This window comes from Sitophilus oryzae, unplaced genomic scaffold, assembly GCF_002938485.1.
Source record: "Sitophilus oryzae breed Bouriz unplaced genomic scaffold, Soryzae_2.0 scaffold_149_pilon_pilon, whole genome shotgun sequence".
NCBI classification, from domain to species: Eukaryota; Metazoa; Arthropoda; class Insecta; order Coleoptera; family Curculionidae; genus Sitophilus; species Sitophilus oryzae.
Window position 1 is genome coordinate 1104514 of NW_022146169.1, and position 72089 is coordinate 1176602.

The 72089-nt window shown below is 30.9% G+C and overlaps 1 long non-coding RNA gene and 1 pseudogene across 1 annotated transcript; one reads left to right on the forward strand and one right to left on the reverse strand.

Moving 5' to 3' along the window:
• Positions 1 to 19644: 19644 nt before the first annotated feature.
• LOC115877994 lies at positions 19645 to 21945 on the forward strand. The gene is made up of 2 exons (XR_004049453.1): positions 19645 to 19973; positions 21587 to 21945. It is a non-coding gene; the product is annotated as an uncharacterized LOC115877994 (long non-coding RNA).
• Positions 21946 to 67979: 46034 nt separating this feature from the next.
• LOC115878030 lies at positions 67980 to 68624 on the reverse strand (annotated as a pseudogene).
• Between the last annotated feature and the right edge of the window lie 3465 nt (positions 68625 to 72089).

Consider the following 72089-nt stretch of genomic DNA (forward strand, 5'->3'; position numbering starts at 1 on the left):
ACAAAATGTATTGCAAGCCCATTGGTATACAAAAAAAAATATTTAAATCTTTGTGAAAGAGTATACCAATTAAATATACATATCCATTATTTCCGACCAAAAATTAGTTTTAGTTTAATTAATAAAGTATTCTAAATAAATGTGTGTGTGAATTTGGCTCAGAATCAATATAATAATAAGTTATGAAGATGAACGTTTCTGTTTTTATAAATAAGCATTCGTCAAAAAATGAAATAAAATGTATTGTAAACAATAGATCTTGTATTTTCAAATAAAACACTGGATTTCCCTCATAACTTCTTTATTACATTTTAGTACTTAGGATTACGACACAAACATGTGTATCGTGCGAGCGCACGGTACCGACTGACTGCTGCGGACGCCTCACTCCCAATCTTATCTCCCGTAACATTCTATCGCCTCTGTCATAAAAAACCATGCATTATGAATAATACAATCTGACATAATACATAAACCATAATTTGTTAATCATAACAATACACTATATAAACACAAGGTACTCATAAAAATCATAACACTCGGCCATCCTACTTTCCGGTCGTCCTCGACTTCCCTCCTTTATTGCTTCTGAAAAAAGATAAATAAAAAAATAAAAAAGAAAAAAAAAAATATTTATTTTAAGTTTCTATGCTCGCATTAGAGCTTTACTTATTTTTAAGTTTTTATGCTCGCATTAGAGCTTTACTTATTTTTAAGTTTTTATGCTCGCATTAGAGCTTTACTTATTTTTAAGTTTTTATGCTCGCATTAGAGCTTTATTTGTTTTTAAGTTTTTATGCTCGCATTAGAGCTTTATTTATTTTTAAGTTTTTATGCTCACATTAGAGATTTATTTATTTTTAAGTTTTTATGCTCGCATTAGAGCTTTATTTGTTTTTAAGTTTTTATGCTCGCATTAGAGCTTTATTTATTTTTAAGTTTATATGCTCACATTAGAGCTTTACTTATTTTTAAGTTTTTATGCTCGCATTAGAGCTTTACTTATTTTTAAGTTTTTATGCTCGCTTTAGAGCTTTATTAATTTTTAAGTTTTTATGCTCGCATTAGAGCTCTACTTATTTTTAAATTTTTATGCTCGCATTAGAACTCTACTTATTTTAAGGTTTTTATGCTCGCATTAGAGCTCTATTTATTTTTAGGTTTTATGCTCGCATTTGAGCTCTACTTATTTTTAGGTTTTATGCTCGCATTAGAGCTCTACTTATTTTTAGGTTTTATGCTCGCATTAGAGCTCTACTTATTTTTAGGTTTTATGCTCGCATTAGAGCTCTACTTATTTTTAGGTTTTATGCTCGCATTAGAGCTCTACTTATTTTTAGGTTTATGCTCGCATTAGAGCTTTATTTATTTTTAAGTTTTTATGCTCGCATTAGAGCTTTATTTGTTTTTAAGTTTTTATGCTCGCATTAGAGCTTTATTTGTTTTTAAGTTTTTATGCTCGCATTAGAGCTTTACTTATTTTTAAGATTTTATGCTCGCATTAGAGCTTTACTTATTTTTAAGTTTTTATGCTCGCATTAGAGCTTTATTTATTTTTAAGTTTTTATGCTCGCATAAGAGCTTTATTTGTTTTTAAGTTTTTATGCTCGCATTAGAGCTTTATTTATTTTTAAGTTTTTATGCTCACATTAGAGATTTACTTATTTTTAAGTTTTTATGCTCACATTAGAGCTTTATTTGTTTTTAAGTTTTTATGCTAACATTAGAGCTTTATTTATTTTTAAGTTTTTATGCTCGCTTTAGAGCTTTATTTATTTTTAAGTTTTTATGCTCGCATTAGAGCTTTATTTGTTTTTAAGTTTTTATGCTCGCATTAGAGCTTTATTTATTTTTAAGTTTATATGCTCACATTAGAGCTTTTACTTATTTTTAAGTTTTATGCTCGCATTAGAGCTTTACTTATTTTAAGTTTTTATGCTCGCTTTAGAGCTTTATTTATTTTTAAGTTTTTATGCTCGCATTAGAGCTCCTACTTATTTTTAAATTTTATGCTCGCATTAGAGCTCTACTTATTTTTAAGGTTTTATGCTCGCATTAGAGCTCTACTTATTTTTAGGTTTTATGCCTCGCATTTGAGCTCCTACTTATTTTTAGGTTTTATGCTCGCATTAGAGCTCTACTTATTTTTAGGTTTTATGCTCGCATTAGAGCTCTACTTATATTTTAGGTTTTATGCTCTGCATTAGAGCTCTACTTATTTTTTAGGTTTTATGCCTGCATTAGAGCTCTACTTATTTTTAGGTTTTATGCTCGCATTAGAGCTCTACTTATTTTTAGGTTTTATGCTCGCATTAGAGCTCTACTTATTTTTAGGTTTTATGCTCGCATTAGAGCTCTACTTATTTTTAGGTTTTATGCTCGCATTAGAGCTCTACTTATTTTTAGGTTTTATGCTCGCATTAGAGCTCTACTTATTTTTAGGTTTTATGCTCGCATTAGAGCTCTACTTATTTTTAGGTTTATGCTCGCATTAGAGCTCTACTTATTTTTAGGTTTTATTTTAATTTATTTTTGTTTTGTTTTAGGTTTAAATCAGTAATGCCTTCGTTGTGTTTTATATTCAAAAATAAATCTCATAATTTCATCTTAACAAAGACCAGAATCTAATCCTTAATAAAATAATTAATAACCAAATTTCAAAATATAGCAACTGACAATACACGCCTTATACTGGCTGCTAAAGTATTTGCTTATATTAACACCATCTAAACATTTAATTCTGATCTACTTAAATTTTGATTTTTGTTTTATTTTTAATAGTAAGTAAGAATGAAAATAAGTAAAGTAACGTAAACGTTCGTTCATCCTGACCTTACTCGCATCGCTGCAAATCGATGTCCCTTTTTATGGTTCTAAGAAATTGAATGTTGAAACATACAAAACTTTATATCTACTTAATAATTGTTCGCCTTAAGTGAATCCATAAAGTCAAAGAGTATTTTATATTAGACGTTAGATTTCTTTTTTTTTTAATATTAGACGTCACATTATGGCCGATACTGTATTTTGTAGTACCCCAATTGTCAGAATTAATTATTTTTATTACAAACTCATTTGATCTTTGATTATTGCATAGATTTCATTTAGTTTTTGACTGAAAATTTTATTTACTATGGAACTGTAATTTTTTTTTATATTTAGAAATATTTATCTGCCAAAAGCTTTCATAAACTGATTTATTTTTCTTTTACTTCTGTTTGCAGTTTTAAATCACACTTCTCCAAATATGAGAATTAAATTCACCTTGCTTTTCATACAGTAACCAACCAAGTATATTTTCAATCGATTATATTTTGACCCTATTTTAATAAAAATAAGTATTAATGAATAATATTCCAATTATTTTTAATACTAAAGATATTTCGTTTTTATTTTTAATTATTTTTTTTTATTTACTATTTCTACTGAAAAGTTTAGATTCAATTAGACCACCAATCAGAACCCAGTTGAAGAGGATCGGGCCAGCTCATAATCCCCTGCAACCAACGATCCTCAATGATCATTATCAAAGCCAAACATTAATTAATTAATATGGGTTGCAGCATTGTAACCCTGTGCTTTTACTGATACGTGTTACTAAAAGTATAAGAACATTTAGTTCTAATTTTTTATACCTTCCTGTAAAATTTAAAATTAATTAAAACTGAAACTTTTGTTAACACTGGAGATGTTTTTTTTATACAGTCTTAAATATTAAATATCAATTTACTAATAATAGTCAACTTCATGAAAAACTGGTATGGTTTTTCATAATTCCTTGTACGAAATATAGTGTTAGTTGTATGCAGTAATTTGTTTGTAACAGGTTTTTTTTATAAGTTATTTTTTTTACCAAAGAACTTTAGTTTTTATCAATATGTTCGAACATTTTATTAAACTATCGCAGTTGTCTTTAAAACAAAATATAGAAATATTAGAAATATTGATGATATTCTGATCCTCTTTGTTTAGCAAGTACTTAGTCATATTTAATTCTTGGTATTTTTAATTAAAAAGAAAATTTTATCCTGTAAACATACAGGGTGCAATTTGAGTGTTTTTGCTTGAACTCTGTTGTGGTTAAATAGGAAATGATATTTACTCAATTGTTTTTAATAAGAAATTATTGAGTTTTGATAAACTATATACAGCAGTCAAATTTGCAACATTCCATGAAAGCTGGAGGCAATGAATTGATATCTGTACCTTAACTGCTATTCATAAGTAATAAACATAAATTATTATTTTGTTTTTTTTTCTGATACTTTAGTGTTGATGAACACTACAGATTGGAAATTATATATTAATTTAATTAAATTCGATTTTTTTTTTAAATGCATTAAAAATTTTGTTAAATAAATAGTACAGAGTGAATAATGGTGTGATGACTTGAAAGGATACATATGATGGTTGAAATCAAGTTCCAACTATATAAGTAGTAGGTAGTTGCTCAATTTGTTTCTATATAAAAGAAACAGATACTTCATATTCTTCTAAACTTCATATTCCAAATCGCTCAGCAAACTTATCATCTGTAAATGACTCTACTCGGCTGTGCTACCAAAAGAGACACCTTGCTCTCTCTAGGGTTCTAGAATCTTGATAGTATCTCCCAATTTATTTATAATTTTATAATTCATGAAGCACTTTAAATATGTCTTCCATGTCACTAAAACAGATTTCAATAAAAGAGATTAGCGAATAAATCATGGAACAAAATAATAATCATTCAAAAAGTGAAATCATATACTGTTTCCAAAGAGAACATTCAGAATAAACATTTTTTTAGGAAGTAGAATGTTGTGAGGACATTGCGTTCAATGCTAATTTATTTTATTTTTGTTGCAAAACAGTCTGATTTCTTATATTGGTAAACTTTATTTTTTTTAATTGCTATTGTCTGAAGTTACAGCTTTTGGTATTTCAAACTTCCTATTTCTTTTTATTTATTTATTTATTTCTTTTTTGAGGCCGAACAAAAGTAATTATTTAAACTTTTTATTCCTCCGACACTCTATCTTCTGGTAAAATCCTGAAGGGCTTTACTAAAACCCTAACATAAAATATAATCAAAAACACAAAATTAATTAAATGGTTTCTTTTAAACTCCTCTGTATAAATTGTTAAACATACAAAACAATTTTTTGTGCATACTAATTTCTTTTTACAAATCCAAACAAATATTATTGTGTTATGTAAAAAACTCTGTGTGTTTATCGACCAGTGTACGAACATTTTCTGTTATCAATTATCACCATATTTTTTTTTTTGAAACATATTGTGTAACTCCATTTATTTTTATTAACAGACTATTTTCCAAGACCGTCCTGAAAATAATTAGTCCTTAATTATTTTAAAAAGAGCATTATATCTTTATAAGAAACAGAGAGAAATAATTTTTGAATCATAAACTTTATTAAAACAATAATTATTTTTAGACTATATCGGTCTATAATGTTTGTAGAGACTTATTTTTGCGATTATTTGTTCACAGTGTATATTTGAACCTTGGTGATATTTTAAACCTTCATATTGTTTAATTTTATTCACTAGAAATAAATAGCCTTTACAAAATCAATTTAAATAATTTAGACATTAAAAATTTGATTTTGCTTGTATCAATTTGCAAAGAGATTATGCAAAAGATGCTTGTTTTTAATTTTAGTTAAAACATTTTTTTGTTATACAGGCTGTCCTATATTGATATCACTATCATTAATTGATCTGAACCTTTTATTTTATTTGATTCTTTTACAAATTCAATTTATTGGAATATTAATTTCAATAACGTCTTTAAAATCATAAACAAGCTACTAAAAATTTTATATTCGTAACTATGAAACATAAATTAACAATTAATTGATATCTGTGTACTTATCTTATTCGAATGTATCCTCTGAAGCTATATTTTCTCACTGCTTTAGTGTTTATGTCAACATGGTCAATCAAAAGACTTATTTTAGCAAACATGACTTGCAGTTTGCACCTTGCACATCGTAACAGCCTTGTCTTTTCCCATTTTTGAAGTAGGAGTGGATAAGCCAATTTCCAAATGTTCCTGTATGTACTATTATCCTTTTTATTCACTAACACTGCTGGCTTGTTGCTTTATGGCTTTATGTCCTTTTCCAGCAACTTAACTTATGGATTCACACACAACATGGCATATTGGCACTTTTTAAACTCTTGTGGTACTTCTAGTAGTTCTATCCAACTTCTGATATGTAACAATAGATCTTGTATTTTCAAATAAAACACTGGATTTCCCTCATAATTTCTTTATTACATTTTAGTACTTAAGATTACGACACAAACATGTATATCGTGCGAGCGCACGGTACCGCCTGACTGCTGCGGACGCCTCACTCCCAATCTTATCTCCCGTAACATTCTATCGCCTCTGTCATAAAAAACCATGCATTATGAATAATACAATCTGACATAATACATAAACCATAATTTGTTAATCATAACAATACACTATATAAACAAGGTACTCATAAAAATCATAACAGTATAAAGTGTTACTTTTTACCACACTTTCTAATACACACACAAAATTCAGTTTTTGCGTATTTGGAGCAAATATTATTAATCAACGTAAACAGTCAATTAATGTAGTTTGAATGCTGGGATCATATTAATTGGTCCTTGTTAACAAAAAATATTTAAACAGTTTTTTTTATTTTTGAATGAAATAAGCGAACTATATCGACAATATTAGTATCTGTACTCTTTGAAAAGTTGTTACATCTTTAAAAATAATCTAAAATGTCAATATTTCATGGGTATAGTGATAAATGAGGTCTAAATTATAAGAAAATGCATTTTCTACAAAAACTTGAAGAGATAGATAAAAAATGGTATAATACAATTTGATAGACAATTACATTGTGCATGTGATTCATGTAAAATATATAGGGTGTTCTATTTAAATTAAACAAGTTATGGGCGTTTAAAGCTAGTAATTATTTAATATAAATTTTTGAACACTCTGTATAAGGTAGTAAAATTTTTATTATAGCAACACAATATCTGATCAATAAATAATCTTCAGTAAATATTTAGTATTAAAAACTTTGATACCCTTGGAGAAATAAAGCCTTAAAATTTTTAGTGCAATTTCATAAAATTGAAAATATTTCAAAAACGGTAAGGTATAAGTGTGATAAACCTTAGTCAAATTTACCTTTATTTCAATCGTAGAATCTAAAAATAGAATAATATACAGGGTGTTCCATTTAAAAAAATACAACTATAATATTTTTAACTTATTAGGGACACTCTGTATCTTGTAAAAATATTTTTAAATTGTAGCTCTAATAGTCCCTCAACGAACCCAGAACTTAACAATTTGTAAAAATCTAATCGTTTAGCTACCATACTCCGTGTCGTATGTGGTCAACAACCCTGTATATTTTATAAGATAATATACTAAGTATATCTACTTTCCGTCAGCTGCTACCCGAGTTTTAGCCCCAAAGCTATTTTCCAAGGTAAACGAAATGTGCGGTGAGAAAAGGGTACACCCTAAAACCCGATAGATGTCCGGAGGTAACGACACTTACTGAAAGAATTCAATCATTATTTTCAACTGGAATGGAATCGACGTAGAAAAATCGGTGCATTTTTTACAACACTGTAACCTTTAGGCTGAAAATCGTAACATAATTTCACACCTAATAATAATAATATTTGATGATTGATTGTATGATTTCATTAGTTTCTTAGATAGTTTTTATTAGTCTATAGCGTATGAAAGTTTCACTTCATTTCATTGCCAGTGTCTAATGTATTTATTAGTGTAATAGTATGTATAAAAAAATGATATGATCTAATCATATTTAATACATACATTTACTTAGCTTTGTAGTTATCTGTTTCTTTTTCACTTTTTATATTTAATTCAATATATTACAAATTTAATAACACATGCTGAGAAAGTATTATATCTAAAAAATGTCTATACCTATGTGGCGGCTTCATCTCTCCCAAAAATTCTATATGTATTATTATGTATTATAATCTAAGATTTGTCAGCATTCATGGGACACAGTAATAAATTTTAATAACACAATAAATTTTAATAACGCCAAAATTATAATGAAAGAAGCGATAGCCTCTAAAACAAAAATAAAAGAGGCCTTTTTAATACAATCTAATAAAAATAAATATATTGCTCATGCATCTGTAGATATTAGTAATGTATGGCAATCGATTCTTTGTTTTTAGAGAACATAACATAAATAAACAAAAAAAAATAAAAATAATCATACAGAAAGTTTGGGGCTTTTTGGTTTTACCTTATTTAGTAATTGTTATCAGGTAGTAATTGTTAATTTTGAAGTTTAACTTCATATGTCATTTTAACAGAACGTCAATGGTTTTTGTAGTCTGTTTAAAAAAACTAAAGTGTTCTCGAATAGTTGAATTTAAATATTTTAAATAGTTTTTTTCTTTATTCTTTGAATGTTTTTGCTTCCGACGACGAAAAGAGATAAACTTTTCCAAACGTTAAGCATTTTTTTGGTCGTTCGGCAAATTTGTATATCTGTAAACTTAACTTCTGACAAGTAGTTTCCGTTTGGATTACCACAACAGTGTTTACAAAAAATAACTATTTTATGTTGTAGATTTTCTTGCAGTGGCGAAACGTTAAGCATTTTTTTGATCATTAGGCAAATTTGTATATCTGTAAACCTAACTTCTGACAAGTAGTTTCCGTTTGGATTACCGCAACAGTGTTTACAAAAAATAACTATTTTATGTTGTAGACTTTCTTGCAGTGGCGAAACGTTAAGCATTTTTTTGGTCATTAGGCAAATTTGTATATCTGTAAACCTAACTTCTGACAAGTAGTTTCCGTTTGGATTACCGCAACAGTGTTTACAAAAAATAACTATTTTATGTTGTAGATTTTCTTGCAGTGGCGAAACGTTAAGCATTTTTTTTTATCGCTAGGCAAATTTGTATATCTGTAAACCTAACTTCTGACAATTAGCTTCCGTTTGGATTAACGCCAACAGTGTTTACAAAAAATAACTATTTTATTTTGTAGATTTTCCTGCAGTGGAGAAATACCTATATAGGATTTTTGGGAAAATGCGAACATTTATTATTATAAAGTTATTAAAAAAAAGATAATGCGGATATATACAATAACAAAACATTTCATTCAAGTTGCGTCATAGGGGAAACAATAACAAAAAATCCTCATTACACGTCTAGAATATTTTTTATTGGACATGCCTTGAGGGAAGTAACTTGTATAAACTTCTTTTATATATCACTATAAGAGAAAAATTCCGTTTATTACAAACTTTACCGTACACCCTGTACATATATTGGCTGTTTATACTGCCGGCTTTAAAGCTTTTATTACTGTAAGGCTATGACATTGCTTAAATTCTTAAACAGGGATTTTTGTTAAGAATCTTTCCTAGTATTTTACGACCGAAAAAAAAGACAATAAAGAACCTTTGATATCTCTTAACGCCGACTAAGACATAAACGTTTAATAGGTACTCTTATTATTTCGAACTTAGTAACCAATAGACGTCCTATGTAAATTCCTCTAAATCTCTTTATGGTCGTTTTGTGAGTCTTGTCGCAACTAACATCGCATCCCCACGCCTAACCGCCACCTGTTACGATCAAGAACATCTTCCTCTTCTAAGTTACGGTCCTCCATTGCCCTTCTGATGGCCTCATTCCAGGATCTTCTAGGCCGTCCTCGTTTCCTTTTTCCAGGAGGTGACCAGCTGTAGATACGGTAGGGCCATCTTTGGTGTTCCATGCGTAGCAATTGTCCAAACCACTTAAGGCCCCTCTGTTCGACTCTATCCACTATTGTCTGTGTGGCATCCATTTTGGCTCTGATTTCCACGTTCCTAACTCTGTCCAGTTTAGATACTCCCACATTGCGTCTCAAATAGTCCATTTCGAGTGCATTCAAAGCTCGCTTTTGTTCAGCTTTTAAGGTCCAAACTTCACACCCATAAGTTACTACCGACTCCACTATGGCTCTTCCAATATGTACTTTTGTGTTTGGTCTTATGTTTCTGTCCCACCAGATGCCATTCAGTGCTCCTATAATCTTCCGCCCTTGTTCTATTCTAGCAGATACTTCTGTTTTGTCCAGTCCCTTTCTGGTTATACGTGCCCCTAAATATTTAAACCATTCAACCTGTCTGAGCTTTGCATTGTCAGTAATAAAAATGTCAAATTTATCATCTGAATTGGTCACTAGATATTCCGTTTTATCAATGTTCACAGTAAGGCCCCATTCCGTGTATGCCGAATTTAACTTGCTCATCATGAATTTAAGATCGTAAGCATCTTGAGCTATGACCACCTGATCATCGGCAAAATTCAATGTAACCAAACAGTCATCTCCTACAGGGACGCCCATTCCCCCACACCTCTTCTTCCAGTCCCTAAGAACCACTTCCAAATACAGATTAAATAAAAGAGGCGACAGAGGACATCCTTGTCGAAGGCCTTTAGTTGTAAAAATTACCTCAGACAGTTTGTTACCGCTCTTAACACCAGCTGTGTTGTTGTTGTACAGCACCTTAATTAAATTTGTGAGTATTTTAATATGCATTAAAATTTTGTATACATAGTTAGAATAAAATGCCCTTACGAAAATGGTCACAATACAGTGGGTGATCAACAAATCTCTCGAATGTTGGAAAAGTTCATCAGAACAGAAGCAGGTAAAACAGTTTATAACATAAAATCTCGCCAAAATTAACAGCTCACCTGCTGAGAAAAACTGTGGTGTGAAAAATATAGTGGATTCGATGAGTAGGTATAGTAGGAAATTCCTCTGCTCATTGCTGATTTGCGAACCAAACGACCTCCTAATCGATGGACAGATGATATTAAGAGAGTGGCTGGAAACTGGATTCAAGTAGCACAAAATAGAAAGAAATGGCTAGAGTTAAGGGAGGCTCTTGTTCAGTAGTGGACGGAATAAGCTAAATGATGATGATGGTGATGAGTAGGAAATTACTGCAAATTAAGAAAGCATGTAAAGCTGATGAGATTAACAGATGAAGCTGTGAGCAGATTCTGTCAATCAGAAGAAGAAACAGTAACACATTCTATGGTAGTGCGATAGCCTGGAAAATGTGCGATTCTCTGCACTAGGTAATGCTTTACCACTGACAAAAAGCTTGATGGAAGATTCAGTTTCATTTTCACTAGACTTTCTGTAAAGAAAACAATTAGAGAATGTAATCTAATCATTGGAAGAGAACTACAATAGATATGTGAAATTCGATCTACTATGGAATGAAGATTATTTTATATTTTTACAATTAGTGGAGTTCCCAGAGACTTTTACCTCGGAATTCAATAACTGTGAATGTATTAATGTAAAACCTTCTGTATTGTGTTTTATAGATAAAATACTAAAATGTTTACTCATTTTTTTTTCGTTGCTTTTAATTTTTTATTTTAGTAATTTTAGTAAATTCTTAATTATTTCCTTCTTAATTTTTTAGTATTTTTAATTCTTTTTCTAAGTAAATTTATTGAAATAAATAAGTCTAATGCATAAGCTATACCTATTCTGCTTATATTCTAATCATTGAAATTTTGATTGAAATCGAATTATACAGGGTGGCGCGTCATATACGATGCGGTTTTTGCCAGGAGAACAAAAGTTTTTATTGAAGTGAAATTTTGTGAGCCTATGTAAGTCAATTTAAAGCATTTTATAAAATTATGTAGAGTTCTACAGGGTGTCCCCAAAAAAAGTAACACATCAAAGTTATGTTTTTTGTAATGTAAAGCCTTTTGAAATGTAAAACCCTATATATTAATTGATTTTTGGATTCTAGTAAAAAAAATAAAGGTTTGTTTCATTAGAAAAGTATATGACTAAAATGTATAGTTTTTGAAATACATTCACCAGCACGAAAAATGAGCACCTTAAAACTTTGATGTATTTTAAAGGTTAATATATTTTGCTTTAATGGGCCCATTTTTATGATTTTTAAGCAGTGTGTAGCCAGATTATTTGACTTTTTAGTATCTTTTTCTAAATTAAAAATGAAACTCCCCATTTGTTAATTATACGAGGGAAAAGAAAATGTTGATATGTTGGTGAAAGTTTGAAACACCCTGTGGAATATGTTAAAGCAACAAGAAATTTGAAAATAATTTTATCATTTAGATACATCCTTTTTCAATGGTTTGTTTTTTGGTTCGCCTCATTAGCTTTACTTTTGTTAGAAATATTCGTTTTTGAAGAAGACACTAACATTTTTTCGTAATTTTTACATTAAGACCATGCCTTTGCTTTTGGGCCTAGTCAACACATCTAGTAAGTTCTGGTCCCAAAGCAGGCCTTCTTGACATAAGATTCGCTTCATTTAATCTTCTTCTTATAGTCCGTTAGTTAATATGTACGTTCTTTAAGTGCAATTCATTAACAATTTGGAAAGCTGGCAAACGGCGGTTTCTTAGCGATTAACTTACAATAAGTCGATCGTCTCGATTAGAAGTTCTCATATATGAAGGTTCCTGGACGTCTAGATTGACGTCCTCATGGACGTGGTCATAATTCAAAAACCACTTAGTATACTCTATGGTATTAAGGTATTTTTGGAACCAAAATTTTATAGCAAATTCACTGAACTAAACAAATATAGATATATATTTGACTGACCCTGTACATCTATAAAAATATTTTTAAAATGTGCACTACCATTAAATGCATATTTTGTAAAAGGTTTGGAGTGAGAATCTCTAATAGGAATCCAGATACAGAGGTTTTTCGGAACACGAAGCCATCTTGTATGTATGCATTTGTCTATGTGTGTTTAAACTTTGTAATATATTTTATTAACGATACAACGCAAAAAGTTTTATAAAAAATCGTTCACAGTAAATGAATTCCGAGGTTTGTATCCCATAAGGGCTTAAATCACTCCACTATATTTTGACTATAAAAAAATAGTAAATAATTATTCTTAATTTTCTTATATTTTCGTTAAGTTAAAATATAAGTAATATCCGTAAGATTTAATCACTGGGCGAACCACTGATTGAATTGAATGAATATAGGCCATAATGAATGAGCGACGCCAACGCCAGGAAACATTAGTCGAACTATACTTAAGAGAATTCAATACTTTTGTAATTTGTATTCGACAAGTCCTTTCATTAGTTAGGCGTTGGTAACTTTCTTATCGTGTCTGTTCCATTAATTTAATCGATAAATTGCATTACATGAAGAGAAATTGAAAAGCTTTTTATAACTAGAAAATAACTCTATTTTTTTACCGAGCTCTTAAAAATTATATACATCAACTACAATTCATAAAATTAACAGTTAGAATAAGTAGAAAATTGTAGAAACTATTTTTTAAATTAACAATAATATTAAACACTTTAGATAGAATACTGTTTTAATAAAAGGTCCGATTAAATTTATAACTCCGAAACTAAAGTTTCAAAAAAAATCACACTATATCGACGAATTCATTTACCCAGTAGTAGGCTTAAAAAATATTTTTGGTAGACTCTGTTTCAAATAGTTTCTGAAAAAAAAATATTTTTTTAAAAGGTGCGATTAATTTTATATCTCCAAAACTAAAGTTTCAAAAAAAGTCATACTATATCTACAAATTCATTTCCCCAGTAATAGGTAAAAAAACATTCTTGGTAAACTCTGTCTCAAATAGTTTCTGAAAAAAAAATAATTTTATTAAAAGGTCCGATTAAATTTATATCTCCAAAACTAAAGTTTCAAAAAAAGTCATACTATATCTACAAATTCATTTCCCCAGTAATAGGTAAAAAAACATTCTTGGTAAACTCTGTCTCAAATAGTTTCTGAAAAAAAAATAATTTTATTAAAAGGTCCGATTAAATTTATATCTTCGAAACTAAAGTTTTAAAAAAAGTCATACTATATCTACAAATTCATTTGCCCAGTAGTAGGTATAAAAACATTTTTGGTAAACTCTGTCTCAAATAGTTTCTGAAAAAAAATAATTTTTTACACTTTACATATTAGTACACATTAGAATACTTACTAAACAAAATAAAAACACTAAATCACCACAATACACCAAAACACTTTTACTTTTACATTGTACGCGCGTTTCGCTAACCATGTTAGCATCATCAGCAAATGATTATAAACTAAAGTACAATCTACAAGTTGAGCGTTTATATACTCGCTCAGTGGGCACCGAGTGGGCGTGGCAAAATCTAGCCAACCGAGTCAGAGCCCACTGAGCGTAACAGTTAGATTTCCGCCACTAGAGTAGTAGGAACAAAGAACTTGAAGGAATTGGACCGTTGTCTCTGTTCATACTATCTTTACATTTATTAATTCTGATGCTTTCATATGTATCTAATTGTCTGTGATTTAAGACCTGTTTAATTAATTTTAAATTATTAAGATCTATACAATGTTCTTTATTAACAATATGTTCGGCAACGCAAGATTTATCCGGTCTACCATATCTTATCTGAGCTAAATGTTCTTTAAATCTAGTTAATATTGATCTTCTAGTTTGCCCAACATATTTCTGATTACAATCTTTACAAGAAATTTCATAAATACCCGACCTTTCCAGTGGAAGTGTTTTATCCTTTGGACTACCTAATAATTGTTGTAATTTATTATTAGCACTATACACAAGTTTATAATTGACATTCTTAAAAATTCCTTTTAGACCACGGGATAACTCTCTATCAAACGGTATCGAAACATATTTAGACGTATCTTTCTCCACTTGAAAAGTCGAATTTTCAGAAATCATTAACCTATACCTACGTTTTCTAATTAATTTATCAACTAGTGAAGGATAATATCCATTACACTCAGCTACATTTCTAATGTAATCTCTTTCTATTTCATATCTTTCGTTGGAAAGTGGGAAACTAAGTAATCTATGAACTAAGAAATTTAAACTAGCCATTTTATGTTCAAGACTATGATGTGATTAATTAGGAAAATATCTGCGTGGGGTCGTATTTTTCCTATATATATCAAATTCCAGGCAATTATTAGTATTTCTAATAACTAATACATCTAGAAATGGTAATCTGTCGTTGTTCTCAATTTCATGCGTAAATTTAATGGAAGGAAAACGATTATTTAACTTAGAAATAAAATTATCTATGGTATCTGAATGTGTGTCAAAAACAGCAAAAATATCCACATACCTAAACTATACTCTTGGAAAATACTCAAACATTAAAAAAATTAGTTAGAAAAGGGTAGGCACCCTTTAAACTAGATTGATACCAAGGGTAATAACACTTACTGAAATAAATGAATGCCTAGGCCTAAAAGCATCCATTACTCTTAGTTCAACGAGCTACGTATATGGGTTTCCCTTTCAAACTCCCTGTAGCCCGATCAATAATTAAAGCAAGTCTAATATGTTTAGCTTAAGGAAATTGTTTATTTAGTTCAGTGATCAATCTGGCATTTTTAATTTTAGCGTAACTTGTTTGTGCATGTCAGACATTGCTTTTATATTTTTTTTGTTTTAGTAATATGGGTGATTGACTTCAAAAAGAATTGCACACGGTTGTTCAAAAAGAATTGTATACAATTGTAGACGGTTGTTGCTAATTATACTGGGTGCGTCTCAATAGTGGCTCACCCCTACAACTTTTTTTTTCAGATTACAGAACGAGATTTTGGTATGATGGTATAAATTAGAATTGATTGACGTATTCAATTGTTTTTGGTCACTTTCTGTTTCACCGAAAATTACTACAACTTTTGATTTTTAAATGGCACCCTCCGTATTTTTTACTTTATTCGATAGAAAATGACACTCTGAATAGAATGACATATCATCATGTCAACTTTTGACATTTTCGAATATTATGGTTCATTTCAAATTGCGACATGCCGTTCATAACGACAATTTGACCCAAAATACTAAGTATGTGGTACCAAATTATTTGTAAAAAAATGCTTTTTCCAAATATACTAATAAGCCAACCTCGATCCATTTGAGGAAATTGAGGTATGACTAAAAATATGTAATATCCGTATCAGTATCGTAGACGATCAAATCTTTTTTCCAAGTCTTTTGGTATTGAAAATACTTCTAGCCGCATTTATATGGAACCCGTCTTTGAAAAAAGGACATGCTAGATGTGACATGGTACGGTCCGAGTTCAATAACCTGCCTAATTAACTTGTCAACACGTAAGTCAATAGTTTAGCCGGCGTTGATCATCGAATAGAGCAAGGGCGTTCGAGGGCCGAAATGAGGTCTCTCAAAAGAATATGCGTCAAGGCATATAGGTTGTTAGGTACAGTTTGGCTATTTTAATCTAACTCTTTCCGTATGAGACGCAAGGGGCAAATTATACGTGAAAGAGCGGAATCACATAAATAATACATTTAGACTAATGTAACATTTTTTCTTGGCGCGTAGGATAGGCGAATGCATTAAAGGGAATAATTAATTAAATCATTAAGTTCCAAAACATAATAACTCGGGTCTCATCGGATCTGCTGATACATTTTGCTAAAATTTGGGCTATTAAAACCTATATTTTTATGATTATTATTTTTTTAATTAACAACTTAGGACAAAGAAAAAGCTTGCATGGTTTCTACCGCCAACAGGCGTAAAAACAAACGAATCCAATGCGTTTCCAAATATTCATTGGGATAAGTTTTTATCGTTTGAATATTGTTATAAACAATAATTATCATTTAATTAGTGCTAACTTATGTTCACAACACGGCGAAATTTCAACAAAATCGGCCAACGGATCTTTGACATATTAATATAAAAGGTCTATTAAAAAACACCTTGACACCCTGTATCTTTAAAATTATACCTTTCCGGACACATATTTATATGAACTTTTTACCTTAAAAACACTCAAAGAATCACCTCCTGAAGTTTGGCCAGATACTTAATTAACACCCTGTACTTAAAAATGGCTAGCTGGTGATTTAGTAAGCTATGTTTATTTTAATGGGAAAAACATTCATTTCATAAAAAATAAACAAACTTATAATACAAATACTATACACTAATTAATTAATTTTAAATGTATCTAAATATAGGCACTGTAAAAATTGAAAAATGGACAGGAGCACTTAAAATCACTTCATAGAATATACCAAATATGCAAAAAAATCTGCATTGTCTAAAATCAAACTATACCTAAACGGTTAATAAAATAATAGTGACAAGACTAAATAAAAGTGACGCCGACATCGATAACGCGATGAGCAGTTTTTAATTATTATAAGAGTTATTATTTCATACTTGTTTTACAATTATTGTAATACAGTAGCATTCCTTCAAATACTTTTTTATTAATATTTTCCGCACTAAATTCTTCACTTTTACAAAAACCCATCACGATAAAAATCAAATATCTAAATTATTTAACGTTGCGAACGGTTCACTTGTTCACTATTAATACGTATCTGGAATATATTTGTGAATGGCGATTAGCAAAAGGTTTACGTTAGACTGCCGGAGTGCTGACATCACGAATGTCAAATTGCTTTCCAAACAAGGTTTAGTTCTTTTATATTTCTATTGAGCTCTTCCAAATGACGTCACAAGTTAATATAAAATGTAAAAAACAGGTGATTGACGACAACCGCCGACTTGTGTCTGGTATTTTCAATACGCCTATGATGGTTGCCTATGTTGCAAAATCTGTGAATTTTTGACACATTCCACAGTGCTTCGAACATATGGCTCTAGAGGACAAAAATCCAAAACTTCTCTTTTATTGTAAGCAATTTATTCAAACTAGGTTTATTTGACACAAATAATGAGTACTCTCATTGTACTAAATGATGATGTTCTTAGTCCCACGTTTATGAAAAAAAAATCTTATAAATAATAATAATGTTGGAGCTGTGTTCCATCTAAGCAAATAATAAGTTATAGTATGAAAACGGTGTAAGTATTAAATAAATTCCTGTGATAAAAAAGAATTGAAATAACATTAGAACATGATTCCTACAATATAAGCCTAATATAAGATAAAAATGTTTTTCTTTAATGAAAAAGAAACATTAATGTTATATTTAATTAAAAAAAAAATTAAGATGCTATAAATTTACTTTAGGACAACAAAATGCATAGATCGTAACTACTCTGATTCAGGAGAATCACTGCTGACAGAATCTTCTAAATTTATAGTATCTAAATCACAGGTAGATGAAGTATCCTCACATATAAGATATTTCTGTACATCATTTTCTAATATGTTACTTTTTCGCGTTGTTACTGTTCATTTTGTCGGTATGAGGGGTTCGGATGTTAATAGTTACCTCTTTAATAGACCATATGCATATATTATTTTTTCCTTTTCTTGGGTATGAGATTTTATAATAAACTGAAAGATGGACACTTTTTTTATTCGACGTTTCGCTCCAACATAGTGGACTTTTTCAGGCACAAGTGGTGTCTCATTTGACTGGAAGGTTCATCAATATCTAATAAGAACATATTTTTTGAAATACTAATAATTTTGAGTTCTTGTCCTTATGATCAAGCCAAGTATTAGCCAGATCGGCATTGCTTATCAATCTTACTCCATCTGAAAAGTATTATAAAATAAAGTTCGTCGCAAGCAGACGCAGGTGAACTATACAAAAATTAAAGTGTATGAATATGGCAACAAAATATTCAATAAATACGATATGTTTTGATATGTTTTTTTTTAAATACCTTTTTGAAGTTTGAAAACTTAAAATTTTTATACCCATTTAAGAATCATCTTAAAAAATAAATAAAAAATAAACAATCACGAACTTGTTTAGAAATAAATTTAAAGTACATACCTTGTTTAACAATATCCATAGTGGCTTTCAATTAAGTACGTACCCGTTTAACTCGATAATATACAGAACTACTATGAATGTTATTCTTTTCACTGATGAGATAATGATCGCAAAATTTATTTTTAGTGAAAATATTTGCTAACAAAAACGCTGTTTATGAAAAATAATATACAGGATGGTTGAACATTGCTATAAGTATAAAATTATATATTTAGATATTAGTAAATTTTAACTTATTTTTTGATTTTTGTCCATGGGACGAAGCACTGTGGCATCCATGGCACTCTAGTTTGAAATTTAACATGTCAAGCAAAAATGTCAAAAGGTGACATATGAGCTGTCATTCTATTCAGAGTGTCATTTTCTATTGAAGTAAGTAAAAAAATACCGTGGGAGCTATTTAAAAATCAAAAGTTGTAGTAATTCCTGATGAAACAGGAAGTAGCCAAAATAATTGTATGCTTCAATAAATTCTAATTCGTGTCATTATACAAACATACCAAATCTCGTTTTTCTGTTTGAAAAAATAAAAAAGTTTGGTTTGGTAATAGGGGTGAGACCATAGACTTAGAATAAAATATAGACTACACTATTTACATTTAAGCGCGGTCAAATATTAATTTTTGTAAACATGTTTACTCCTGGGTGCAGCTGACCTCGGCCGTCTGAGTCTTTCGCCTCCAGCCTATGTTGTCACGTCTAAAATATTATTAATATTTTTTTTGTTGTTATACACATATATTGAGATATTAAAACTGTATTTTAATAAAGTAGTGTTTAATAGTAAAAAGATGTATTAAATAGTCCCTATACTACTAAATTCTAAGTCGGAGACTATTTAAAAATGACAAATTCTTTACAATTTGGCAACACCCATCAATCGCCGGGTCGCCTGTTCATTCTTTATTCTCTCGTAGTAGAGCCATAGTAGAGTAAAGCACGTGTCGTAAAACCTTGTTGTCACAGTTTCTCCATGGCTATTTTATTGTTTTTATTGGATGTTTTGATTTTGTATTTTTTGGATTCGATTTTCTTAGTGTGTAGTGTCGGTTTAGTGTTTATTTTGATTACTTTTTATTTAAAAACTATAAAACATGGTTCGTCAGTGCCAAATTTGTAAGAAATTGGACTATTTAAGTCCTGGAACAACATTCCACAGGTAAGTCAAATTTACTATTTTGGCGTCAGTGGCGTTGTAGAAAGGCGCTTATTTAGATAATAATTTAGTAAATTATAAACCCTGGAAAATCTGTATTTTTTATATTTATCATTTACGTAAAGGTTCTTACTAACCTCGTTATTAATATAACGAGTAGATACATTATTAAGTACATAAGAAGTAGACACATTATTTTCTTGGGCATTGGTTAATTTAATGCTTTTTTTTATGAAAAATGTGTTTCTTTTTATTCTAAAACCATCCTTAGAATCTAAAATAACATACAGGAATTCCAGAATGATATTCCATTATGAAACAACAATTTTTAAGGCTTATTATAAACTATAAACAATCGAGAAAGTCGAAAAAATTACAAGCTACCAAACATTTTAAAATACCAAACATTCCTTATTTTTTTTCAAGACTAAAATATTTTACAAACATTACTTTTTCCCTATAGTTTCACATCAGGTATAGAAATAACTACGTTTTTATGATAGGGTCACCATTATGATAACAAAAATGACGAACAATGGTCCAGAAATGTAAACAAGTACATATTTTTTGTAAATATTTTTCTTACCGCTTGCATTTTTGTCCATTATTATTTCACAAATTATACAGGGTTATGTAAACCAGGTAGATATTTCGTTTTTTTTATATTAAACAAAGATAAAATAAATATGCCATTTTAAAATTTATCCAGTACTTACCTAGAGTTTTTTCTTTTTTTTTCTCGACTGTTAATCTATTATTAATTTGTAATACCGTATGATCGAAAAAAACGGCGTCCAGTTGGCTTGGAAAAAACCATCGATACATACTCCATATAATTTTACATATAAAATGACAGCGATCTTCATTTCATAGCCATCGCTGACGCCGTTTTTTTTCGATTATAAGGTATAATTTTCATTTTTTCTTTTATAATGTAATATCACTTAAGTAATATCACATATAATCTGAAGATAGTTTTAGAATTAACCAAAACGTAAATCTTTAATAAAACAATCTGTTATTATTTGCCATATATGTATGTATCCAAGAAAATAATTTACATATTATTATTATATGTTTTACTGTTTTTTATCTTTATTTGAAACTCAGAAATGTTGCATTGGCTTTCTAAAAAAATGAACTTGTAAGTTTTTAAAATGCTTCGTTTCGGAGATACAGGGTGTAGAAGTTTCATTTTTATTTCGATTTTTTTCCAAATAATTTCTGAAGTGACGTCAATATTTGGACGAAAATTGGCGTTTGGGAGTTTTTTGACATGAAAAATTAGATTTAGATGTCAATTTGACTTTTACTAATAGGGGGCGCCACCTACATATTTTTTAAGTTATTTGAAGAGTAATACTTTTTGTCTGTATCTATATAAAACTACTGAGAAAAATTTACATTTCCAACGTTTTTTACTTAATAAGGTCTCTTGTTGACACTCGCCACAAGTATAGTTCTCAAGATATTTGGAAACGAATTAATCAATACATTCTTCATAAATTATTTGGAAAAAAGCGAAATAAAAATGAAATTTCTACACTCTGTATCTCTGAAACGAAGCATTTTAGGACATAAATTTATACTATTTTTTTTACTGATTTTATTTGCAGATTATGCTGCCAAAGTTTCCTGAATACAATTCCGACCACTCTGTATATCAAGATATCCCCCATTACGTACTAGTTTTTCTTAATAATTTTCTATACATTTTCCAACGCCAAGATGTACCAAGCGCATACAAATACATCAAGCTTCAAACAAGCTTGCACGTTGACAGTAATACCTACAGTAATATTGTATTATATTAATGTAATATTTTTGAACCAATGTTCAATATTACTGTAGTAATACTGTTTATACTCATGCCTTTTATATTTGTTTGAATTTGGTGCATATTTCCATTGAATAAAGTATAGTCACCATTACCATTATTATACTTACTCTATAATAAAGACAGTAACGAGTTAAATAAATGTAGTTTTCATTTTATTCACTTCCTAAAAGCTAGCTTTAATGGAACAGATTCCTGTTTTTTCTAATTTACATAATAAGACATCACTTTTACCGGAAAAAAGTAAACAATTATAAAGTTTTTTCTCTTTCTGTTCTATTATATCTATAGAATAGATCCTGTTTTGATTAATATTAGAGTTGTAAATGTTTGACTAAAATTAATATTTTATTAAATTAATAATTTATCATCAATTTCAAAAATTAAATAATTTCGATTATTAAAATTTCTTCTATAACACGTACTTTATTATTTTTATCGTTTTTAGACTCTAAGACGTAAGTCCTAAACTTTGCTTTATATTAAACTATTTTCTTTATCCTAAATCTTAATAATATAAAAAAGTTTAAATTCGATATATTTTTAATTGAATTATAGCTTCATTAAAATTAAAAAAAATACCCGCCTATGATACGGAAAGTGCAGGTGCACTGAAGAAACAAAAGACCGTGTTGCGTTGGGCGGCAGAGCCGTCAGGAAACGACCGTTACGACGGAGACAGCCTATCCATCGCTCGTGTCGCACTCGTTAGAGCCAAAAACAATAACACAACAATAACAAGACGTTGTCTGTCCGCATCTTCCAGCTATTTATGAATGAGATGCTCAGTCTATATTTTATTCTAAGTCTATGGGTGAGACGCACTTTTGAGATGCTGAAATTTTGAAATTTTTAATTTTAAAATTGAACGTTTTACAATTTTTTACAATTATTGTCAAATATAAACGACAAATCAGTTCAAGCCAAAAAAATGAAAATGCAAAGATAATAGATTATGCTACCATTTCCTGTATGTACTCAATTAATATGTCATTAACAATATTTCTTTGTAACACTTCAATTCATAAAATTATTATTATAAAGAAAGCTTATAATAAAGATAATTAATTCATAAAATATAATAAAGTAATTAATAAAGAAATAAGGAAATATGCAACATTACAAAAAACGTTCCTGGAAAAAAAACTTTCTTTTAAAATTAATCTTCTCTAAGCTGCTCACTCTTTTAAGCTTCTTTAGTTAATTTTATACTTCTAACACTTATATTTAATTTTTCTGAAATTATAAAAAATAACATTTCTAAAACCACGTTTAATATCGCAAAACTTCATAAAACATATAAAAATCGAAATTTCGACAAAAGTTAATACTTCCTAAAGTTTATTATCCCTCAACTGGCGTAGTGAATTTTTGTAACGCTTATGGCGTGGTGGGGTCCACGTTGGACCCCAATTTTTTTCCAGTTTAAAATACATGGTGAAGAGATTTTATAAAAAGCTTGTTATTTTAACACTGTTTACAATATATTCAAACTTGTTAACAAACAATTTCATTAATTTTTAACAAATTAATAAGAACGGACACAAAAATAAAGTAAAACGCATTTTTTTAGGAATTTTTGACAACAGAAATATAACTTGGCTAAAAAACCCATAGAAATTGAAAACATATATATTTTATGATTTTACAGTATTATTAAAAGTACAAACAACTGAAATGTGAAGCTAAAGTAATAAGCATAAATTATTTTCAACAAAACTGCAAACCTTGAATGTACATAACTTTTTCAAATTCAGTTCATGCTAATATAGGATCTGCATTTGACGCACATGGATCGTGCACATTTGTTTCATGAGATTTTTGTTTTTTGTCATTTCTTCATTGACATATGGTTGCCATATACCACATCTCTTTCTTTTCCGGTATTGATTATTCAATTTTCTCTCTTCTATAAGTAAGCGATTCAGAATCGCAGTTATGAGGAGAAAAATCAATGTCAAGATGATCTTCATCTCACTTAAGCCTCTTTAAGTTCATCAAACCACTCAATTAATGCTTCCTCAAAATTGGCGTCCCAGTGAGGCACACTTTTTACACCTCACCATCCTAATAATGAAACATTCTTGGCGTGGTGGTGCCACACAGACCCCAATAAAACTTTAACCCCTGCCGGTAGGAAGAATACTTGATAAAATCAAGTGCGCCTTTAACAGTTGCATATTGGTACCCTACACGGAAGAAAAGCTAAACTGGCTTAAAGATGATTAATCTTGAACCAACGATATGCTAGTTTCCCCATTCCGCAAATCGAGTTATACTTCTTTTCAAGAAAACCTTATCCTTAGAAGCTAAGAAAATGTATCTTTTATTTAAGATTTACCTAGTATTGAAATTAAGATTATAACTACACTCCAGACAATTCGAGATAAAATCTTGTTTCTAGTACTACTTATACTTATTTGTAAATTAGCAAATTATTGCATTAAGTATAGAAATTCTTTGTGTACATGTAATAATTACTTTATTCAATTCATATTACTATAAAATAAAGCCTCTTCTTACTTTTAGGTTAGTTACTAGACGCGCCGACTAGGTAGTTTATAAAATTATAAAGTTTTTTTGTTATCGTTTGTGCTTGTGATATGTGAAAATCGAGGACCTTCTTCAGGCATGGGAGATGACGATTTGATCCCAAAATTTCAAGGTAAGTTTAGCAATAATCCTACATTATTTGATGACATTGGTTGGAGGTTAGGGGGACTCCATTTTAATATGCATTATTTCTTATACCACTTGTGGTAAACTATATACTACTATATAGGTATGTACGCGTTTGGAATGATTCAGTTATGTTTTAACAATTTTTATTACTGTCTCTCGTTTTTAATTAGCGATGCCGCTGTCCAATATCTACCTATATTGGGAAATTACACAGTTTTATTGTATTTTCTTATTACGAAAAGCATATAATTTGGTAGGTGATGTTTGGCTAATCTAATTTAAAATGTATTAACCATATTCGGGGTTATTTTGGTGATATTTCAAAATTCCATACCTATTGTAAATGGAAATTAAGGAAAGATTTTACCAAAACAAGAGTTTCTAACAAGATCCCGAACCTCCGAAAGCATAGGGAACACGTTACCGAATTTTGTGAAAACTATATAGTTTTTCGATCCCGGTTAATATTCGCCCTAAGAAAAACTGGTTTATCCTAAAATCGGGTTTGTCCGGTAACATGCATGAATATAATAGAGTTGGGACATGCTAAAAATTTTAATTTCCATATTCAATAAGTATGGAATATTGAAATATCACCAGAATAACCCCGAATATGGTCAATACTTTTTAAATTAGATTAGCCAAACACCACGTACCAAATTATTTGCTTTTCGTAATAAGAAAATACAATAAAACTGTGTAATTTCCCAATATAGGTAGATATTGAACAGCGGCATCTCTAATTGAAAACGAGAAACGATAATAAAAATTGTTAAAACATAATTGAATCATTCCAAACGCGTACATACCTAGTTTACCACCAATGTATAAGAAATAATGCATATTAAAATGGAGTCCCCCTAACCTCAAACCAATGTCATCAAATAATGTAGGATTATTGCTAAAATTACCTTGAAATTTTGGGATCAAATCCGTCATCTCCCATACCTGAAGAGGGTCCTCCATTTTAACATATCACAAGCACAAACGATAACAAAAAAACTTGATATACTACTATACTTGACCCGGCGCGTCTCGTGTCGCAGAGGAGAAACAGAAACCAAATGAAGATAGGAATCAGGAATGCACTGTTGCGTTGTTGCTGTTGGGGATGGTCACTTACTATAAGAATAATATACTTATTTAAAGTCTTAATACACCGATTTCAAGTAAAAGTTTTAAAAAAGTTAAGAATACTACTTATTATTATATAAAAGCATTTATACTTCATTTAATAATAGTTTCTTCGTTGCTAAAGGATTTATTCACTTGATAGTAATATAAGTTTTTCTTAAATATAAGTCATTTTATTCTTTTTTTTTTTAGATTCAAAATTACTTAAAGTGACTATAACTATATTTAAAAAGCAAGTGTAGAAGTAAAATAGTTCCAAATATTTGTTGTACTCATGGAAAGAATACTATCCTTAAAGAAAGTGTAAAATTTTAAGTGTATGATTGTTCTTGAATATAGAATATAGATTTTTTTCCGTGTAACTTAAAGGTAAATGGCGCGGCGAGGCCTAATTCTTAAACGTAAACATTTTAGGTTAGGTTAGGTTAGGTTGCTGGGGTTTGGGATCATGTTTGATCCCTCACTCGGAGGCCTTCGGCTCATTGCGATACCCCTGTATTGTTGTACCAAACCTTTCTCTCATTCTTTCTTTGCGTTAAAGCACTTCCAGCTCTTTGCAAGGTTCCCGATGTCGCTGATGTTGGCTTCTGCTGCTTCCTTTAGTCCCTCCAAAAAACCTTGCCCTAAAGTTTTAAAGCCTCGGTATTCCAGTGCCGGACAGTAGCACAGAAGGTGCTCTATGGTTTCTTCTTCCTCTCCGCATTCTCTGCAGTAGTCGTCGTCGGAAATTTTCCATCTCACGAGGTTTACCCCCAATTATGCGTACTAGGTACTTTTTGTGTTCTAGTAGTTGTTTTGTCTTTTTGTTTTCTATCTACCACTGGCTATAGTCTTCGAGCTGTAGCGCAGTCCTCACGGTGTTGCCACGTCTCTTGCTGCTTGGCTTTGATGGCAATTCCTATAGCTTCCTTAAGCGTGTTGATCGTCACAAGTGGTGGGTCATCTGCCACGGCCTCTCCCCTGGCCCCGTCTTTGGCGAGTCTATCTGCTTCCTGATTGCCCACCACATTGCTGTTGCCTGGCATCCAGAACAGAGTAGCCCCGCCCTGACGCAGCCATGACAGTACTTCTCGGTATTCCATCACAGTTTTCGATCTCACTGATTGCATGGTGATGCTTCTTAAAGCCGCCAAGCTGTCAGAGTATATCACTATATCCCCTATTGGTCTATCAGCAATTTTCTCTCGTATACAACTAGCCGCTTCCTTTATGGCGTAAACCTCTGCTTGTAGAACATTACAGCCATCCGATAGCCTTAAAGATCGTCGGATGTCTAATTCCTCTGAGAAGATGCCTATACCTGTGCCCCCTGAAGTTGTGGAAGCATCTGTGTAGACTGCTATCTGTTGAGTGTTCAATACTCGGTTGCTTTCCCAACGTAAACATTTTACAGAGGATTAAAAAGTGCTTGGGGTTTACTCGACCCCACCACGCCAGTTGAGGGTTATATATGTTTATTTATTTATAATATTTTATCACATTTGATGTTTCAATATACTTTCAATATAAAATATGTCACTCTCTATGTCAAAAGTAAAAAAGTACAAAATATAAGCTTTTAATTTTTGAAAAGGTTAGAAACCATTTTTTAACATTCAAAAAATATTGACATTTTGATACGAAATAAAGTACCTAAACATAAAGAAAAAAACGTCTTCAATATTGACATCTTTCATAAACTTTTTTTTGTTCTTGGCGAGTGGGAGTATATAAATCAAGTTTGTTCTTGTCTGCGGAGGAATAAATCCATTCTTTTCCAAATTTGTTGTGATGCGTGTTCAATAAAGTTTCGTTTCGGAAAGTTCTTATAAAGTTTGACATAACAAAGTCGGAGTACTGTCTGTTCTTTTGTAATTAGATATTTTTTTCAGCTGTCTCAAAAGCTTTTTTTTTTCATATCAAAGGCATTGTATTTTGTGAAATATTATGTTAACTCTATTTTAGTTAAAAAACAAACCGTCATTAATACAAATTATATCCAAAAGGACTAAATTTAAACACGGCAAAAAAGCTAAAGCAATAAAAATGTATGAACAATACATTTATTTATATTTAACCAAATTCTAAAAACTTTTTCTATTTTTTGTTTAGCTATTATTTTTATTTTTGTTTCCGTTCTAGTTTTACTATACCGGGTGCGTTTCAAAAGTGGCTCACCCCTATAACTTCTTTAATTTTTCAGATAAAGAAACGAGATTTGGTATGTCAGTATATAACATAAATTAGGATTGTGATTGAGATATTCAATTGTTTTTGATCACTGCCTGTTTTACCGAAAATGACTACAACTTTCGCTTGTTTTTTAAATGACACCGTCGCGTGGGTATAATTCTACTTTATTCGATAGAATATGACACTCTGAATAGGATGACATTCTAAGTTTCAATCTAGAGTGCCATATTTGTCTTAAAACACTAATTTTTAATCAAGGAGCCTTGGAAAAATAGATTTAATGGTGTGTTGTCCTGGCCGGTTAAAATATGCCGGTTAAAATATACACTGCTGGCAAAGGAATATTAGCAATAGGAGGTTTTCAATGCGATAAAAAAAGATGGTAAGGCTGCAAAATACACTGCAGTGCAACAGAGACGGATAAAGTGTCTTTTCCCTACCATTGTATAGGGGAAGTGATCATAGAAGTGATACGACGATAGAGCCCCTGCGGGAGGGGGCGCCGGGCGGGTCTTTAAGACGCTGGTGTGGGGGCTACCGCCTACTAATAGAACAGAATCGAAAAAATAGAAACAGGACGGACAGTGTTGCCATTCAATTAAATCGAAATTATGTTGGCTTGTCAAAATCCTAAATCTTCTAATCCCATTATCTTGCCTACTTAATGAAATATTAAATAAAGTACGAAAGAATTTTAAAAATGTTTTCTCTAGGCACATAACTTCTTTCTAAAACGAAAAGTAACATGCAAAACTTTGAAATCATTTCTAAAATAGCAAGTGCAATTCTATGAAATGGCAATACTGTACGATCTTCCTAGCAGTCGCCCCGACACAGTCGGTCGGCGGCGGCGCTTGACAAAGCCGCGGCTGTGACAAAGGAATTAGGCCGAAAAAAACTTTATAAGGAGTAGCCGAACAGGGTTGCCGGGTTGGTTAGATTATAATTCCATACGAGAACAAAATTCTCGGTAGATCTTCAACAAAAATTAAAAGTACAGAAACGAAATAAAATATAATATTTAAATCCAAAATTAGCATTCCTATGTGTCGTAATAATAGATCACTCAAATAAAATACAAATATAACAAGAATTAGAAATAGCTAGGTATATTATTTGATATTAAAAAAAATATTGAATTAAATAATATTAATATATTAATAAAAACATATAAAACTATAACAAGTAGGGATAGCAGTCACAAATTAGTGTAGCAATCACTTTTTACCTTTGTACACATTTTGATCAGTGATATCTAAAATTAATTTCATTTCAATGGGAAAGCTGTAGCAACTCTCAACTCTTTTTTCATATTAATATATTTTTTTGACGGGAAAATCACTAAAATATTTGTCCTAATTTAGGTTAACTTAAATTTTGTTTTTTGTTTACATTTTTTGGGGGAAAATATGGGTTCAACTTTAGTAGATGAATGAAATAAAATCTTTTTAAAAGATATCAACTTCTTCGGGCATGTCGCCAATACCGCGCCTAATAAGGAGTAATAAGGATTTTTAGGAATATATCTGTAACTCTGCAACTAGACAGAACGATGACCTGTATGTGTGTTATTACTAAATAAAATTTAATGAAACAATAATAAAGTCAGATTATACAGATTCCAACGCGGCAGTCGCTTAATTTTTAGTCAAATAAGTCAGCTTTTTAAAAGTGCTTCTATTGTAAAAACTAAAGACGCAGTTGAATATATCGTTGGATTTTTTTTTTAAATCGGTAGATCGGTAGCTTACAGACGAAACCGGTAGACCTGGCAACTCTGTGATGAACTGACGGGAGTCGGAATAGCGAGGTGCGGAGGCGCGGGAAGGGAAATAAAATAATGGCGATAAATAAAGGGCAGGAAGATGGGTATCATGAGTGGATGGGAGGTGGCGGAATTTCCAAAATTTGTTATCTTATTGGAGTTTGTCTAAGTAGACAGTCGTAGTGGAAGTGGAAACGGGGAAGTTGTTGTCCATCTCTGTTTAAGCATAGACTTTTTATAGGCGTTTCATTCCAATGCATGTAATTCCTATGCCTAGAGATCCATTGCCGGGCCTGTATATAATATTAAAAATCGTTTTTAATCATATTTCAATTTTTTTCAAAGGCAACAAGTGTGGCTCATTAGCATATTTGGAAAAAGCATATTTTTACAAATAATTTGGTTTCACACAATTGGTATATTTCTAGTTAAATTGTCAATATGAACAGCATGTTACAATTTCAAATAAACCATATTCAAATTCAAATTCAATTTTTTTTATTAGACCAAATTAAGTTTTACAGATTAATAATTATTCTCAATAAATGTGTGTCTAAAGGGATGGCACCGCGATTAAAAAACCGATACAAAGTGGTGCGAGTGGTGCGACAACAATATGCAAAAATGTCGCTACCGTAGGTGAACTCATCAAATTTTTTTCTAACTGGAATAATAAATTATAATGCAAGTTAGACCTTCTGAAGATATCAAAATATTTACCTTTTTATTTTTTTGTTTAGAATTTCCACAAATTATGCTTTCTAACACTTTTAGAATAATTATATACTAATTTTTATTAATAATTTTTATTTAAGACCGGCAAAAAAAAAGTTTTTTTAATTTTACTCAAAATGAGTTATTTGGGTCATAAATGACCTAAATACAAAATATTTTCATGGTGTCTGTCTGTCTGTCTGTCTGTCTGTCTGTCCGTCTGTCTGTAACACGTTAACTCAAAAACCGCTAAACCGATTTTTACCAAATTTGGCACAAAAATACTGTGGCACCCGAGAATCTGGCCATTAGTTTTTGGTGGTGGTGGGGGGTTGGTAAGGGGGTATGGAAGGGGGTTAAAAATTTAAAAAAATCGTAACTCCAAAATAACAGTAGCTAGCGAAACGCGGTTTTCAATTTAAGATTAGGAATAATATTTGCAACAAAATTTGTAATAACATCAAAATCAGTCAAAGTCGCAGTTTTTGAGATAATTGATTATTAACATATTTTAGTATGGGCGGCTATACGTGCTTCCGATAACTCAAAATCCGCTAAACCGATTTTTACCAAATTTGGCACAAAAATACTGTGGCACCCGAGAATCTGGCTATTAGTTTTTGGTGGTGGTGGGGGGTTGGTAAGGGGGTATGGAAGGGGGTTAAAAATTTAAAAAAATCGTAACTCCAAAATAACAGTAGCTAGCGAAACGCGGTTTTCAATTTAAGATTAGGAATAATATTTGCAACAAAATTTGTAATAACATCAAAATCAGTCAAAGTCGCAGTTTTTGAGATAATTGATTATTAACATACTTTAGTATGGGCGGCTATACGTGCTTCCGGCGCCAATTTTTTCATTTACTCACCATTTAAACCCGTGTATTTGTATGTGTTATGATATTCCCAGGCGGTGGCAGCACCGGCGGAGAATGCACCAAGCCTATTGCCGAACCATGTATAATAACAATGGCAAAATACCCATCCTTTTTTCGAAAAATAAACCTACCACAAAGGTAACTAAGGTAACTAAGGTCTACTTACAACAATTATTCAATAGAATCATTTAAAAAATAATGTATCAATGTAATCAATCACTCTTGTGCGTACTATAATATTTCATGTATCGACATAGGATTAAACAGTTTACAACATTCCAGCCGATGGAATCATAGTAATAATCCGAAGCAGTCCAGTCTCCTAATGGTAATCTGTCGTTGATAGTTGATTTAAATTAAATTTTCGGTCTATGGTCGGACGTTAAATGGAAAGCTCTCCAACCTCGAAAACCATGACGAATTCCAATTTATTTTGCATATTGGTTTGCGGCCGGCCTGGGCGATTTTACGCCTCGAATCAAACCGGAGAAAATCCGGAGTGAGAAGATGAAAAGTATACACGGTCCTTATGAGCCTTACGTAATTCGTCGTTTTGTAAGTTAAGCTTATTTAAAATAATACAAAGGACCAAAATGTATATTTAAAGCGTTTCTAATTTAAATAATAGTTGTTTTTATATAAGATGATAAAATGGTATTTTATCATCGACCGAAAAGATTAATTCACGAGTGATGAAATCGCGAGTGAATTAATTTCGGGAGACGATAGTGCAATTTTATCGTCGTGTATAAAACAATATTTTTTTCCATAGCGAGTTACGTTTTAAAAAATATTTAGAAAATATTATTTCAAGGAATTTATTACGAGTAGAAAAAATATTGTGCTGGGTTGGCGTTGGTTTCTATGTAATTTGACAAATAAATAAAGCTGTCTCTTTAGTTGTCAGTTTTGAGTCAATATTTTTTAATTTTCTTTCGTGTCGATTGCTGATTGAATTGGGGCCAGAAATGGCTCAAAACGAAATAAGTAAATTATCAACAGATATTCAGGCTGAGGCGACAAACGCCATATCCAAAGTACTTCCATTTAAATCCCGAATAACTGATGAAAAGGAATACAAAAATTTTCAAAAATGGAAGCAATTAAAAAACGTGCGAGAAGAAATTAAGTTTTTAACCTATTGTCGCTATTAAAGTATAGTTTAATCTACCCATGCGGTTAAAGTACTATTTTATCTACCATTTTTGATAGATATAAGGCAATTTTAACAGTGGCTTGGGAAAAGTAGTTTTTACTCTCCAAAAAGGCCTATGGGTATTTCACCACTGCAAGAAAATCAACAAAATAAAATCCTTTCTTAAATTAATTAATATTTTTTTTTACAAATCTAAGGTTTGTCAGCATTCATGGGACACAGGGCACAGAATAGATTTTAACAACGCAAAAATTATAATGAAAGAAGCAATAGCCTTTAAAATAAAAATAAAAGAGGTTTTTATGCAATCTAATAAAAATAAATGTATTGCTCATGCATCTGTGGAGGTTATTAATGTATGGCAATCGCTTTTTTGATTTTAAAGATAACATAAATAAACATAACATAGGTAAAAATTAAAAATAAATTAAAAATAATCATACAGAAAGTTTGAAGCTTTTTGGTTTTACCTTATTAATTGTTTTTAAGTTTTTTTTGCTTCCGACGACCGACGGAAAGAGATATATTTTCCGAAACGTTAAGCATATTTTTGTCCGTTAAGCAAATTTATTTATTATTAGACCACTGCTGACAATTGGTCTCCGTTGGATTAACGCAGCAGTGTTACAAAAAATAACTATTTTATTTTGTAGATTTTCTTACAGCGGCGAAATACCCACAAGATTTTTTGGAGACCCTGTGTTCAAAATTCTAGGCCTAACTTTCTAAAATATAAAATAATTTTTCTTTGTTTTTTTTTAAATGGAATACCCTCTATACTGTTTTTTTTTTGTTAGGTTGAGAGTTAAAAAATGAAGTATTTCAAAATTTTTATTGGTTTCACAGATACACGCAGTATTATTTTATAATATGGCTCTTTCAACGGTAAAATACAAGAGAAAATGCATTGGATAGCCTTAATAAAAATTTACTGTAAAATGGCAAATATCTACGAAACCGTTAAAATTTTTGAAATACTCAAATAACAAAAAATGTTTATTTTTAATTCTATATCTCTTGAAGAAATAATATACAGGTGTTCCATTTAAAAAAAGACGAAAAAATATTTTATATTTTAGAGAGTTTGGTGTAGAATTTAAAAAAAAATCAAACATCCTGTATAATGTTCGGTTACCATACTTATAGCAAAGTTAAGTACAGACTATCTAAAGTAAATACCCAATACAGTTTTGATCTTAGGGTAGGTTCTTGTATTTTTAATAATTTTTTAAGAAAGGCTGAAAAATATATATTTTTATATATTTATTAAATATATTTTATGTGAAACTATCGAAATATATTTACTCATATCTTAGGATTACGTAGAGTAATCTGAAAGGAAGCCAAAAATGCAATAATATACAGGGTGTTACTTTAAAAGAGAATCATCCCGATCCAGTCCTATATTTTCCTAAAATGCATGCTAGTACATATATTAGGTTTGCACTTAAAAAATTTGTCAATTTTTTTTAATCTAGGAGCTACAGATGCTCTACGCACTATTGCCGGACCCTGGATATAATACTTATAATAAAAAATATAATGGTAACTCCCTAAAGTCCTTACTATTTAACATACTCTAAAATTAAGTGTTTATGACGTGAAAATGATAACATATGAATTAAATAATATAGTCTGTCTAACGACAAAATCCTTGAACGGTGTCTGTCATTTTAATTTCAAAGTAGTTTATTTTATTTTACAAAGAAATAAGTTGGTACAACTGGAACCCATAGCAAGAAATTAATATATTTAAAATTTGACTGACAAGTGATTACTTCAAAATATTGTAAAAAAACTGTATAAAACTGAAAAAATGTAATCGAGTTATTGTATTTTAAAATACGATATGTGTTAATACAAAACAAACAAGAACAAAACACCTCATACCAAAAATATATAACAAAGAACTATTTCGTACTTTCAAGCTTGAAGAAACTTCCCGCATTTACTATTATATTTATCAATATAACTTATGTACAAATACAAATATATGCCACAGGAATAAATAAAACAACATAAATAAAACAAACTATTTTATTAATAATAACACTTACCAAATTTTATACCTTAAAGGTTGATTATTAACTTTAATCTTAATTTTTTTAAACCAAGGTACTGGTTGTTGACATTATTTTTCTGCAGTACTATAATCCATTATTTACCTACCGTGTGATGTCGATATTTTACAGCTACTCTAGTTTTTACTATATGTTTAGTACGATCCTTGTGCCATATACGAGATGCACTTATCTACGACGAGATTATATATAAATTTTATTAATGGTTGGTAACTTTATTGGTGAATAAGATTTTCTGCCTGGGCAGCGAGTATTAACTATAAACTGTGATCTGGGTCTACAATTAATTTTTCCTCGATTTTTCCTCCACTTGGCTTCAAAAGACACAAAACACACGTAATAACACGAATCAAAATGCATCATCTTCCAAAACGCAGGGTATTTGACATAAGTTGAAAGTTGACACAAAATTATAACGTATAATTCGGCAAGACTTTGACAAGCCTCAAAAATCTAAAGGCGAGAGCATACGCATCGGCGTCCGTTTGTCGTATATCGTTTCGTCAAACCAATAAAATTGAAATATGATCTGTCATTTTTGAAATAAACCAATAAAACTGGTTAAAAACAACAAGAGACGACGTATGACGGATTTATATTTAAACCCATCCATAGTTAACTTAAAAAATATTAGAAACTTTTTTTTAGTAAAATAAACAGATTGGTATGGGACGTTCAAATCTTACCTGAGAAAAAAAAAACATAGTATACTCTGTATATTATAATGTATATACTTTATCTTAACACTATAAATTCGTATTAAATTGCTTTAAAGCGATCAGGTCCGAAACTCTATTAGAACATCGACTAAACTCCGTTGAAGTTTCTACATTACAAAGCTTTCGTCACTGTTCGGCTGAAGAGAGAGATATAGCGAACGCCATTGTTATGCCGTGGCGTGAGTGTTCGAAGAATCCATCCACCGACGGGTTTAAATTAATTTCGACAATAAAGGCGACATGGTGTAATGCAGTCTTGCGTTCAGAAATGACCTATCTAGGATAAATTCCTTATTCATTGACGATTAAAAGTCTTTCAGTCCTAAGTTTCTCTGTCAATGAGTTAACGAACTTAACTTGTGTAAGTTTACAATCAGTAATCTTGCATGGAATAGACTTTAATTTATACTGTCGGTACACTGAGGTAGTGGATATGCTCAGAAGTATCGAATATGAATGAGTAAATTTAAAATGAATCGTGAAATTCGATTCAACTGCTCGGCCATCGTGGCAAGCACGGTGTTATATTATTGTTCAAAACACAGAGACTTGTCTTGAGAATAAACCAGGAGTAAACGCAAAACTTAGTAAACTTATATTGAAAAAAATATATTGTCGTTATTAAGTGAATTTACAATTCTCCTCCATTGCGTTCTATTGTGCGCTGCTTCCTCCCACTGATGCTGCATACTTATTCCCTTTAAGTTTTCATGAAAAACATCCATGTATCTTTTGAGTTGTCCATCCGGTTTCCTCTTACTCTCTACAAGTTCACCGTAAAGAGGAGATTTCGGTAGGCGGTTTTCTTGCATCCTTCATACATGGCCAGCCCATCTTAAGCGAGAATTAGTAATCATGACTTTAGCGTTCTCGCAGCTTGCTTTTTCAAGGACTGATACGTTTGAGATATGGTGGTACCATTTGATTGTTGCAACTTGTTTAATGCGCTCGTGTGCCGGCAGTACGGCACCCATGTTTCGCTTCCATATAACATGGTGGGGATTATTTAATAATCCCGAATTATCTGGCTGTCTACACACGGATCCATATAATTTAAACAAACGAATCGTAAAAAAGAGTCGTAGGAATTGAATCGGATTACAATGCGACTTGTTGGTTTCTACGGCTCGTTTGTTCAAAGAATCGTAAGAATTTATTGATTGCTTACAATACTGTTTGTTTAAAAAATACCTAAATATTATAATTAGAAATTATGATCTTGGTTACCCAAACGTTTGTAATATAGGTAATAACAATGCTATAAATATAGATTAGTAATTATTATTTTAGTAATATGCATTAATATTTATATTCTATTATACCAGTTTTATTCAATTTTATATTTTATGTATATTGGTAATAAAATAAACTATAATTCAACGTCGCCTTCATAATTATGAAAAATAAGTATGTAGTAAGGCATAAATAGACTTGAACAAAAGCCCTAAATAAATACCATGAGTATAAAATACAAGCGATGTCAAAGTTATTAAAAATATAAAACATACCTATTTGTACTCCGAAACGAAAACGTGTTTGTAGTTTGTTCAAATGAACGAATCATAAGAGTCGATTCATTATCAGAAATTGAATCGCGTGTAAAAAAGCCTCTTTTATTTTTCTTTTAAAGGCTATCTCTTCTTTCATTATAATTTTTGCATTTTTAAAATTCTCAAGTACCATGACTTGATACCGGTCAGTGATCCATCTAACCGAAATGTTATGTAAGTTAAAATAAATAAAAACAAAGGTAGAAACTTTAAACATACTCATATGCTAATATTACTAATTATATACTACCAGTTTAGACAGAAGTATTCTAGGTCACTATACTATTAAAAAAGAAAATAATTCAATTTTTATCAATATATTTTAAGAAATAATAAAGGACAATATAATTCTTCCTCATTAATACACCATTCATTAATAATTCACAAGAATGGAAACATTTTCTTTCTTATTTTCTTTTCTCCTTCTATACTACAGTCATTAAAACTTTTGATGGCAACTTTTTCGAATTTATTTTAAAAAAAGTTAAAATTAGATTTAACAAACAACATTTTAACAAACCCGTATAATGAAGTTCCAAGCTCTTTTTATGGTTGCTATAAAACATATTTTTATGAAGCCTTAAAATCTACTTTCGTGAAATATGGTCTATATATTATTAAGATTTAGTAAGATTACCTTGATAATTTTCAAAGTTTATTTTGACTGGAAAAATCCACAAACGCTCGTGAATAAATAATTAAGATTTTAAAATATTCCGTTTCAGATATGTATGTAAAGATACTATTCATACGAGAATATCACCTGAGGCGAGCCAAGGTTGGAGGAGAAAATACGAGGTTACCCTATAGTGTGGGGGCATTTAATTATTATTAATTAGGTATTCATTTAATGAAAAAAATTTTGAGCGCACTGCTCGCAAATTTTTCGAACTTCTAAAGATCAGTGATACATTTGATGGTATCTATGTGTAAGTAAAATGATTAATTAATAGGGCATTAGGTAATTCTTTTAGTTTAATTCCATTTAAAATATACTTGCATAGAGCTCTTTCAAAACAGTGGGCACATATTCCTTTTATAGAGAAAAATGTATAGTATGTAAGTATAATAAGTATAGTAAGTAGTAAAAATATTTATAGAGAAGAATGTTCGTTAATATATAATTTTTCATAATTTATTGGTATGTGATATACAATCTTTTTAGTTTGTAGTTCTACAGGGTGGTCCGAACTGTATTCCGGAAATTTCGGCAGCATATTTTGCAAATAAAAATAAGTAAAAAAGTTCGTATAAATGTATGTCCTAAAATACTTATTTTCGAAGATACAGGGTGTAGAAGTTTCATTTTTATTTCGATTTTTTCTAAATAATTTCTGAAGTAAGGTCAATAATTGGATGAAAATTGGTGTTTGGGAGTTTTGTGACACTAGAAATTTGATTTTGATGTCAAAATTACTCGTATATGTAGGGGGCGCCACCTACATGCGTTTTGATTGTTTTGAAGAGTAATAACTTTTTGTCCGTACCTGTATAAAACTACTGACTAAGAAAATATACATATCCATTACTTTTTACGTAAAAAACGCCTCTTGGTAAAAATCGCTAGGCGCAACCGTTCTCAAGATATTTAGAATGGAAATAGTCAATACATGTCATTATTGACAAAAAGTAAGCACACGTTGAGTATAATAGTTATTTGACTGAAATAATAAAGTTTTATTTTTTTAAATTAATCATAAATTTTTCTGCGAAAAAAATATGATTAAACAGTTTCTGTTGAACATTTGGCGCAAAAAAATTCAAATTTATGATTTCAGTCTAATAACTATTTAGTCAACATGTTTAATTTATGTCAATGATGACAGGTATTGATAATTTCAATTCAAAATATCTCGAGAACCATTAGCGATTTTTCCCAAGAGACCTTTTCTATAGTTTTATACAGGTATGGACGAAAAGTTATTACTCTTTAAACCAGTTAAAACATATGTAGGTGGTGCCCTCTACAAGTAGGAGTCATATTGACATGAAAATCATATTTCTGATGTCAAAAAACTCCCAGGCACCAATTGTCATTCAAATATTGATGTTACTTCATAAATTATTTGGAAAAAATCTAAAATAAAAATGAAACTTCTACATCCTGTATCTCCGAAACTAAGCATTTTAGGACATACATTTATACAAACTTTTTTACTTATTTTAATCTGCAGAATATGCTGCCGAAGTTTCCGGAATACAGTTCGGACCACCCTGTATATCGGCCTGAAAAAACAGTTTTTAAAATTGACTCCAACAGTTTTTTATTCGTTTTTGTAGACGAAGACTAAAGATTTAGATGATAGTTTCGTCTTCTTCCAGTGGTTAAGAATATATTTTTTAGACATTTAAAAAGCTCTGTTTGGTTTATTTTCTTATAATATGTTCGGTGTGATTTAGTTTTTGCGAATGGGCAAAGTTATATATTTTTTATTTTGAATACTAAAAATGTTTCGTTCGGTTCCATTATTTATAATACGTATAAGTTTTTTTTTATACGTTAATAAAGTAAATATGTATTAAAAATGTTGCTTATTAAGGTGTAACATGTTAAATTTTACAATAAAATATTTTAAATTACAGAATACTTAAAACATATAAATGCGGTACGAAATACCTCTACGCACCCAGTGGTGTGGTTCTAAAGAACGCGCTTGCCCGAGGATTAATATAATACCAAGTTGGTATTATTAAAAAAATAATTATTTTTAAAAAAATTATAAATTACAAATCAATTCACAATATTTTACACGACTGTTGGTCCAGATGTAACAACAATTCGACGAAGTTGGTTACATTATCGCGACATCGAAATTAAAGGCAAACGAACCAAAACGAGATTAATTAACTGAACGTCATTTGCAAATTGTGGTGGCGTCCGGCGTCCCCTCGTTTTTTCATCGGCCATAATCTGTTTTTGAAACATGATTAAAATTGCTTTTAAAATAAATCCTATTTATTTTCATACGGAAATATTTTCTATAATAGGTTTTGAATGATCGAAATTTGTACTTTAATATGTATTTTAATTATTAGCTCTAGTCCGCAAGCCTGGGTGTATTATGGAGTGATTATTTCGTATTTATTTTATTTTAAATATTATTGTAGTAAATTTTAATCAATATGTGACATTGCTGTATGTCCCTAAATAATAAAAGTAATAAAATATTTCGAACAAATATTATACGAATATTTTATATTAAATTTTTTGCACATTTAAAGCCCTCTGGTGTCCTGTTCAAAATTAATCATGCTAAAATGCGCTATAGTGCTTGATATATAGGGTGATTCACGGTGATATGGTACGTTAGATGATTATGGAGAACCGGTGATTTTTACATAAAAACACCTGCTTCATCTATCTAAATTACTGCTGGACCATTTGAAACGTCGTAGCATCTTGGTTAATTTAAATCAAACAACCAGTATATTTTTACATTTTTGGAAACTACTTTCATATCCCATTATTTTTTTGTTGTACTAACCTATGCCTATCTCTTATAGTTTTTGAACTTGAAATTTGGGTTATAAGTTAACGAAAGTTGATATATTCGATCTGTCTACATCAACCGATTAGATATTACATAGGAAGAGCAAGAAAAACATATTTCCTTTTGTTATAAAAATGATCAAATTTTTGTTAATTTAAATTCAACCTCATTTACATATATGTTTTAAAAAATAAAACGACTATTCAAATTGCTTTTAAACCGACTAGTCAAATTTATAATTCAACCAACGCTTATTCAAGATAATGTTTAACTTTGGCGCCCAACGTGGGGCACCAAATATAATAGATGTGTCAAATAACATTTCAATATATTTTATTTCACTTGCCTATTATACATTCTATTTAAAACATTGATATATGATGTAAAATATATGTCGGAATTGGTATACATATACATTTATTTTTAAAATGTGAATTACGGTTACCAGAGTATTTTGTAAAAAATATGGAGAAAAATATTTAAATATAAAAAACGTTACTGATCTTTCTAAAAACATTACGCTACTATGTACAAATTACGAAACAATTAATGAAGAGTATAAAATGCCCAAAATAATACGTTTTAGCATAATATACAAAATTTTTTAACCTTCTATTTTTTACTATTAAAACTGACCGGAAATTTACTTTAATCCTAATCCAGTAACTATGTGTGGCGATATAACATATAGATCGTTTTTCAAAAAGTTGATTGGCTTTTCGCATTGACTGCCCTTTGATAGCCAGATTATAAACACAAAATTTGTTGACGTAAATAGGATTATTTGCATTAAATCGATTTAAGCTTTAATATGAACTAAATTTCAAATATTATATCTATAATCCAATTACAATTAATTGCGACAGCAATTTGAATGTTTATAAACATTAATAATTAAATATAACTATCTATAATATACAAACAAAATGAAAATATTATAATTATATTTGTAAATAACTAATATTCATATAACAGTGAATTAAATATTCATATAACTAAATAATTAAACTAATAAAACTATTTAAAGGCCATTTAAGAATATTTACCGTGGTGGCGCGTGGCAATCCGGCGCGGCGGCTTGACGTGACGGTGGCATGGCGGTACGTTATAGTGAGAATCGCGCCTTAAACGGTCCGGTCCGGTCAGTGTATAATAGTAATCTTAAATTTATAACAAAATATTTTATCATTTATAAAGCTCCCTTCTTTGGAACAAAGACGATCGATTCATTATGGATGTAGAATGTTTAGGAGGGGAGTTAATCACCGCGACCTTACATATCTATTGTGTGGTCTCCTTTCTTGAGTTATAACCAGTTATAACTCATCTGAGACGGCTCTACAAAGGCTAGCTCTCTATCCTCGACATCAGCCGTACGAAAGTTCATGGCACGAACCGTCATCGTCTCGGCGCACTCAGTAATAAGGTGTTCTGATGTTTCCCCATTTTCTCCACAAAATCTGCATTCGCCGTTGTCTTTCAGCCTACTAAGGTACTCGTTGGGGAGACAGTGTCCTGTTAAAAACCCCGTGACAGTCCGAAGATTGTTTTTACTTAAATCAAGGAAAGTCTTTAATTTTTCTCGGTCGTAAGTTGAGGAACTTTTTCGAGTGTCTTAAGGATGATTGACGCTATACCGTGACGGGTCCGAGCCGTACGTCGGTGAAGACATGGCCAAACATTGTCAAGTGTTATTTACAAATATACATTCATGCCAGGCCGAGCACGATCCGAGATTCGCCGGAACTCGTCCGTGCCCCGACACAGAAATGTCGGTGTACATTTTTTTCTCGGATCCGCTTCGTTCCCGCCACGTTGCGGAAAGCATGTATGTACTTTTCCTGGTGCCCCGACTGCAATCTGCAGTCATGATATAAATAAAGTACACTTTTTATCATGTCTGTAGTAGATAGTGAATCTTACAGCAGTATTTGATGACAGGGAATGCATAAAACTGGACAATGAAAGGATGTAATGAAGAAGATAGGTTCTTCATCTTGCGCTTTGAGCAGGTGTTGTTCTTTCTTCATCAACTGTAATTGGAACCAATACCACTTGCGAGAACTTTGGCATTGTTCGTATTAAATCTTTGTGTGCCTATAGGGCTGTGCTTTATAATATACTCAGAACTAATACGAGCCCCGTTATGAACTCGGTGTTGCATAAACAGAAGGACGTGGCTCGGTGTCTACTTTACAGAACGTGCCCGGCTCAGACACGGTCCGGTGTACTGTGAATCATCCTTTAGATTGTTGGAGGACATCCATTCCAGGTTACGGATGGAGTCTTTCAAGTTCTTCAGTTCTGCTTTAAGTTGGTTTCCACTTGGAAAGCACAATAGTTCTGGTCCAGTTAATGGAGTGTTCGCTTCTTTTCTAGCTAGATCATTGATCATTTTTTTTTATTATTTTATTTTGTAGATTTTCTTGCAGCAGTGGCGAAATACCAATACAGGATTTTTTTGGATAGATCATTTGCTTCTCCATTGCCTTCTATCCCTTGGTGAGCAGGCATCCAGAGTAGGAGGACTTTATTTTTCTTTGCCTAATTTTTTGAGTTTCTCTAGGCACCAACTTCGAATTGATGGTTACTGAGTTAATAGTGTTTAATGCTGCTTGATTATCGGATAAGATGGCAATTTCCTGTTTTCGAAAGTTCCTATCTAAGATAAATTGTACGCATCTTCCGATAGCGTAGATTTCTGCCTGAAGGATACTGGGGTAGGTGCCCATTGATTCGGAGTATTTAGTTTTCGACCCAAATACCCCTATCCCTGTTCCTGCTTTGGTTTTGAAAGCATCAATGTAACACGTTATGGTATGGTCTTTTACATGCTGAACAAACGTTACTTCTTTCCAATTCTTTTATTATAGTGAGAATCTTAAATTTATAACAAAATACTTTATCATTTATAAAGTTCCCTTCTTTTGAATAAAGACGATCGATCCATTATGGATACGGCAAACCGTGCGTATTTATTATGCACAGGCGTTTATTTATATAAATAAAATCGACTAGATACTCGATAATAGCAGACTCGGCAAGTGCTTTGGCTCGTAAAAGTGCATTGTTGCATTTTACACGCTTTAAATTTTTATCAAGCTGGCGTTCACACAGTTGAATTTTTATGCTGATATTGTTGGGATGAGTATAGATACATGTTCCTTTCAGTTTATGTTTATTTATACGCAATACATTTTACGGGAAACAAATGTATTTTGAGTTAAAATATGGTCGTATACACCGACCAGCACGAAAATCCGACACTTTAAAATTTTCTGGCTTTTTAAAGTTCAGTATTAGTCTAAGAGCTAGCAACGTTTTCGACAAAGTATTTTAAGACTCTGGGTCTTTGATATATCCTTTACTATGCTTTCTGGAACACCATGCCGCCAGTCTGGCTGCCGATACCCGTTACATTGACTACTGCGCATCGGAAGAAGATCCTATATTTTTTATTAATTTAGTCCTATAAATTCTAGTATTGAATATAAACCGAACATCTCTCCATAGCGTAGTGCGTAGAGTTTCCGATCACGAACCGATGATTCAGAGTTCGAATCCGGGCCAGGTCAAAGACTTTTTATTTTATTTTCGTTTATATTCTGATAGTAAAGTATTAAATAATTCTGGCAATTAAAAAAACAATTATTTAATACTTTACTATCAGAATATAAATGAAAATAAAATAAAAAAGTCTTTGACCTGACCCGGATTTGAACTCATCAGTTCGTGGTCGGAAACTCTACACACTGCGCTATGGAGACATGTTCGATTTATATTCAATACTAGAATTTAAAGGAGTAATAAAAATATAGAATCTTATTTCAATGCGCAGTAGAAAACGCAACGTTTACCGGCAGCCAGACGGGCCTTATGCTGTCCTAGAGAGCATAGTAAAAGATATACCAAAGAGCCAGACGTTTTAAAATACTTGTTTTTTCGATGTTGCTAGCTCTCGTACTATATATTTTGTTCTAGTGGGAAGATTTTAATGATTAGTAATGTGTAGTTAAATTATTTCACTTCTTAGCCTCTTTTTAAATTAAAAATTTAAATCCTCATCTGTGTATTATACGAGGAAAAATAAAATTTTGCTATTTTTTTGGTGACAGTTTGAAACACCTTGTAGAAGAAATTAACACATAGTCTAAGATCCGGCTACATGATTATTACGCCCATCGTATGTATCTCATCCCGATCCATTCACACTTTTTTGATCCACCTTGTAGAAGTTAAAATATTTTCCTGAAATACATACTAGTATATACCTTAGTTTGGCACTTATCTCACAAGGTATCAGCTAATTTGAAAATCTAAAAATACTATCAGATAGCCCTAATTAAGTAACTATGAGAATGCGCAATTGCTTTTTTGATTCTCTAAAATAAAAAAACCACAGGAAAAAATAAAATTTACTTTCAAAAAAAAATCCGTTTTCCACAAAACTCAGCAATTCTTGAAATTTTTTAAATTTATTTGATGGCATCTTGGTGAACGTCACATAGCGCAACTTTACTTCAATTTAACCATATTCGTATCTATTACGGTTACCGAGATACTAATGCTCGTACCCCGAATTTGTAGCACCCTGTATACAGGGTGTTCCTTAATGACATGCTAATATTTAAGTGAGTGATTCCTGAACCTATTCTAAGAAAAAAACTTCATATGAATGTATGTCCTAAACATCTTAACTTTTGAGATACAGGGTGGTAAACTTTTTAATTTGCACTAATTGCACTTTTTTCATAATTACTTTGATGCTTTTATAGATATCTTTATGAGACTTGATACATGGCTTCTATGCATCAAAGTGCCTTATTTGATGTACAAACTATTTCATTTACTTCAACCAGTGGAGTTCATACGAGTTTTACATTGAATATTTAGGAAGAAAATATGATACGCCACTGGCTTCAAACCGGGGTTGGAAAAAATCATGATTTTTAAAAAAAAATCAAAAAAATCAGATTTATTTGATTTAAATCAGATTTTTTTTATTTAAATTAGATTTTTTTGATTTTAATTCAAAACATTATTTAAATTGGATTTTCAAATGACTAGGACTTATTTCCAATTAAAGTCCTATCCTAAATGGCTAAATCTTTATAACTCTGCCCGTTGTCGATAGCATTAATAATTCTAGGGTGCGTTTTGTCATTTTTCCACATCGGGCACCAATATATTTCGCTAAAAAGTCGCTCGCTTCAGATCAAAAGGATTTTTTTTCAAACGTCTCAAAAGTATTAATTTTTGTCCTTTTGACGCCTAGGTATAAAAGTAAAGCACTGTTACGCCTAAGCACAAAAGTACAAAAATATATTATTAAACAAAAAAAAAACATATTAAGTGTCAAATTCAACGAGCGTACAAATTGTTGCTCGATTGCTGATTATATTATTTGCAATGTTTGAAATTGATTAAAAATGATTTGTAATGTTTTAAAAAAATAGCATGTATGTTCTATTAGGAGTAAAAATGTACTTTTTGTGCTTCCTTGTAACGTCGGAATAGCTTTACGATGGTCCTTCAAAGGTAGAGTATCATCAAAAAATGTATAATTTTTACTCCTAATAAAACAATACACTATTGTTCGGAAATACTCTTAAGTTGAGAATGAAATTAGTATTATCTAATGTCAAAGTGTAAAATACTTACTGCAGATCAAAATGTCGGTAAGAATTTGAAAAAATACAACCATTTCAAAAAAAAATATAAAAAACATATTTCCTGACAACGATTATTATAGATTCTCGGGAATGAAGATATAGTCTCTATATCAGAAGAACCTAGTTCTGCACTAGACTGCGAATCATATGTATTCGAACAGCGAATTTTTGTCACTTATACATAAATTTTAAAATAAATCCCTGCGTTTAGCGGTCTATGGATTCACACGAAATTACTTCAAAAATCGGTCCAACATTTAAATTGATGAATATATATTTTTATATAGTTTTATAATATTTACAATTACTTTTCGATTTATTTTGATTTAAATCAATGATTAAAATTAAAAAAATCATTTGATTTAAATCACGATTTAAATCATGATTTAAATCATTTGATTTAAATCATGCCAACCCTGCTTCAAACAAAGATTATTTTCAAAATTTTCATTTTTTCTAAACAATTTCCATCTCTTGATCTTTTTCGTGCGACCCGTAGTTTTTGCTTAAAAAAATTAAAGTAGTTTTACTTCAGGGTCATATCGCAAAAAATACGACGTGGTGATTGTTGCGAGGATATCGTTTCTGCATCGGATGGATGGAAATTAAGAGATACAAGAAAAATTTTGTTTGCATATCAAAAAATTCGTTTTTATGCATAGAAGACGTGTATCAAATTTCGTAAAGATATCTCTAATAACATCAGAATTAACACGAACTTTTTTTTAGGTGGATAAATTTTACCACCCTGTACCTCAAAAGTTAAGATGTTAGGACAATACAATCATATGAAGTTTTTTTTTTCTTGGAATAGGCTTAAGAATTGCCCCGTTACATATTAGCATGTTATTATGAAACACCCTGTATATACTATAGATCAATTCTATGAGTAGTAAAATGCTTTTTAGATTTGCTTACTATTTAGACACTACGAATGGTTACTTTTAAAAATAAAGGATTTCTAATATTTTATGTTACTATTCAAAAATAACTTTGGATAATTTTAAAGCTATAACTCTGCAAACCACTGCGCCACGTTCACTTCGAGACGTAATATTTCAAAGTACACGCCCCTTTAATATGTTTTTCTCAGTGTCAAAGGCGATGATAAACGTGTTTTTGCCAGTTAAGCCTCGGCGATAAAACGAGAACCGCTACAAATCCCCTACAAGGATTTGCCAAGATTATGTTTTTACGCTTTTTAAAAAGCCCTACGGCCAATCGAGGTGGCTTACCTTTACTTTTATTTATGCTTTTATGTGTGCATATAAAACGGGACATAACTTTATGTATAATTTACATTATATATTACATATAACCTTTGAATAAAAAAAATGAGAAGGGAGAATATACATTTTAGTAGAGCGTGATATACATTTTAGTAGTGACCTCCGGAGGTCCCGCGCGGACTCGCAGTCCGCAGGTACCTATTGTTTCCGATAATTCGAAAATCTGGAAACATCAGATGCTGCGCCGCTTAGTATCTTCACAGCTTAAGTAAAAAAACAGCTCGGACAGTGTAGCGTGCCGCTTTGATCTTTTTACGCTCGGATTTGCGATTCGAAAGAGGGAGAACACTAGAGCGGCGAGCTCTCTGGCCACAACCAATAGCCGCGTACGCGGCAGTCAGCCCAGAGATGTATTAAAAAAATTTTACACGTGACGTAAAAAATTATTCGACTGATGCTAGAACATAATTTAGATACACGTTTTTATAAATTGTTGACTTTAAATAAATATGCATTCTCAAAGAAAAACATTTAAAAAACAAATTAATTAATTTATTTCTAGAAATAACAGCAAAATGAAATAGGTACATTGATTACTTATAGTTATTTACGAATGTTTTCAAATTAGGAGCTTTCGGTTTTTGTTTGCTACATTTAAGTTCTTATTAATATTCTTTAAGGTATTAATAAATTAACTTTTGCGTATAATTTTAACAAAAAATACATTATAGGAAAATTTTGACAAGGATGGTTGAATTTAATTGTCTGAAATAATTTAACGAATTTTCATAATATATTTTCATTTAAGGAAAGTTCTTCAAAATTGTTCTGATAAATTTTATAAAAAAACTTTTTAAAACAAGTTTTTTTAAATAAATACACTAAAGAATAAAATAAACTTTTTTTTTAAAACTTTTATTATGAACTTATAACGTCATTACACAATTTTAATATTAATATATAAAAGCTTGCAGCGAGATTTGAGTGTACAGTTGCACTCATAAAAATCTGGTACGACAACTTTATCTTGTAATTCCTGGTCTAGTGGTCTATCATAACACAAACTTTGAAAATGAGACAGGGTAGACACAGGTTTTAGTTAATTTACTTGTTTATCGATGTAGAGAAATCTCGCGACAAGCTTTTATATAATATTAAAATTGTGTAATGGCGTTATAAGTTCATAATAAAAGTTTTAAAGAAAAAGTTTATTTTATTCTTTTTAGTGTAGTGTATTTAAATTTAAATAAAAGCTTGTTTTTAAAAAAGTTTTTTTTTGTAAAATTTATTTTCTACTTTTTAGTTATGCTGGTTTCTCAGTCCCACACATTTAAACTCAATTTTTTTCTTAAATAACTTTCTATGGGCATCCTAATAATATGTATATCGATTTTCATTAAAAAAGGACTATGGGGCAGGGGGCATCCAATATATCGATTTTTATCAAAATCGGACAAATTTGAAATTTTTTTGACAGCTGTCAAGTTTGACAGCTCAAAATTTTTTTCTTTCATTTTCGCCCATGGCCGTCCTATATATCAATTTTTATCAAAATCGGACAACTTTGAAATTTTTTTGACAGCTGTCAAATTTGACAGCTCAAAATTTTTTTGCTTCATTTTAGCCCATGGCCATCCTATATATCAATTTTTATAAAAATCGGTTGACTTTGAAATTTTGACATGTCATTAAACTGTCATTTTTTCAAGATGGCCGTCCATATATTTTTTTCATATGTATATACCCACAATATACCTATATATATATAATTTTAGCCCGATCCATTCATAAATAGAATTTTAAAAAATCAAAAACCTCAAAAATGCCGCCATTTTGACAGCTGTCAAAAATTCAGGTCATGCCTTGCAAAAAATGTATTGTCATCGGATCTGAACCTACATGCCAAATTTCAATCTCCTACAATAAAAGGAAGTGGTTCTAATTTAGCTTACAAGATTTGACCCGCAAAAACATACATACATACATAGATAGTTACATACAAAGCTTATAAAAATAGCCTCCAATGAGGACACTAAATAAAAAAAATGGTCACTTGGCATTAGCAAGCCTCCAAATAAGTGGTCTTTATCGTTTTGAAAAGCTCTAAAGTGTGAATACTTTTGAATTGAACATTAATTTTGAATTGTATTGAAAATTAAACAGACTATATTTTGAATTATTTCCATAATTATTTGTGTAACCAGCAACCCCACATCCCGGAAAACCTTTTCCCATTCCAATAATAAAAATAAAATTGAAATAAAAGCACAAATACCTATGATTAAATATAAGAAAAAATCGAATTAAAATCTTCCGTAATACGGCCCTACTCGTCACCGGTGGAGGTTATGCATCGACTGAATGAGGCTGACTGTCGCTCGCTTAATTCAGTTAAGCATCGTCGGAGTGGGGCGTTTTAAATTCGAGCGTGGGAAAAATTGGCGAGTGTCCAAGCTATATTATTCTGTAAGCTGTGGTATCTTCCTGTTTCTGCATATTTTGTTACGACTTTTTCTGTCATTACCCAAACAGAAAGAGTTTTTTAGTATTGAAAATACTTCTGGCCACGTTTATATGGGACCCATCTTTGAAAAAACGACATGCTCGATGCCACACGAGTTCAATAACCTGCCTCAACTCAACACGTAAGTCGATAGTTTAGCCGGCGTTGATCATCGAAGGACGTTTGAGGGCCGAAATGAGGTCTTATTAATTTATCGGTGTGTGTGTGTGTGTGGGCCAACTATTTTATGGATATGGATGTTTGTCTGGGCCGGCGGATAAAGAAAGCCCATATTATTATAAAAAAGAATATGCGTCAAAGCATATGGGTTGTTAGGTACAGTTTGGCTATTTTGCCACGCCCTTTCTAATTTGAAGTTCAATAAAACACAAAGTTTACTTAATCTGAATGAGTTGCATAGAGGCCACTAGATATTAATAAAAGGGCGCCACGAGATTATACTCTATGAACTCGGCATAAAAGATGTTACTATTAAGTAGACTTCAACACTAACCTCGAACTGTTGAGTGTAACTACCATGAACTTCAAATATACTATAATTACTTGAACTTAAGTGACTCTAACTTAACTATGAGACTAGACTGTAAATAATACTACTAAAAATATTTAAGCAATTTATTAAAATATTAAAAAGTTAAATATATATAAAAAAACGAATGAAATGTAAGAGAAATGAAATGTGTTAAGAAAAGCAAATTGATGTGTACGAAAAGAAGATAGAATTTAAATCAAATGAGAAATAACTAAACCTATGACGTCAAACCCCCTTATCTAACTTAATACTAGATACAATCAGGGTGGTTTATAACCATAAATCAAATCTAAAATTATACAAATATCTAAACAGTCTTACTCTACTCGATGTGATATACTTGAAAACTTCCTCCGGCTGAGCTACGGCGTATAGCTACAGGGTTGCTAAGGCGGTGTACAGCAGCTCGGTGTACTGTCACTGGAGCCCACGGATGTCAGCAGAGGTACAAGTGAAAGGTAGGTGTTGAAATTTCAAATGGTGAACATAAAAAACCCTAAATAATATTGGTTGTCTTAGAAAAGAGCCTCAATTATAGAACAAGGACTAGCACAACGTGTAGGAGTTAATAAAGGTAATAAAGAAGGACTAATCAAATCTGAACTTTACCTCAACGAGGGTTTATGATGTCCAACGGGTAACTCTACACACGGGCAATAGGAACGAATGGAATTCTGGACTGTTCTGTGCTGTACGGTCTGGATCGGTCTTCTTGCTCTACAATTACGAACAACCAAATAAGACTTAAGAAAGATAACACTCAACTAATCTTTCTACACCACGTGGGCGTGGAAAAGTCGAAAACCAGTCAACAATATGAACAAAAATCAGTTGAGCATTGACTTAGAATAGGCAGAAGAATTATAGCATACCTTGGAACTGTTCGGGGACTTCTTGGGCACGTGGAATCGGGATATCGGTCGGAAAAAGGCTATTTTAATCCCATTATGGAAACTGGGCGGTGGTCCATGCAAATCCCACAAAATACAACCACGTCTCTGACCAGATGTGTTCCGGAAGACTTAATCCTTCACTAGGAAGACCTGCTAATCACCAACAGGGAATGCTTCACGGAACCGCAGCCAGTTCTTCACGACGACACTCTTCAGCCGGGGAGTACACAAGAAGTGATGCAAGGATTCGATTTCCTTCACAAAATCAGATTTCAACCGGAAATCTACCTCCAGGATATAGATAGAGAACTATATATCTCGACTAGTCCAACTCACAAAAAGGTATAAATAAAAAACGATGTTCTAGATTATTTTTCAACAGCCATATTTCATATCCGGTCAATGAACGAACTAAACTCAGAGATTCCACAATTAAAATGAACGAATTGCACACTGCGATCCACATCAAAAATAAACGATTTAACTACGAAATTTTATCTGATAATTATAAAATTTCAATAACCAAAACAAAGGATAAATATATCCAAAAACATCTGATTTGATCTGACAGTGACAAGTGACGGACAGGTGATATCAAAGATATAGAGAGATGGACAAAAAGCCTACTGCTGGTCGGCCGTTTCCAGTGACAATATTGTTGAGCTTATGGAGTGTAGAGGTAGTTGAGCTGTAGCTTGGATAATATCGCGGTGTATATTCGGTTGCATAATGGTAAAATAAAATAATATTTAACAATAAAATTATAGTAAACATGATGCAAAAATAATAGTTATTTGCGATAATTTATAAGCTAGCACACAGAGGTCGTTGCAAGGAAATTTGACTGTTACAATTTTAATCTAACTCTTTCCGTATGAGAAGCAAGGGACAAATTATACGTGAGAGAGTTGAATCACATAAATAATAAATTTAGACTAATGCAATATTTTTTATTGGCGCGTAGGATAGGTAAATGCATTAAAGGGAATAATTAATTAAATCATTAAGTTCCAAAACATAATAACTCGGATCTCATCGGATCTGCTGATACATTTTGCTAAAATTTAGGCTATTAGGACCTATAATTTTTATGGTTATTATTTTTTTAATTAACAACTTAGGCCAAAGAAAAAGCTTGCATGGTTTCCACCGCCAACAGGCGTAAAAACACATGAATCCAAGGCGTTGCCAAATATTTATTGGGATAAGATTTTATCCTTTGAATATTGTTGTAAATAATAATTATCATTTAATTAGTGCTAACTTAGCAAAGTTCACAACATGGCGAAATTTCAACAAAATCGGTCAACGGATCTTTGGGATATGAATAAAAAAGGTCTATTAGAAAACACTTTGACACCCTGTATCTTTAAAATTATACATTTCCGGACACATGTTTATATGAACTTTTTACCTTAAAACACTCAAAGAATCACCTCCTGAAGTTTGGCGAGATACTTAATTAACACCCTGTATTTAAAAATGGCTAGCTAGTGATCTAGTAAGCTATGTTTATTTTAATGGGAAAAAATACATTTCATAAAAAATAAACAAACTCATAATACAAATATTATACACTAATTAATGCATTTTAAATGTATCTAAATAGGCACTTTAATAATTAAAAAATGGTCAGGAGCACTTAAAATCACTTCATAGAATATACCAAATATGCAAAAAAAATCCAATAAAAAAAACACAAATGGCACATTAAAATCTGCATTATTTGAAATCAAACTATACCTAAACGGCTAATAAAATAATAGTGACAGGACTAAATAAGAGTGACAAGACGTTGACATCGATAACGCGATGAGCAGTTTTAAAAAATTATTATATTATTCCGAGTTATTATTACATACGTGTTTTACAATTATTGTAATACAGTAGCATTCCTTCAAATAAATTTTTATTTAAGTATTGTTAATATAGTTATATTAATTATTATAGCCCGTATGATTTCTAAAATAAAAAAATCAAGTGTGTTTTTATCAGGATTATTAAATGATTAAAAATAAGTAGAAATAGTTAATATTTATTAACTTCGTAAGTGTTATATTTTAATATAATTAGGGACTATCTTAAGTTTAAATTATCGTAAACTTGTATGAGTTTCAATCATTTATATTTAAAATGTTAGGAAAAACAATATATATTTTAGGCAAGAGGGAAGCCAATATGGGGGGAAGGACGGCGGAACTAGTAATTAAAACTTAACAATCTTTTTTACTTGATATTTTTCTGGTCGTTCACGTTGCACTTTAACTCTTCGTTGTGTCACACACAATCTAAATTTCGGATATGATGCAGAACTGATAAATTGGATTAAATATATTAATTGCAAGGTATGCAATGAAATATTTTTGTTAACTTTGCAAATACTTAAGGCATGCAATAATTTTAAAAAATTTTGACGTGAGATTACTTCATAATTCTTGGAAGTCTTGCATGATAAAGATTTGAATTATTATGGGTCTGTTTTGTTTAAGAAGCTAACAAATAATTTCAAAAACTCAACTATCAAAATATATTGGTAGCAAGTTTTTAAAAGTATGCATAGTTATAATGTTCTATATTAATTGGACATACTGAATGTAAACTAGGTATAGTTGTTGCAATAGATAATATATTTTGCTGCTTATTTTCAGCACAACAAAATCCGTTATGATGAATCGAAAAAAAATACCGCTACTCATATTATGGGCCACCTATGTTTTTTTAATTTCATAATGATGTTTAAAAACACATAGGTACATACTATGAGTAGTGGTTGTGACGGTTTTTTATTACGGTATGATGAAAAGAAGCTGCAAACTAAATTATCGTTGGAGCCAACTATATTTTAATTTATTTTTCTACAGTAAGTATGCACGGTAGGAGTTCAAAATATGCCTATACTGTGAGGCAACTCCATTCGAGTATAAATTAACATTTACATTCCAAGTATCTTCTTGGTCTACCGGCGCGGCACCCCGTTCACCCTTATTCCCTCATTTCTATAAAACAATATTATGATTTATAACTTTTAATTTTTATTGTGAAAATTGGTGAAAAGTATTTTTTTTTGTACGGCGAATATAAATTTATGGGCCATCCATAAATTTAAATTTACACCTAAGTTCGAATATTGGTTAAATCTAGGAATACCCAGGTAATAGCCCGGAATATGCAAAAGAAGAAGTGAGTTTAGGTTAGATTAGAATTAGGTTTTAGTTGGTTTTACATTAATAAAAAATATAGACCTAATCTAAACTTAAGCTAAACTGATCCCCTTTTTGCATATTTTGTTATAGTGTCGTGACCGTGATCGTGACCAATCACAAATCCGCACACATTCATATCCATCATTAATATTTTCCTCACTAAATTCTTCACTTTTACAAAAAACCATCACGATAAAAATCAAATATCAAAATTATTTAACGTTGCGAACGTTAAACTTGTTCACTATACGTATCTGGAATATATTTGTGAATAGTGATCAATGATACGTTAGACTGTGTGACTGTGTGACTTAGTGCTGACGTCACGAATGTCAAATTGCTTTCCAACGAACAAGGTTTAGTTCTTTTATATTTCTATTGAGCTCTTCCAAATGACGCCACAAGTTAATATAAAATGTAAAAAACAGGTGATTGTCGACAACCGCCGACTTGTGTCTGGTATTTTCAATACGCCTATGATGGTTGCGCATGTTGCAAAATCTGTGAATTTTTATTTTATAGTGTCGAACAAGGTATGTTATTTTACTGATTTTTTTTAATTGAAAATGGGCAAATTGTGATAAAAAAGTGAACAATCGACTTTTTTATTAAATATTATTAAGAATTATTTTTTAGTTGTACTCTGCAAGAAAGTTTACAATAGCTCATGCAAGACTGTTTGAACGAAGATGACGAATTAACTACTGAACATGACGATGAAAAGGAAGAACGAGAAGTAGATATTATAGAAAGGCAAGGGCCCAAAATAAATTGTGATAACGAAAAGTAAATTTCAGATTCTGAAGCACTGAATACAGTATTACCAGAGGATCGGCACTACAGAATTGTGATTGAGGCGGAAAAACAGACCAACTCGTTACTCGTTGTACAGTCTCACAATTTCGTATGTTTTGAGCATACACACATTTTCTGTAATCACTGTTATACGGCTTGATTTTTTCATTATTATTAAGTTTTGTTTTCGAATAATATTAATTAATTTTTTTTTTGTGTGTTTTATGTTATATATTTTATGTTTATGTTTGCTGTTTGTAATGAAGCAAGTCAATAAATAATTGTTATATTGATTATCATATTATTTTATGTCTTTACGCCACTAGCAACGCTTAAGACATCTTGAATTTAGCATGCGGACTCACGCGCGCGATATAAGGTTAATATGGCTAACTTATATAAATTCCAATTCATCAGTGCCGTTTTAACTATACAGGGTGAGTCTTAATAAGTGTAAATATTTTTAGGGGTGGTATATTTCTACTGCAGATACTTGTCGATTTTTTTTCGCAATTTTTTTTTTAAATTTTGAATTTTTCTAGAAAAAAATGGATTTTTTAAATTTTTAGTTAAAAACATAATATCTTGATAATCTGGCAACATAGGTTGTATATTAAATTTAGAAGAACAAAAGCACAGAAAAAATCTAGTGGTTTTCAAAACTCAAGCCAAAATGATTTTTTTTTATTTTTAAAGTAAAATGACTATTTTGAACATATTTGAAAAATGGTAAAGAAAACATATGTTTCTTTTTTAGAAATCCAACAAACTTGAATATATTTGCACTGATTTAAAACTCACCCTTTATAGGGTAGAATAATTTGTTAGTTTTATTTTATGTTCTCTATAGATGTTATTACTTATTAAAATTGCTAAAAAATATATTTCGAATAAAAATAGTTAAGTTTTAATGATTATTTATTGACAAAATTGACGCATCCTAATTATTTGTATAAATAATTGTTTGATTTACTACACCTAACGTATATTATACAGGGTGAGTCTTAAATAAGTGCAAATATTTTAGGGGTGGTATTTTCCTCTGGCTAAAAGAATGTTGAAAATCGTGCATTTTTTTACATTTTCTTGTATATTTTAGAAAACTTTTTAGAACTGCCTGTTGACTGCAAATTTTCTCAAGTTACAATATGATCGAAAAAAAAATGGCGTCAGCGATGGCTATGAAATGAAGATCGCTGTCATTTTATATGTAAAGTAATATGGGGAATCGATGTTCATTTTGAAGCCAACTTGACGCCGTTTATTTTACGATCATACGGTATAATTTCTTAATCTCTGATATTATTATGGTACGGCACTAAAAGGGATGTAGAGACAGAAATTAAAAATCGGTAGCTCTCAATATTTCTTAAAAATCAATATATTTTTTTAATTTTCACACTTGAATAATTATTATTATGGTTATTTTCGTACTTATTTGAAAAATGGTAAAGAGAAATTATGCTTCTTTTATCGAGATCTACCAGCCCCGAAAATATTTGCACTTATAGAAGACTTATCTTGGATAGTTACTTAACCTTACCAGTGAATAGTTACTTTGTCCCTTATTTATACCTTCTTTTATCACACGCTGCACCGGTATTTCACAGTCTTTTTCTATAATTCTTAATAATGCCACTGTTAATTTAAGTTCCAGCACAATATCCTTCTACATTTATTATCTTTTAACAAAACTTAGAATTAATAATAAATAACGTAAAATTAGGTCAGAAAAGTCCAACAAATTTGCAAAATTTTAAATCAAATTTAAATGTGACAATTGAAACGTTAAAAAACTCGACGATTTATCAACTATAAGTAGGCATGGTTTTAAAAATAAGTTAAAAATAATAAAAATATTATAGAGAAATATTATTACTATCGTACCAATAAAATTTAAACAAGAATTAATTTAGAAAACATACGAAAGCTCTATATACTCTGTTTTTTATTCTGAGGTAAGATTTCGACAGACGATGACAGAAGAAAAGCAGATGACGTCCCGTACCAATCTATTCATTTTACTAAAAAAAGTATTTAATATTTTTAAGTTAACTATGAGTGGGTTTAAATATAAATCCACCATGCGTCGTCTCTTCTTGTTTTTAACCAGTTTTATTGGTTTATTTCAAAAATGACAGGTCATATTTCAATTCTATTGGTTTGACGGAACAATGAACGACAAACGGACGCCGATGCGTATGAACTTTTGAAGATTTTTGAGGCTTGTCAAAGTCTTGCCAAATTATAGGTTATAATTTTGTGTCAAATTATATACAGGGTGGTCCGAATTGTATTCCGGAAACTACGGCAGCATATTGTGCAGATAAAAATAAGTAAAAAAGTTCGTATAAATGTATATCTTAAAATGCTTAGTTTCGGAGATACAGGGTGTAGAAGTTTCATTTTTATTTCTATTTTTTCCAAATAATTTCTGAAGTAAAGTCAATATTTGAATGAAAATTGGTGTCTAGGAGTTTTTTGACATGAGAAATTTAATTTTGATGTCAATATGGCTCCTACTAATAGAGGGCGCCACCTACATATTTTTTAACCCGTTTGAAGAGTAATAATGTTTCGTCCGTACCTGTATAAAACTACTGAGTAAAAAAATATACATTTACGACGTTTTTTACGTAAAAAAAATCTCTTGGTAAAAATCGCTACGAGTAATGGTTTACGAGATATTTGGAATCGAAATTATTAATACCTGTCATCATTGACATGTTGACTAAATAGTTATTAAACTGAAATCATAAATTTGAAATATTTTTGTGCCAAAAGTTCAACAGAAACTGTTTTATCATCATTTTTTGCAGAAAAATTAATGATTAATTTAAAAAAAATAAAAATTTTCAAATTTATGTCAGTCAAATAATAAATTTATTTTAGGTTTATTTTTCGTCAATAATGACATGTATTGACTATTTCCATTCTAAATATCTTAAGAACGGTTGCTTGTAGCGATTTTTACAAAGAGATATTTTTTACGTAAAAAGTCACAGAGATGTATATTTTTTCGCTCGGTAGTTTTATACAGGTACGGACAAAAAGTTATTACTCTTCAAAAGAGTTAAAACACATGTAGGTGGCGCCCTCTACTAGTAGGAGTCATATTGACACCAAAATCAAATTTCTTATGTCAAAAAACTCCCAGACACCAATTTTCATCCAAATATTGACGTTACTTCAGAAATTATTTAGAAAAAATCGAAATAAAAATGAAACTTCTACACCCTGTATCTCTGAAACTAGGCATTTTAGGACCTATATTTATACGAATTTTTTTATTTATTTTTACCTGCAGAATATGCTGCCGAAGTTTCCGGAATACAATTCGGACCACCCTGTATATAGATAGATATATAAATATCTGCGTTTTGGAAGATGATGCATTTTGATTCGTGTTATTACATGTGTTTTGTGTCTTTTGAAGTTCAAGTGGAGGGAAAATTCACTATAGACCCAGAGCACAGTTTATAGTTAATAATCGGTGCCTAGGCAGAAAATCTTATACACTAATAAAGTTACCAACAATAAAGTTTGTATACCATCTTGTTGCAGATAAGTGCATCTCGTATATGCTACAAGGATCGTACTAAACATATACTAGTGGAGTAGCTGTAAAATATCGACATCACAGGATAGGTAAATAATGGATTTTAGTACTGTAGAAAAATAATGTCAAAAGATACTGGTTAAAAAAAAAATATTAAAGTTAATTAATTAACCTTTAAGGTATAAAATTTGTTAAGTGTTATTATTAATAAAATAGTTTGATTTTTTATGTTGTTTTATTTATTCCTGTGAAATATTACAAATTTGTATTTGTACATAAGTTATATTGATAAATATAATAATAAATGCGCGAAGTTTCTTGAAGCTTGAAAGTAAGAAATAGTTCTTTTTTATATTTTTTTGTATCTGGTTGTTCTTGTTTGTTTTGTATTAACACATACCGTTTTTTTAAATAAAAAGCTCGATTACATTTTTTCAGCTTTATACAGTTTTTTTTCACAATATTTTAAAGTAATCACCACAAATTTTAAATACCATATATTAATTTCCTGCTATGCGTTCCAGTTGTACCAACTTATTTCTTTGTAAAATAAAATAAACTACTTAGAAGTTAAAATGACAGACACATCTATCACTGTCAAGGATCTTGTCGTTGGACAGATTGTAGTATTAAATATATTGATAATATATTGACACGTCTTTAACACTTCTAATATTCTATATATAAAGCTATTAAATACCGATCTGATATTAGGCGTATAAGGGTTTATTTTCCAATTAATATCAAAACATCTTAACTGTTAACTACCAATCGGGCTTAATGTCCTTATCCCTAAGGATATTTTAGAGACGTATTAAATTCGCTTGGGATCTAGGTCGACGTGCAAACATAACAGATCCGTGTGAATAATCTTCCGTGCCTTGAATGAATCAATTCTATAGAAGTTTCAAAATAATTTGCAGTAATTATCAGGACTTGTTACGCCTACAAAATAGGTTGGGTAATCAATCAGTTAATTTTTTAAACTTTATTCTGAATTTTCTCATATTTACTTATTATCCTCGAAAAAATGAGAATTTTGAGAACATTTAGAACAAGAAGAAGAAACAACTTATCATATTTGAGCAAATTTATATTGCAGGGTAACTATCAACACTACCATACTGAAATTTACAAATTAAAACGGAAAATCAATAACTAAATATTTAATACTATAGAGAAAATATTAAAAAAAAGTTTATTTACACCCAAAAATAAAGAATCAATTTAAAAAATATTAAAACCTTTATAGAAAAAATTCTCGTTTGTGTTTATACATGCCATAAGGAAACACACCATGGTCCTAAACGTTAACAAATATTTGGGAACGTTACCTCGTCACGATGGGAACGTTTCCTCTATTATGAGTGTTATATTAACAGTGTTTAAGTAACTACTGAATATATTTTTTTCCATAGCAACTGTTAAGATTGCCTTATATCTATCAAAAATAATAGATGAAATAATACTTTAACCGCAAGGGTAGATTAAATGATACTTTAACAGCGAGGATAGGTTAAAAACTTTATTTCTTCTCGCACGTTTTTTATTTTTGACAATTTTTGTACTCCTTTTCATAAGTTATTCGGGATTTAAATGGAAGTAGTTTGGATATGGCGTTTGCCGCCTCAGCCTGAATATCTGTTGGTAATTTACTTATTTCGTTTTGAGCCATTTCTGGCTCCAATTCAATCAGCAATCGACACGAAAGAGAATTAAAAAACATTGACTCAAAACTGACAACTAAAGAGCTTTATTTATTTGTCAAATAACATAGAAACCAACGCCAACCCAGCACAATATTTTTCCTACTCGTAATAAATTCCTTGAAATAATAATTTCTGAATATTTTTAAAACGTAACTTGCTATGGAAAAAATATTGTTTTATAGACAACGATAAAATTGCATTATCGTCTCACGAATTATTAATCGATGATTATTTTTGTTACATTTGCACCATGTACAATGAAAGCTTGTTTAATTAATCAGCGAATATTCTTGCCAACAACGTAAATCTTTGCTAGGAAGTAAATTTCATATTCGTATTTGTACCTTTTCCATGTTTTCAAACATTGTTTATCCGTCTTTTATGTTAAATCTCCTTTTTGACAGTTTTGAAATTTTAAATTCTGTTTGTTAAATGGAAAATAATTTTGTAACACTCTTTGTATGATTTTAAATTAAAAATAAGTTTGGGATATGGATTGTGATGAAATTAAAAAGAAAAGAGTTTTAACCCAGACAAAAAACCCCTAATTGCAAATATATGTGACAAATATAAGGATATATTTGAAAGATAAGAAAACTGAGCATGTGTCCGTATCAGAAAAAAGTGGTAAAATTTAGTTTCGTACATTTCGTCAAAATAGTTATAGTTATACAGGTTGTCCCAGAAATAAGTGCAAATATTTTAACTGATAGTATAATTCAACCCCAGAAACAAGCCTATGAAGGTTTTTTCGAAAAAAAAAAATTTGAAATTTTTTTTGGATTTTTTTTAGTTTTTAGTTAAAAAACATAATTGCTTGATAATATGGCAACTTAGGTATTAGATTAAATTTACAAGAAAGAAAAAATCCAGAAAAGATCCAGTGGACCCGAACTCAAAATTTTAGCAAAAAATATTTTTTTTGGAAATTTTCAAAGTAAAATAATTTCGTTATTTTGGACTTATTTGAAAAACAATAAAGAGAAAATATGTTTCTTTTATTGAGATCTACCACCCCTTAAAATATTTGCACTTATTTCTGGGACACCCTGTATAGTCCTCAAATAAATTTTTCGAGGAAATCCATAACCGATAATCTCGAGATATCCAAATCATCTTCCAAATTGCCATTTTCATCAAAATCCATGTTATATACTTTCTAAATAAAAAATAACTAAAAAAAGTACTAAAAGCACAAGCTCCAAAGAATATGATAACATAACACAGAATAATGAAGTTAAGGCCAAAATATCACCGTTTAATTTAAACAATGATTAAATAATGGTGCAAATAAAATATTATAGTTAATCACCGATTAGCCTTTTAACAAAGTTTCTACAAATGGCGCAAGTGGGAATGATTGGTTCATACAGAATTTATAAAAAAATATTAGACGGCTATTCTATTAAAAATTATTAGTTGTTTAGATCACTAAACAACTTTTAAAATAAGATTAATGCGAAATTAAAATAGGTCGTGAGAACAAAGTTGTATGCTCACAAACACAGAATTTGCATAAAAATTTTATACTTTCGGTAAACAAAGAAAATAATTATAAGGGAAATCGCTTTATAAAATATTTAAAATGCAAAATATTTCACTCAGCATAAAACTCTAAATGGAGTTTTTTCGTCATACGTTTGGTCATAATACAAACAATTTAAAACTGTTTTAATTAAATATTCTGGATAAATATTCTAAACTTTTTTAAGCAATCTTATATCTAAATATAAAATGCTCGCGTCACAGTTTTAGTTACCATATTTCTCCGAAACGGTTTAACCGATTTTGATGAAATTTTCTATGTATATTCGGTAGTCTGAGAATAGGTTGTTATCTATTTTTTATACCCCTACGTAACAAGAGTGGTCCACCCCATTTTTTTTCCTTTTTGGACATTTTTTATTTTTATTTTTTTATGATGTGGCATTAAGAATACATACAACCCTAAATTTTGACCTTTCTATCATCAACCCGTATTTTATCATAGCGATATTAGTAATTCAATGATTTTAAACTCCGTGAATAAAAATTATTACTGTTGTCCCATAAAAAAATATTTATATAGCAAGATAACGTTTGCCGGGTCAGCTAGTTGTATACCGGGTGCGTCTCAAAAGTGGCTCACCCCCTATAACTTTTTTATTTTTTCAGTAAAAAAATCGAGATTTGGTATGTTAGTATATGACATAAATTAGGTTTGATTGACGTATTCAATTGAGCGTCCGGATTACACAACGACCTTAGCGCGCGGCGGCGGGCAGCACAGTAGGCAAGCGAGACATTGACGCTTTGCTGCGCGCCGATTTAACAAAATAAATAATTTTAAAACTGCCGTCGTTTCATTAATAATTATCGCATCGTGCTGATTTTTGCATAGAAATACTCATAAGTCTTTAGCGCTTCCGACAAGCCTAAATAACTGGATTATTTTTTATATTTTCGATTTGTTTACATTGCCCGAGCATATTATAACTATATCCCTGGTTACCAATATCTCCTGGTTATAATGCAGTTCTTTTTGTTTTTTTTTTGAAATTATTAAAAATTTGAAATTATAACTTGCGGTTCGCAACAAAAATTTGACTCGAAATACCATGTGTGTGAAATCAAATTATTTGTAAAAAAATGCTTTTTCCAAATATGCGAATGAGCCACCCTCGTTCCATTTGAAAGAATTGAGATATGATTAAAAATACGGTTTGAGCATTTTCTAACTGGCCAGGACCAGACACTAAAAATATTAGATGATCAAATCTATTTTTCCAAGGCTCCCTGATTAAGAATTAATGTTTTAGCATAGCCATGGCACTCTATATTGAATTTTAAAATACAATTTTTTATTAAGCGAGAATGTCAAAAGTTGACATATTTGAGTTTTGACTTATATGTCAAAAGTTGACATATAAGTCTGTCATTCTATTCAGAATATCATTTTCTATCGAATAAAGTAAAAAAATACCGTGCCATTTAAAAATCAAAAGTTTGGTTTTAATTAAATATTCTGGATAAATATTCTAAACTTTTTTAAGCAATCTTATATCTAAATATAAAATGCTCGTGTCACAGTTTTAGTTACCATGTTTCTCCGAAACGGTTTAACCGATTTTGATGAAATTTTCTATGTATATTCGGTAGTCTGAGAATAGGTTGTTATCTATTTTTTATACCCCTACGTAACCAGGGTGGTCCAACCCAGTTTTTTTCCTTTTTGCACATTTTTTTTTTATTTTTTTTTATGATGTCGCATTAAGAATACATACAACCCTAAATTTTGACTTTTCTATCATCAACCCGTATTTTATCATAGCGATATTAGTAATTCAATGATTTTAAACTCCGTGAATAAAAATTATTACTGTTGTCCCATAAAAAATATTTATATAGCAAAATAACGTTTGCCGGGTCAGCTAGTTGTATACCGGGTGCGTCTCAAAAAAGTGGCTCACCCCTATAACTTTTTTATTTTTTCAGTAAAAAAATCGAGATTTGGTATGTTAGTATATGACATAAATTAGGTTTGATTGACGTATTCAATTGAGCGTCCGGATTGTACAACGACCTTAGCGCGTAGCCGCGGGCAGCACAGTAGGCCAGCGTAACATCGACGCTTTGCTGCGCGCCGATTTAACAAAATAAATAATTTTAAAACTGCCGTCGTTTCATTAATAATTATCGTATCGTGCTGATTTTTGCGTAGAAATACTCATGAGTCTTTAGCGCTTCCGACAAGCCTAAATAACTGGATTATTTTTTATATTTCCGATTTGTTTACATTGCCCGAGCATATTATAACTTTGAGATAAAAATCTCTGTTATAAATTTTAAAACTGACAGATATGAATACTATCATTTAATTAGTTATATATTTCGTTACAACATATTCAAAATTTAGGTCTATCGGTGTATGCTACTAGTAATAACAAGTATAAACAATAAAATGGTCAGTACAATGCTCGCCGTTTTTAGCGCACGTTCAGCTTTGGGTTTAGTTTTAGCGCTATTTTTACAGAAAATAAATTCTGAAGTTTGATCAAATGACAAGAACATTATCATTACTAATATCTCCTGGTTATAATGCAGTTCTTTTTGTTTTTTTTTTGAAATTATTAAAAATTTGAAATTATAACTTGCGGTTCGCAACAAAAATTTGATTCGAAATACCATGTGTGTGATATAAAATTATTTGTAAAAAAATGCTTTTTCCAAATATGATCAAATCTATTTTTCCAAGGCTCCTTGATTAAGAATTAGTGTTTTAGCATAGCCATGGCACTCTAGATTGAATTTTAAAATACAATTTTTTATTAAGCGAGAATGTCAAAAGTTGACATATGATATGTCATTCTATTCAGAATATCATTTTCTATCGAATAAAGTAAAAAAATCCGAGGGTGCCATTTAAAAATCAAAAGTTGTAGTCATTTCCGGTGAAACAAGAACTGACCAAAAACAATTGAATACGTCAATCAATCCTAATTTATGTCAAATACTAACATACCAAATCTCGTTATTTTATCTGCTAAAAATAAAAAAAGTTACAGGGGTGAGCCACTTTTGAGACGCACCCGGTATAAATCTATAATATCTCTTATCTCTAACGCATTTTATATTAGAGCTTCTTTCATGAACTTCCTTTAGATAAGCTTTTGTGGAGACAAAATTTTATTAAATATTTTGATGTTTGCTGCCTATTATTAATTTCTTTGCGTATCATAAGTGTTCATTCATTTTGTTGTGCTTTATCATTTTAATTAATGTTCATTATACCGATGTTTATATAAACTTAAAAAAACATTAACCATTTATAAAAGCCCGAATAAAAGTCGTAACTTTGTTTTTAGCGTAGTTTTTTTTATCTGCCAAAGGATTTTTCACACTGCGCTATTTGAATCTTTAAGATGCTTAAAAGGCGATAAAAATTAGAGGAGCAGCACTTAAAGTAATTAAAAATGACATTGCTGAAATAGCAAAATGTGTCAAAGCAGGCGACTTTAAAAGTAGAATTGTACATTAGAGTATTTCTCAAGAGAAAATTCTAGAAGTAGTTTTCTTTTCGATAGTTTTCTCACTTTTGTTAAATGATTTATTATCGGCTAATTAGCTAAGTGAAATCTGTAGTTTAGATGACACTTAAAGATTTGAAGTTGATTTTAAGAAACAGTTGAACAAAAAATAGGTATTAATAAGTAAAGTTTTTCCATTTATTACCAGAATGACAGAACAAAGACAATTAAAACAATCAATATTATTGCCTTTTTGGAATGGGTAAAAACTACCAAAGCCGGGCTTAATATACACTAATTATAAAAAATACGTTTTTATTTTTTTTTAATTCCGTTAATGATAGATCTCATAGAAAGACAGTAGTTAAATAAATGTAGTTTAATAACAGAGACTGAAATATTGTAGTAAATAAAATGTGCCAAATAAACACAGTTTTATGGCGTCTATTATATAGAATACATTTGTATCTACTGTACCCTCGGAGAATTTTATAGTTCAGTAAAAGAATTAATTAGCACACACGTTGTTAAAGGTTGAAATGAGAAAAACTTTTATAGTTTTTACTGCAATAGGGTCATTAACAGACCTATCATGGTTTTATAAATAGAAAGTAAAAAAGCAAATAAAAAGATAATTAAAATGAAAATTAATGATTGAATAGAAAGTGAGAATAATAGTTTGACAAGTAATGACAAAAATGCTTTGTCCAGGCGTACCACACTATTTTAATTTGTCATTGTTTAAAAAAAAAATATGTCAAAAAGTAAATTTGAATATGAGGTCAAATTCTTCTTCTTTCCATGCCGTCTTCTCATAGAAGGTTGGCGACCACTTTTCTAAATTCTTCTCTGTCTTTTGCAACATGGAACAATTCTCCAACGCCAAGATTTGTCCACTCTCTAATGTTTCGGAGCCAGGATTTTTTCTTTCTGCCGATACCCTTCCTCCCCTCAATTCTGCCCTGCATAATATTTTGTAACAGTAGATATTTGTCACTGCGTAATATGTGTCCCACGTAAGATGTTTTTCTTATCTTAATGATTGTGAGAAGTTTTCGTTTTCGGCCTATGCGTCTCAACACTTCGTCGTTGCTTATTCTATCAGTCCAAGGTATCTTCAGAATGCGCCTATAGAGCCACATCTCAAATGCTTCGAGCTTTTTAATCATTTGAGTCTTCAGCGTCCAAGTTTCTACTCCGTACATTAACACCGACCACACATAACACTCCACGAATCTCAACCTGATGACAAGGTTTAAATTTCTGTTTGTGAGCAATGTGGAATATTTCATAAATGCATTTCGAGCCATTTCAATTCTGATCTTAATTTCCTGATCAGGGTCCATTTCAGAATTTATGGTAGAGCCGAGATATTTGTATTTTTGGACCTGCTCTATTCGGTTCCCATTTACTGTCAGAATAGGGTTAATATTTGGGTTTTTGCTTATGACCATCATTTTAGTTTTCTGCGTGTTTATAGCAAGTCCCACTTCTTCACACTCTCGACTGACTCCTTCCAACAGGGTTTGAAGATCTTCTGCACTCTCCGCCATTATGGCAGTATCATCGGCGAATCTTAGGTTGTTAATCAATGTCCCTCCAATGTTTACTCCCTCAGGTCTCTCGTAAAGTGCTTTTTGAAATACAAACTGAGAGTATAGATTGAACAGTTGTGGTGATAGAACGCAGCCCTGGCGAACTCCTTTTTGAATCTCGACTTCATCAGTCTCGATGTCCCCAACTCGAACCACTGCCGTTTGATTGTAGTAGATATTTTTTATTAATTGTATATCACTTGGGTCCAATTTGATGCTCTTTAAGTTCTCTATAAGTTTGTCGTGTTGGACTTTATCAAAGGCCTTTTGAAAATCAATGAAACAGACATACACATCTTTATTGTATTCTCTACATTTCTGTAGCATTACTGTGATGGCAAATAAAGCCTCTCTAGTTCCCAGACCTTCTCTAAAGCCAAACTGCGTCTCATCCAGTTGTTCCTCGCATTTTCGATATATTCTCTGTTGGATTATCCTCAAGAGTACCTTCAGAGTATGACTCATCAAACTGATTAGCCGATACTCATCACAGGACTTGGGGTTGTTCTTTTTAGGCAGAGGGATGAAGACCGATTTAAGCCAGTCTTTTGGGATTTCTCCTGTTTCGTAAATTTTATTGAGCATTATTGTGAGTTGAGTTAAGTTTCTATCGTCTAAGGCCTTCAAGAATTCTATTGGTATATTATCAGGTCCGGTCGCTTTTCTGCTCTTTGATGTTTTTATAGCATACTCCACTTCTGATTTTAAAATACATAGCTGTTCCGCCTGGTTGCTCTCATCTCTGACGTCATCTCGTCTTGCTGCAAATAGATGTTCAATGTATTCCTTCCAAGTTTGTCTTTTGCCTTCTTCTGTTAACTGTATATCTCCCTGTGCGTTTCTTGTGATCATCGGTATTCTTTTTTTTTATTTCCAGTTAATTCCTTTAACTTTTTATGTAGATTAAAATAATCATGTTTATTGTTCAGTTGTTCCATTTCACGGCAATTCTCCTCCATCCATGTCTCTTTGGCTTTTCTTATGCGGTGTTCTATTTGTCTTTTTGATTGTTTATATTTTTGCGGGTCAGTGTTTTTGTATTTACGCTTTTCCTCTATAAGGTTTATGATTTCCTGTGTCATCCAGGGGTTTTTCGTATTATGTTCTCTTCTGCCTACAACTTGGTCCGCGGCAGCAACATTGTAGATTTGATTTGGTCCCAGGCCATGTCGATATTTGTCGCTGATGCTTCCAAAAACTCACTTGCTATTGAGTCGTTAAACTCCTTCTGATACTGCTGTTGTTTGAGCTTTTCTGTGTTTATTATCTTCGGTTTTATTATCCTTTGCAGCTTCCTTAGTCTCACTTTTACGTTGGCTGCAAGCAATTTGTGGTCAGTGTCCGCATCTGCACCTGGATAGGTTTTAGCACTCTCAATGCTATTCCTAAACCGTCTGTTGACACAAATGAAATCAATTTGATTCCTTATGATCTTCTCTTTGCTACTTCTTGGTGATGTCCAAGTATAGAGTCGTCGAGGTGGCAGCTCATAAAAAGTATTCGCAATAACTAAATCTTTCTCCTGACAAAACTCTATGAGTCGTTCCCCTCTCTCATTCCTATCTCCCAGTCCGAAGCCACCAACAGTATTCTCGATCCTTCCCTTGCCAACCTTAGCGTTGAAATCCCCCATTGTCACGTTAATTTCATGTTTCTTCAACTTTTTAGTTAGCTCGTTTAGGTCTGAGTAGAACTTCTCTATAGTTTCTTCATCGCTGTCGGCTGTGGGAGCATATACCTGTATCAGGTTGGTGTTCATAGGCTTTGTAACGCAACTGGATCAGCATCATTCTTTCATTATAGGGCACGAAATTAGCAACATATTGTTTGAGTTCTTTTTTTATCATAATACCCACTCCATGTTGGTGTTCGCCGTTCTGACATCCAGAATAGTACAGGTCAAATATTTGTTGATTTTCATTTAATATTTAACCGAAGTATAGAAAACAAAGAAAAATTTCAAAGCATCCAACTAATATAAATATAATTTCTTCTACATTTAATTGGGATTCGGAACTTTTGTAAATGTTTGTAAACTTGCTGTCCACACCGCTACTTTGGTGATTCGTAGTAAAACGAGAGCATCTTTAAATGTTTTCCATATATAAAACAAATAGTTGTAGATTATTTTTTTTTTTTCAGAAAATGTGTTTTTATTGTAACATAATCTATTTTTAGCTATCCTGGATTTGAATCACTATTCTGAAACAGCTAACAGCTAACAAATTAAAACCATCACATTTTAGATAAGCCTAACAGACGTTTGTAATCATTTGTGCGCGATTTCGTGCAATCTTCGATTGTAAAAAATATTTATAAATATTTGTAAACGTTTATAACCATTTTGCGCGTTCGATGTGTAAGCGTTTCTATGTTGCTCGATTATCAGCAAATAAGTAACTTATTTTAAATGGAACACCCGGTATATTATTATATAGTTCGTCTAGAAAGTATCCGGAAAAAAGAAAGCAAAATTACAATTATCGATATATATTTTCAGGACTTGAGTTAAAAAATTATAACAAATTATTAATTTTATTTACAACCTCCATTTAACTTCAAACGCTTAACTAAACGTCCAGGTACACCCGAAACTAGGCCCACACCATAATGTTCAGTGGCGGTAGTCCAGGCCTGTAAAACTGAGCGAATCAAATCTTGTTTATTTCGTGGAACTGCTCGTTTCACTTCAATCTTCATTAGTCCCCATATGTTTTCAATGGGACTAAGGTCTGGTGAAGCTGCTGGCTATGGAATTGTTGTCAAATGGTGTTATTCCATCCAAGCTTGACTATAGGCAGACGTATGGCATCTTGTATTATCCTGCTGAAAACGCCACCTCTCTGAATATAAAACATGAGCCGTTTCAAGAAGAAAACCATTTAAAATATCACAATATTTTGCACTATTAACAGTTCCATCAACCATACACAGAGGTGTAGCACCAGGCTGAAATATTGCTCCCCAAACCATTATTTTAGTGGGAAATTTTGAAACTTGAACGGTAACATTTTCTTTTGATAGAATTTTTATGTGGTTTCCACCAAGCTGAAAACAACTTTCGTCAGAAATAAAAACATTATTAAAATTATCTTCTTGAAAACGTTGACAAAAATCCATTCTTCGCTGCCTTTGTAGAGGTGTTATTGCAGGGATTTTTTTTTGGCTTCTTTGATATGTAGCCCTGTCTTTTCAGTGACATGTGGACGGTTTCTGGTCACACTTGTCAATTTGCGAAACCCTAGGCGCGGGTTCTGTCGTCCTAATGCCACCAAAGCGTTTAAATTGTTTTCGCGAATCTTACGCGGTCTTCCTGAAACTGGTTCATGCTTCATATCTGTGCCATTTTTTATCCTCTTTATTGTCTCATATACTGCACTTTTTCCGAGTTCAGCCAATTGCACTAATTTTTTAACGGTTCGAACACATTTTCTATACAAATATTCGACCATTTCTCTTTTTTTTACTTTTGACATTATTTCTTATATCTTAAGCCGGTTTACAATCAATAATATTTGACAGATGGTGTTGCCATGCGATTTTGACCATAGCCTACTATCGGCACAATCTACGTGATGGATTACTGTTGTCTTAGAGTGTTACAGAAAAAAAATACATTAAAATTAGGAAAAATATAAAATTCCGGATACTTTCTAGACGGACTAAATTTTTCGGAACTACATCCATATCTCAACATTTTTCTATGATATTAACCTATACCAATCTCTAATAATTTTCGAGATAAAAAATAAAATATACGCTTTGATAAAATAAATTGACAAAAATTGATGATCTTGAATAAGCATTGGTTAAATAATAAATTCGGCATATTGAAAGCTAAAATTTGGTTTATAGGTTAAGGAAAGTCGACATATATTCGATCTGTCTAAATCAACTGATTAGATATCAAACATAATATACTGGGTATTCCATTTAAAATAAGAAAGATGCTTCACTTTTTAAATGATGCGGCAACACTGTAAGGCTGAAAATATTTTAGAAAGATAGAGCAGGTGCCTTTATGTAAAATCACCTATTCTCCATAAATGTCTAACGTGCCATCGCTGTGAATCACCCTATATGTCTTAAAGCTGCTTGTCTTCAAGTTTCCTTTATTTATTTTGAGCCGAAAATTTACTTAAATATCATCAGAAAATTTTTTTTCTCTTCGCAGAATAACATTTTTGTTTTCTTTTAATACCCCATTTCGACAAACAGAATTCTACGCTTAACAATATCCATTGTGTGTTTATGTTATATACAAGATCGTTTACCTTAAATAATTACTTCAATAATCATGTCCCTTCCATTCAGCCTTTGTGTGCTCCAATTTCATTACGAGAATGGGCCCCTAATTCATACTACTCTCACAGATCGTCTTTTAATGCCGTTCGTGTTTTAAACAATAAGCCTTTTCCAGTGGCGCTAAATCATTACTTTAATAAACCGATATGCCGTCGCTTTACTAATGGATTGGGTGAATGATTCTTATTCTCTTTTTTTGTGAAAGTGGAGTAGTTTTGTTTGTTCTTTAGTTCTTTTTATTCATGAAATAAATAGGAAAATATTGAAAACAACTATCAAATGGATTAATAAAGTGCGGGCATTAGCCCATGTCTCGTGTGCAGTTATATGTCCCCTAAGTTTTTGTGCGGCGTTTTATTAAATATGTATAAGAGCTATTAAATATGTATAAAAACCAACTGGTCACGCGCTCCAGATCGTGGTCGTTTAGTCGCCATATTTAAAAATGGCCGACATGTTACTAATTTCTTATATATTTTAATATCTTCCTAACAAACGGTCGGGATTTTAGTTTTAAAGGTTATTATACTCATTTTTTTGGCAGCACACAAATTTTGTGAATACATAATTTTTAACTGTAGTTCTTTTGAGGAAAGTATAATTTAAAGATATGGAACCATGGCGCGTTTTTAAGCACTAATCAAAATTCGTTTTAAAATAATAAAAGTATATTTAAATGCATAATACGTATTCACAAAAAACGCGCAACAAGTATAATTTTTCAAATGCAAAAAATTAAGATGTTTAAGCAGAAAACTTACTAACTTATGTATGAGGGTTCTTGTATTGGTCTAAAACACTACTTTTACATTTACAAAAGTCGCAACACATTATTTTTAATTTTCTGCAGGGACATACAGTTTTTCTGAAGTACATCTGGCAATTACATGGACTAGGAAAGTCTTCAGATTCCTTTGGG